At 41.8% G+C, this 72,089-nt stretch overlaps 1 long non-coding RNA gene across 1 annotated transcript; it reads right to left on the bottom strand.

Moving 5' to 3' along the window:
* Nucleotides 1–24,675: 24,675 nt before the first annotated feature.
* LOC140210321 (uncharacterized) lies at nt 24,676–39,029 on the bottom strand. The gene is made up of 3 exons (XR_011889215.1): nt 35,219–39,029; nt 31,850–32,444; nt 24,676–24,738 (listed from the first exon to the last, which is right to left on the bottom strand). It is a non-coding gene; the product is annotated as an uncharacterized lncRNA (long non-coding RNA).
* Between the last annotated feature and the right edge of the window lie 33,060 nt (nt 39,030–72,089).

Genomic DNA, 72,089 nt, shown 5'->3' on the forward strand with positions numbered 1-72,089 from the left:
TAGTAACCTCTACTTGGGGCTTCCTTTGAAAAAAGCTTCCTTAATAGCTCTCTCTTTGTCCTCCACAGGGCAAAGCCCCTCAGCTGTGATCGTGTGTCCCAGATAAGTCACATTCGATGCCAGGAACACACATTTTCTGCGTTTCAACCGCAGCCCTGCATCTGAGAGCCTCTTCAGCACCCGTTCTGAATTAGCCAGATGCTCCACCTCCGTAGCACCCGTGATCAAAATATCATCAAGGTACACTGCTACGTGCGGAATCCCCTGCAGCAAAGTGTCCATTGTCCTTTGGAAAATGACCCTCTTATGGGGCAGATGTTTCTTGTAATGGTAGGTGCACCTTCTAAATGGATCGAAGCTCACATCACCTGATGCTGCTATTTCCTACCACTTCCCAAAGGCATGTTGTTAGATTGCCTGACATAAATTGTCCTTCAACAGAGATAAATGAGATTATCAAAAGTTCAAAGTTCAAAGTAAATTTATTATCAAAGATCACATATGTCACTATATACAGCCCTGAGATTTGTTTTTTTTTTGTGATCATTCACAGTAGCACGTTGGCGTGGCGGAGATCATCTTTACCAAAGGAGGTGTAAAGCCCTCCTTCCTTCAGCTAGCCTGCAGGTCACATTTGGGTAAAGTGTAGCACCTGTTTAGCCCCCAGATCAGTGTCACATGAAGCCACGGGAGCAGGTAGTGGATGGTTGTGTGAGCAGCTGGTGCATATCACATGTCCTGGTTATGCGATCAGGCATACAATCTCTGAAGAGTATTGATAATGGTTGGGGTCACCTGTCTTGTAAAGACATTGCCCAGAAGAAGACAAGAACAATTGTGGTCATGGAAAGAGCATGGTTGCCGATATCATACAACATGATGCATAACGAAAGAAAGAGTCACAGTAAACACAATAGGATCAATGACCACACCCAACAGGACAGACAACAAAAAAAACACAAAAGAAAAAAAAATTGATAAAAAAATAAATAAACAATAAATATCAAGAATATGAGATGAATAGCAATACACACAAATGATGCCAGTCCTGATGAAGAGTCTCGACCCAAAACATCGACTTTTTACTCCTTTCCACAGATGCTGCCCGACCTGCTGAGTTCCTCCGGCATTTTGTGTGTGTTTCTTTGGATTTCCAGCATCTGCAGATTCTCTCATGTTTATGAGATGAAGAGTATTTGAAGGTGAGTCCATGGGTTGTGGGAACAGTTCAGTGCTGGGGCAAGTGGAACTGAGTGAAGTTATCTCAACTGGTTCAAAAGCCTGATGGTTGAGGGGTAGTAACTGTTCCTGAATCTGGTGATGTGGATCCTAAGAGTCCTGTACCTTCTTCCTGATGGTAGCAGCAAGAAGAAAGCATGGTCTGGATGGTGGTGATCCTTGATGATGAATGCTGCTTTCCTGCGACAGCGCTCCTTGTAGATGTGCTCATTGGTGTGCACGTGTGTGTGTGTGTGTGTGTGTGTGTGTATGGGGCCTCCGTCGGTTGTGGTCGACCATGAGTACTGCACCTCTGGTGGTCACTGGGGAGTGGCCTCTCCAAGGCACGAGCCAGGGCAGAGTCGATATGGAGATCTGTCTGTTGCCCATGCAGTGGGACCCCCTCTCCATGCTGATGACAGGTCCAAAGGAACGACGAAAGTCGATACAGTTTGGTGCCAACAGCATCACAGGAGTTGCCGTGCCAGTGCTGGGAACAGCAGTCAGCCGCCTTCGGGACTCCGACTCCAGATTTTTCCTCAGGGTTTACTCCCAAAGCCTTTCCTGTGAGTGAGTATAGCCACAAGGCAGCGGAGGTTTGAAATCTGAGATGAGCCTTTCCTAGATGGGCTACCATCCGTGGTTAACAAGCCCCATCTGTCCGGAGCAACTGGTTTTAAGGCACCAGTGGCCCGCCTTTGCCCCTCCTCCTGTCAGTGAGGACAGCTCCGCCACGTTGTGGTAAACCATGTATATAGGTTGTAACTCGGTTACCTGTCGGGACACACACCTCTGCTGACTGCCCCTGTGGCTCCTCCCACAGAGTCCTGTATAAAGGTGTTCGCCTTGCCCCTCCCCCTCAGTCCGGGGGCAGACACTCACTGTGGAGGTCGTATTGTACAGCGAATAAAAGCCTTTCAGTATTTTACCAAACCTCAGTCTTTTGGAGTAATTGAAGGTGCTTCAATTTTATTCGCTGTATATTTTAAAACATGGAACAGGCCCTGAGACCAGACAAATTAGACCTCGATCCGCAAATGCCTGACGCTGGAAACGCTTTTGAACTCTGGCTGGCCTGCTTCGAAGTGTATCTAGAGGAGATTAAAGCGACCGACCCCGTAGCGAAGCGCAGAGTTCTACTCTCCAGGGTCAGTCCACGGGTTTATACGCTGATCAGAGACCAGCCGAACTACGACGGCGCGATGAACGTACTCAAAAGACAATACCTGCGGCCGATAAACAGCGTCTATGCTCGGCATCACTTAGCGACACGGCAACAACGGTCCGGGGAATCGAGTGCTGAGTTTGTCCGGGCCCTACAGACACTCGTGCGGGCCTGCAATTACCAGGAGCTGACGGCGGCGCAGCATGCAGAACTCCTAGTGAGAGACGCCTTCGTCACGGGGACCAGGTCAGTGTACGTGCGCCAGCGGCTGCTGGAAAAAGCCGATCTTACCCTAAGTTCGGCGATCGAGCTGGCTGATATGTTGGAGGCCGCTCTGCATAACTCCGAGGCTCTCCAGGCACGCGATCCCCCTATGGTCTCGTGGGCGCCGCAGACCCTGCAACCCGCCGGCGAATCGACCTCGGCTGCAACCAGTCGTGAGTCCACGAAGTGCTACTTCTGCGGACTGGAGAAGCACCCCCGGAAACGCTGTATGGCCCGACAAGCTACCTGTTCCAGCTGCGGAAAGAAAGGCCACTTCGCCAAGGTCTGTAAGTCAAAACCGTGAGTGGGATCGAGCAGCGCCGCATGCGAGACGTGGGGGTCGCCATCTTCCCTGCACACTGCCACCACGTGCGAGACATGGGGGCGGCCATCTTGGTTGCGCCACCTCCCACCGCCTACGACCAACAGGTGCTCACGGGCCACCCCACCGTGCCGGACCAAGACAGCGACCCCACCCTGGCTTCTGTGACCCTCGACCAAAGCGCTCCCCACCAGCTCACAAGGTCAATGATGGACATCCTGGTGGAGGGGCACAGGACAAGCTGCCTGTTTGACACAGGCAGCACGGAGAGTTTTATCTACCCGGCCACGGTGCAGCATTGTGGACTCATGATATGGCCGGTAAGTCAGAGGGTCACCATGGCCTCCAGATCGCATACAACAGACATCCAGGGGGGTTGTGTAGCGACACTAGTGGTGCAGGGCACAGAATATCGGGACTTTACGTTACTGGTCTTGCCTCGACTGTGTGCCCCTGTGCTGTTGGGGTTGGACTTCCAGAGCCACCTGAAAAGCGTGACAATGAAGTATGATGGGCCCCTCCCGCCAATTACTGTCATAAGTCCCCTATTTTGTAGAGATATGTCACGTACCCCGCTACTGACCACACACACACACCAACCCGTGCATCCCACCCAACATCATGCCAACTGCCACACTACCGACACCACTTGCGGCCTCTCCACCCTCAGGATCCCTCCCCCACTGCTGTTCGCCAACCTGACCCTGGACTGTAAACCCGTGGCAACTAAAAGCAGGAGGTACAGCGCGGGGGACAGAGCTTTCATTAAGTCGGAGGTGCAGCGGCTGTTCAGGGAGGGGGTCATTGAGGCAAGCACAAGTCCTTGGAGGGCGCAGGTGGTCGTTGTTCGGAACGGGGAGAAGAATAAGATGGTCGGGGACTATTGCCAGACCATCAATAGGTTCACGCAGCTCGACGCGTACCTTCTACCCCGCATCGCGGATATGGTCAATCAGCACAGTACAAGGTGTACTCGACCATAGACCTAAAATCCGCTTACCATCAGCTCCCCATCCGCCGGGAGGACCGCCCTTACACTGCCTTCGAGGCGGACGGCAGGCTTTATCAATTCCTGCGCGTCCCCTTTGGTGTCACGAATGGGGTATCTGTCTTCCAGAGGGCAATGGACCGGATGGTGGACCAGTGCCAACTGAAGGCCGCGTTCCCATATCTGGATAACATCACCATCTGCAGTCACGACCAGCAGGATCATAACAACAACCGCCAAAAATTTCTCCAAGCGGCCAAATCTTTCAACCTCACCTATAACAAGGACAAGTGTGTATTTGGGACCACCCGACTTGCTATCTTTGGGTGTGTCGTGGAGAATGGAGTCATTGGCCCTGACCCCGACCGGATGCGCCCCCTGTTGGAACTCCCTCTTCCCAATACCCTCAGAGCCCTCAAAAGGTGCCTGGGCTTCTTTTCATATTACGCCCAATGGGTCTCTAACTATGTAGACAAGGCCCGCCTCCTGGTCAAATCCACCACATTCCCCCTCTCTGCCGAGGCCCACACAGCCTTCAACCGCATAAAGGGGACGTTGCCAAAGCAGCAATGGATGCGGTGGATGAGGCCATTCCCTTCAAAGTAGAGAGTGACACCTCCGACTCTGCGCTGGCTGCTACCCTCAACCAGGCAGGAAGACCAGTGCCGTTCTTCTCCCGTACCCTTCAAGGCCCTGAAATTCAGCACTCTGCAGTAGAGAAAGAGGCCCAGGCCATAGTGGAAGCTATAAGGCACTGGAGGCACTATCTTGCCAGCAAAAGGTTCACCCTACTAACTGACCAGCGCTCAATTGCGTTCATGTTTAATAATCAGCAGCGGAGCAAAATCAAAAATGATAAAATTCTGAGGTGGAGAATTGAACTCTCCACCTACAACTATGACATCATGTACAGGCCTGGGAAGCTCAACGAGCCCTCCGATGCCCTATCCCGGGGAACATGTGCCAGCGTGCAGATCGACCGGCTATACGCCCTACATGTAGACCTTTGCCACCCGGGAGTCACCCGGCTTTTCCACTTCGTGAAAGCCCGGAACCTGCCTTACTCCCTTGAGGAGATCAGGATGATGACCAGGGACTGCCAAGTCTGCGCAGAGTGCAAACCGTACTTCTACCGACCCGAAAAGGCACCACTCATCAAGGCCACCCGCCCCTTTGAGCGACTGAGTGTTGACTTTAAGGGCCCCCTTCCCTCCACCGACCGCAATGTGTACTTTCTTAACGTAATTGACGAGTACTCGCGGTTCCCCTTCGCCATCCCCTGCCCCGACACCACTACCACGTCAGTTATAAAAGCCCTGCGCAAGCTCTTCACTCTGTTCGGATACCCATGCTATATCCACAGTGACAGAGGGTCCTCGTTTATGAGTGACGAGCTGCGCCAATATCTACTGGCTAGGGGAATTGCAACCAGTAGGACCACGAGCTATAATCCCCGGGGGAATGGACAGGTACACTCTTAGCCCTCAGGTCAAAGGGACTGCCGGTCTCCCGCTGGCAGGAGGTCCTTCCCGAGGCACTCCACTCCATCCGCTCCCTGTTATGCACAGCCACCAATGCCACCCCTCATGAGCGGCTCTTTCCTTTTCCCCGAAAATCAACCACTGGAACCACCCTACCAACTTGGCTGACGTCCCCGGGGCCAGTGCTGCTTCGGAAACACGCGAGGAGCAATAAATATTCCCCGATGATCGAGAGGGTTCACTTACTTCATGCGAACCCCCAGTATGCCTACGTGGTTTTACCTGATGGGCGGGAGGACACGGTCTCCATCCACGACCTGGCGCCCGCAGGAGCTCCGGGCCCCTACTCTGAACACTCCGTGGTGACTATTGACCCCGTACCCACCAATGTATGTACCTACAAGACACTGTGCACCCCAAACCCTATACAGACACCACACGACACTCCCATACCGGGCGCGACGCACATGCACGAGGGATTACCGACGCCTAACGTGCTGGCACCTGAAGTCAGGCTGGAGCCAGCACAACCGCCATCACCAGTGCTACGTAGATCACAGCGACGGACTCGACCGCCTGATAGACTTAACCTGTAAATATACTTCTTGTAAATATTGTCAGTCACTTCACCCCGCGGGACTCTTTTTAAAAAAAGGAGGGGTGAATGTGGTAAACCATGTATATATGTTGTAACTCGGTTACCTGTCTGGACACACACCTCTGCTGACTGCCCCTGTGGCTCCTCCCACAGAGTCCTGTATAAAGGTGTTTGCCTTGCCCCTCCCTGTCAGTCCGGGGGCAGACACTCACTGTGGAGGTCGTATTGTACAGCGAATAAAAGCCTTTCAGTATTTTACCAAACCTCAGTCCTTTGGAGTAATTGAAGGTGCTTCACATGTGAAGCCAAAGAGTTGGACTTAGTTGTCAGAGGCTGTTTGAGACGTACGCTATGAAGAGCATTTGTTTCGCAGTGGGAACTCGAACCCACTACCACCCTTCGGCTATGACTACCTTTGGAGCTTATTGGTAAGGAGGAAATTATCCACTATGGACTGACCCATATACAGACTTTTTGTAGGATTTTTCATTCAACGGCATTGGCTCCCATACCAGGCCATAATGCAACCAGTCAATATACTGCCCGCCACACATCTATAGAAATTTGACAAAGTTTTAGATGTCAGGCTGAATCTTTGCAAACTTCTACAAAAGTAGAGGCACTGCCTCTGCTTGAAGCATTGAAAGGAGCATTGATGGTCATGTTGAAGAGAAGATGCAGTGGTATAAGGAAACAAGGAGAAGGGAAAAGGAACTGATGGAGTTATTCCATTGAAAGCTCACAGAGACTCAGAGGGTTCTTTTTTTTAGCAGTACACACAAAATGCTGGAGAAACTCAACAGGCCAGGCAACATCTATGGATAAGAGTACAGTCGACATTTCAGGCCGAGAGAGATAAGGTGCAGAATAGACCCTTCTGGCCGAATCTGCTGCACTGTCCAGTGATCCAGCTATTTAGCACTAGTCAAATCACAGGACAAATTACAATGACAGCGGGAGGAAACCCATGCAGTTCACAAGGAGAACATACAGAATCCTTATAGATGTTACTGGGATTGAACTCCAAACTCCGGAATTCCCCGAGGTGCAATAGCATCACATTAATGCCTATGCTGCTGTAGCACCCTCAATGCCATAGTAAGTAAGAACATAAGACATAGGAGCAGAACTAGGCCATTCAGCCCATTGAATCTGTTCCACCATTCAAAGCAAGTATCTCTTTGTAACCATTGGCTGTGAGGAATATTAGGAATTTCTTAGGGTGTGAAAGATGGTGCACGAACACAAGATCTCAGTTCCTTCACTTGGAATCCACCCAGTCACCAGTTTAGAGAAGCATGGACCAAGGCATGAGCTTGCTTTCCTAGCTTTGAGCTCAACTATAAATTGGCACAGCTTCTAGGAAAACTGGAATGACACATCAAATCCTTAAGTTAAAAATAAATGTGTGATGCGAAAGAAGTAAAATGCAGCATTACTCATAAACACAAGAGATTTTGCAGATGCTGGATATGTAGAGTGTCACACAAAATCCTGGGAGAGCTCAGAGGTCAGGCAGCATCTATGGAGAGGAATAAATCGTCAACATTTTAGGCTGAGACCCTTCATCAGAAATTGAAAGGAGGAGGCATGAGCCAGAATTAGAAGGTGGAGGGAGGGGAAGGAATACAAGCTAGAAGGTGATAAATGAAGTCAAGTGAGGGGGAAGGTAGATGGGCGGGGAATGGGAGGACGAAGTGAGAAGCTGGGAGGTGGGAAGTGGGAAAGATAAAGGGCTGAAGAAGGAGGAATCTGATGGGAGAGGAGAGTGGACCATGGAAGAAAGAGAAGGAGGAAGTGCACAAAAGAGAGGAGAGAGGTAGGTGATGAGAAGAGAAGGGGTAAGAGGGGAGCCAGAATGGGAGAATGCAAAAGGGGGAGTGGGAGAAATTATCAAAAGTTGGAAAATATTCACTTACTTAAGGATTTTGTTGAAACTAATTTCCTCAAAGCCTTCCTATCTTTCTCCCTTGCCAGGATCTTGAGTCTTTTCCAATGATAATTCAATCCATTGCTGATTATTAGGCTGATTCACAGCAGAAAATCTCAGGACAAATAAACAACAACACAACAGAGTTTTGGGGGAGCTTCTATATGACTTGACATCTTCCCAGTTGCCTCCTGTCTCTGGTTCTGGTCCAAAATTCAGCTCCCATAAAGTATTATAAGAGAACTTGCATGGATTAGTGGAAACCAAGCCCCATAAAAAGAATTTTACAACACCAGTACAACTCTGGCAGAGCATGTGGATATGCTGGCTAACCCCATGTTTATGACCAAATTAGTATAAATTTATCCTGCGGTGTTTTCCACATTGATTTACTAGTTGGAGACTGTACTTCTGCCTCCTGCCAAATGCATCTTTGCCTATTTGTTAAGACCCTTACTTTTCAGTTAGAAGGTTGCAAATTGAAGCCCCATTTCAGAACTCATAATCTAAGTTAACACTTTAATGCTTGCTGCAGGGCAAAGGCATCGTCCTTCCAAAAAAAAACCAGTGTTCCTCTTTTTTTGTTTCCTTCTGCGATTCAGACAAGGACCATGATCCGATATCAGTGTTTGAGGAAGAACAGAGAGTTCTCTCCCAACGTTCCCCTCTTACCAAACGTTGCCAGAGCACAACAGTTTAAGCTGCTGAGCATCTGGTTTTGAAGAGTGCTAAAGGAATTAAAGGAAACAGGGATCAGGTGGCGAAGTGAACCTGAGGCATGGGACCCTATTGAATGGAAGAGCTGGCTCCAGAGGCCATCTGGCCTACCTCTGCCTTTATTCCTTGTGTTTTTAATTAGATTTCCACTGTATTTTCTTACAATTAAGGCTGTTGCATCAGATCAGAGAAATCCATTATTCATACAAACCACTTTCAGATGTTTCTGAGAAATAATGTTGTGACTTAAATGCAAGATCTTTTTTCTTTCAATATAACCATTTCAGAATAGTTCAACCCAATTCACTTTAAGTGATTCCCCAAATTAAGCTGTCCACATTCATTTATACCTTTAGCAAACTCCTTGAAGTATTCACAATAAACACTCGTCCGTCTGCAAATGTCATCAATAATAGAATAACTATTCTTTTATCGCACTGGATGCTTTTGCACTTTTCTGTTGTCTGGGTCAAAGGAGATTAAAAGTTGTGAAATGGCCTGCTTTATTTACAATCCAAGAACCATGGACCCAATGCCAAGATTTTCCGGCATGAGTCACCATCATTATGTGCCATGTCATGTGATGTAGGCAATCCTGGCCTCATGACCATGACTGTTGTCAGAGAATTTTTACGAAAATAGTTTGCCTTTGATTTCTCCCGGCCAATGTCTTCACAAGACCGGTGACCCCAGCCATTATCAGTACTCCTCAATAGATTGTCTGCCTGGCACAGTGATCGCATAACCAGGTCTTGTGATATGCACCAGATGCTCACATGACCACCCACCACCTGGTCCCAAGGCTTTACTTGACCCTGATTGTGGGGTAAGCAGGTGCCACACGTTGCCCAAGGGTGACCTGCAAGCTAGCGGAGGGGAGGAGTGCCTTACAGCTCCTTTGGTAGAGACATATTTCCACCCTGCCTCCCAAGGCATAACAGGAGAGAGGTAATATATGAACAGTGCTTTTCCTTGATCAGAATTGTGGGAAGACTAAACAAGATTGATGTTCAGTGTGACGTCCAAATCTACTGCATGTGCCTATGCATGTATTGTGCTGATAACTCCCTGCACAAATGACAAAAACCTGACTTGTATAGAATAGCTGGAGCATTTGCCCGTGGAATAACAGTCATAATAGCACAACAGGATTACCTTCTTCAGGAGGACTACAGTAATTAAGGAGGCAGCTCACCCCACCACCTTCTCAGGGGCAGTTTGGGAAGTACAATACATCCTGGCCTTGTCAGAGGTGTCTGGATGCAGAAAACTGATTGAAAAGGATACACGTCTCTACACTCTGCGCTTAGTACTTGAGGCACGTCGCCATTGTGATGTTAGTTGTTATGCAGTTCTTATTTATTTCATTTTACTTAGAGATACTGCACAGTAACAAACCCTTCAGGCCCAACGAGACTGTACCACCAAATTCCACCCATGTGACCGATTAGCCTACTAACCCGTACGTCTTTGGAATGTGGGAGGAAACCAGAGCACCCAGAGGAAACCTACGCAGTTAGGGGGAAAACATACAAACTCTTTACAGTCAGTGGGAAGAATTAAACACGAGTTGCTGGCGCTGTAATGGCGTCATGCTAACCGCCGCACTACCGTGCTGCCTGAGTGATTCATTAATTTTTGCTATCGACAAATGACTGCAGTTACTCATCTTGGCTGTACCTGCCAAATGTGTGACAAGGCGGGGGAGTGGGACTAAATAGGAGAATAGATCAGCTCATGATAAAATGGCGGAGCAGACTCGATGGGCCGAATGGCCTACTTCTGCTCCTTTGTCTTATGGTCTTATGGTCTTATTATGAACTCCTACCAAGATGGGCAAGGATAGTAGGGTCAAAGGAGCAAGTCCCTCTCTATGTTGCAGACAATGCTGACAGAAATGTATTGCAATTCCTTCACTGCTGTAGTCAAGGTTGGAAATTGCTACGCAACAGTGCTGCAAGTCTTTATCAGTATAGTAGTTAGGAAGACAGCTCATCACAGCCTTTCCTAGGACAATCAGATCCGAAGCTGGCTTGGTAGTAAGAGAGAGTAATGGGTGTGCATGGTAATATGTGTGCGTGGGTGGGTTTGGGAATGAAAGGCAGAAGAGAGGCCTGATTTCTCTGCTGTTGTTCTCTTGCTTTTGTTCTGCTGAACATTCTGTGCATGTTATGTTGTTACCGGAATTGTGGCAAAACTTGCGGGCTGTCCCCAGCACATCTTAACCCTGGCCTAATCAGGGGACAATTAACATTGACCAACTAAATGGCACACCTTTGGTCTGTGGGAGGAAACCAGAAAACCCGTAGGAAACCCACGCAGTTACGGGAAGAATGTAAAAGCACCCTATAGGCTGCAGCAGGACCTGAACCCGGGTCGCCTGTACTGTAAGGCATTGTGCTAACCATTACGCTACCATGCCGCCCCAAGAGTAGAAGGTACCAGCTCAAATGCCAGCTAGTTTCTGTGGAGTAGAACTGTGAGAGTTCTTCAATTAAAGAACTGTAGTAGTTCAAGTCAGAAAGCATCACCTTCTGAAGAGCAGGATGAATGGGCAGTAAATTCAGGCCTTGCCAGCTTTGACTTTACCTCATAAGTGAAAATTAAAGAAAGCAAAACGACAACTGTCAGATTGTACTTACACAAAATGCTGGAGGAACTCATCAGGTCGTGCAGCACCTATGGAGAGGAATAAAACGGTTAACATTTTGGACTGAGACCCTTTCTCTCCCCTTCCTTTCAAGTCCCAATGAAGGCTCTCAGCTCAAGATGTTGATTGTTTATCCCGTTCCACAGATGCTGCCTAACCTTCTGAGTTCCTCCAGCACTTTGCGTGTGTTACTCTGAATTTCCAGCATCTGCACAATCTCTTGCGTTTATGATTTGCTGTGAGATTGTTCACTGAAACAGCAAGAGATGTTGAAAAACAAAATAAGGATAAAGGATAGTTATTTGGGTTTTTGTGTTCAGCCATTTTGGTTTAGACTGGAATGGGGCTTGTCGTGCAAGGACTGTATTTTGGGATAATTAAATTTTGATTACCCTGTTGACGGTATTCAAGATGGCCTGCTAGCTTTTAGTCGATAGCAAAGGAGATGTTTCAGCAGCACCTTCACTAGTTAAATAGTGCATGTCATACACATCATTCTGTTGTTAAAATATGAAGTCAAGATTTCACTGGGAATCCTTGTGTACAATGATAATTGCTGAGTAAGTTGAATACTGTGAGTTTATATGGTTTTCCCCATTTATCTAAATTGTATTTGCAACCAGCTGTGATTCTTCTGCCCCCTAGTGGTATTGTCACAACTAGAACTGGAGTTATTGCGCCTATTTATTATAGATTTCCCATTAAGAAGTATTTTAAATCATTCTAATGTCTGTATAATTACATTAACTGCTGCCTCAAACTTTTGCGGCCTGATTGGCTGATTAATTGTTCAATAAATTGTGTATGAGTAGCATTGCTATTTACAGAAGGTTTTTGACTTGATGGAAGGAAATAAACCTAGAAGAAATTTATCTAGGAGTACTATTAAATCCAAATTTTGATCATCAAAAGCCATTGCTGGATGAAGCATATTCTCATATTTTGAGGGCTATTGTCAATCTGTGTTCATTCTAATGCACTCTACTTCCATTGTACTACCTATGAGGAGGAAAGGAAAACAGAAAATACTGGAATGCTCAATAGACAGAAAAAGAATGTTAACATTTCTGGGAATGACGAGGTTAACATATGAGGAGCATTTGGCAATTTTAGGCCTGTACTCACTGGAACTTAGAAGAATGTGTGGGGATCTCATTAAACTACGGAATGTTGGAAGGACAAGATAAAGTGGATGTGGAGAGGATGTTCCCTCTGGTGGGGTATCCAGAACTGGAGGACACAGCCTTAAAAATTGAGGGACGACCTTTTAGAAAAGGAGTAAGGAGGAATTTTTTTATCCAAAGGGTGGTGAATCTGTGGAATGCTCTGCCACCCACTGCAGTGGAGGCCAAGTCTGTGAGAACATTTAAAGCGGAAGTTGATAGATTTTTAATTGGTCGGGACATCAAGGGATAAAGAGAGAGGGCAGGTGTATGGGGTGAAATGAGATCCGGGATCAGCCATGATGAAATGGCGGAGTGGACTCGATGGGCCTAATGGTCTAATTTTGCTCCTATGTCTTATGGTCTTATGGTCTAGCGAGGAAATGTTCAAAAACAGCCCTGCTTTTAGTGTAGGGATGAGAGAGGGGCAAACAAAGGTAATGTATCCAATGGGGGAATAACAAGAGAACCTGAATAGCATAAACAATCATCATCTGGGTGGCATAGTAGTGTAGCATTTAGCCTAACACTATCACAGTGCCAGCAACATGGGTTCAATTCCCACCACCGTCTGTATGTTCTCCCTGTGGCCGCTTGCATCTCCTCTGAATGCTCTAGTTTCCTTCCACTTTTCAAAGATACACAGTTTAGAAGGTTGATCAGTCACAGACTTGTGGGCCAGAAGGGTCTGCTGGCATGCTGCATATCTAAACGAAATAAATCGTCTCATCTGGCTCCACCATCACTTGCATCAGTCTCCACTGTGTTCTAAGCATCCCCTTTGTCCTCTTACCCCTTCTCTTTTTAAATTCAAAGTAGTAAATTAATTCAAAGGAAGACACAGGAGTCAGAAATGTAGCCTAACTTTGTGCTTACTTTAAGCGAGGCACACATGTGTAGCCCCCCCTGGCCACCCTCAGGGTCGATCGGCTCGCTGTCGTCTAGGGAAACGGCCTCGGCCCCGCCAAACTGGATAATTCGTTTGTGTGGATGCTGTGTGCGATACCCCACCCCGCCCAAATAACAGACAATACACCAGATGCAATTAAATGATTTACAGTTTATAGATATTACTGGAACTATATAATTAAAAGAGAATAAAATATAAAAGGAAAATAAAAGGCGCCACACTTATCAAAGTTCAATCTCTTCTTGCACAAAACCCGTTGGAGCTCAAGGACCTTCTTCTTCACCCTGTGACCCCCTCGGACCACCTCGACCGGCCGCCTGGGACCAACAACGGTGGTCGACCAGACGCTCCACACGAGTCCGTCTCCGTCTCCTCGCCGAACATCCCGCTTGTGGTCCGACCCCGTTAGCGGACTCACAGCACCTCGTCCATCCTCTGTCTCACTCTCCCGCCTTCTCCCCCAAAACCCCGCGCATACAGTATCTTCAAATACACCAAAACCATAACAACTATCCCAATTGGTTAATAGCACTCTCTTATCACACACTAAAGCAAAAACAAACTGTTAGCGCAAACTTTCTCAGCGTTTAACACAACAAAGCCGCATTCCCCAGATTAACATAACAAAGACGCCATTTTAATTAGCCTCCGCAGTAACATAAAAGTCAAAACCCCCTTACACATGTATCACACGGTAGCGTAATGACGTATGCAATTCACTTGTTTTTACAGATAACTCGAAATAATTACTTAAACAAACAAGAATGCTTAATCAAACAATATTACTTAACTACTATTGATATGTTAAATACACACCATGAACAATTTAAAACATGCTAGTTTTCTTTATGTTGATGGTAAACTACAGAGGCTGAGCAGAAAGATAGAAAACCTACAGCACACTACAGGCGCTTTGGCCCACAAAGCTGTGCCGAACACATCCGGGATGAATGTGTCCATATCCAATAGTTCCAGGATTTTCTAATTTTACTCCATAAAGTTGGTAAATTGGCTTATTATTGTCACATATACTGAGGTAAAGTGACAGTCTTAGTTTTGCATAAGATATGTAGAGATTATTTCACCACATCAGTTCATTGAGGTAGTACAAGGGAAAAGCAAAATCACAATGCAGAATAAAGTGTTGCAATTATAGAGAAAGTGCAGTGCAGGCAGACAATAAGGTGCAAGGCCATGACAAGATAGACTGTGAGGGCAAGAGTCCAGCTTATAGTCTTTGAGCTGGGTCACGTGTGTTTTCAGGCTTTTGTATCTTTCTATGCGTGATGGGAGGTGGGGAAGAAAGAATATCTGGGTTGGAAGAGTCTTTGATTTCATATTTTCAGTATCTGCAGTCTTTGAGAAGTTTTGAAGAGTAGCTATTGTTCTTAAACGGAACATTTGTGTGCAATGAAATGTCATAAGTAGCTTCACGATAATGTTCAGGTATTTTTTATAATAGTACTAAGTACCAATCTGAACATCACAGGGAACATATTTCAAAATTGCAGCATATCTTTCTTTATCAACCTGAGAGAGGAGAAATGGCCTCGGCTTGATGTTTAAACTGAAAAACACGATCTGTTAGAAATGAACAGACTTTCAGTTCTTTACTAGAGTGTCAGCTTATGATTTGGATTCAAACCTTTGTTCTAACACTTGAATCTACAGCTTTCTATCTGAGAAGGAAGAGGGCTGATAACAAGCCAGTACTGGCTTCAATGTATGAAGCTAAATGCTCAGCACTGCTCTTGACCATATAGTTCAGCTATAAGTAATATTGCATTGCTATAGGTTGTTTTGACATCTTTAAATCTCCTGAGCCTGGTGCCTGTAAAGATCCAATGTTTTACACAAGTATAACATCTGTAATATTAGAAATGTAAAGCACATGAATCAATTTGAAATCAACAAACGTGTTCTGTCAGCAGATTCTCTTTGCTCTTTCCTAATATCCTCATAAATGTTGAAGAAGAATAATGTTGCCTATAGCATAGACAACACAATTTAGCAGTGTGATGGAATACTCTCCAATTGCTTGGAAGAGTTCAGCTCAACAACACTCAAGAAACTTGACACTAACCAGGACAAAGTAGCCTGCTTGATTACTATCCTATCCACCACGCTAAACATTTATTCCTTCCACCACTTTCCCACCATGGCTGCAATGTGTTCTATTTACAAAAGACACTGTAGTTACTCATGATAGAGTCACAGAGTACTACGGTACAGAAACAAGCTGACAGGAAGGCAACAGTAACTCAAATAACCACAGGTTAACAACAGTGGTGTGCAGGACAGCATCTCTGAATGCACAACACGTTGAACTTTAAAGTTGATGAGCTACAACAGCAGAAGACCACTCTATTAGGCTAATAAACTAAACTTTAATAATAAAACAAATAATAATATAAATTATAAAATAATAAATTATAACATAAACTTTATGTCCCTAATTAAGTGGCTTCTGAGTGTATACCATTACTCTTCCTTCATTATCACCGAATCAAAATCCTAGAATTCCCTCCTGAACCACAACTTCACTAGAAGGGCTGCCGTGGTTCAAGGAAGCAGCTTACCACTACTTTCAGAAGGACAGGCAGTCTGGCAAGAGCAATAAATGCTGGTGTTCCCTGTGACGACCTGATCCCAAAAGTGATTGAACAATATCAGTCAGGATTACGGAAAGAGGGTTCACGTGCTGAGCGATACTCAATGATGCACAGCACCTTATATTTTTGAAAACTTCCATGTGACGTCTCGAGGATTTCTTGAAACAAAGTGACACACATTGATCTCATAGCAGGGGATAAGCTGAGGAGTAGACTGAAGACAAATTAGCCAGTAGATTTTAACGGTATTTTGGAGATGCTACCAAAACATCTCTTTACTTTGTTCCATTTATATCAGGGGTTCCCAACCATTTTTATACCATGGATCATTACCATGAAACAAGGCGTCTGTGGACCCCAGGTTGGGAACCCCTGATTTATGAACTTTGATAATCATTTTAGTCATAGTCATAGTCATACTTTATTGATCCCAGGGGGAAATTGGTTTTCATTTCAGTTGCACTATAAATAATAAATAGTAATAAAACCATAAATAGTTAAATAGTAATATGTAAATTATGCCAGGAAGTAAGTCCAGGACCAGCCTATTGGCTCAGAGTGTCTGATCCTCCAAGGGAGGAGTTGTAAAGTTTGATGGTCACAGGCAGGAATGACATCCTATGACACTCTGTGCTGCATCTTGGAGGAATGAGTCTCTGGCTGAATGTACTCCTGTGCCCACCCGGTACATTATGTAGTGGATGGGAGACATTGACCAAGATGGCATGCAACTTAGACAGCATCCTCTTTTCAGACACCACCGTGAGAGAGTCCAGTTCCATCCCCACAACATCACTGGCCTTACGAATGAGTTTGTTGATTCTGTTGGTGTCTGCTACCCTCAGCCTGCTGCCCCGGCACACAACAGCAAACATGATAGCACTGGCCACCACAGACTCGTAGAACGTCCTCAGCATCGTCCGGCAGATGTTAAAGGACCTCAGTCTCCTCAGGAAATAGAGATGGCTCTGACCCTTCTTGTAGACAGCCACAGTGTTCTTTGACCAGTCCAGTTTATTGTCAATTCGTATCCCCAGGTATTTGTAATCCTCCACCATGTCCACACTGACCCCCTGGATGGAAACAGGGGTCACCAGTACCTTTAAAAATATATTACCAAATGGAAGTGAAAAAGTTATCAAAGTAGATCACTAAGTATGTCTTTTCTCATCAGGTAGAATAGTCGCATTTTTTCCTTTGTTTTATATGTGTGTGTCCAAACAATTTGCTTTGCAGTCTACAGAGTGTCTCTTTATGTCACCAGTGATCCTTCCTGTTTACCTTCTCCCAACTCTGTCAGAAAGATTACACTAATTGTTATAATAGCACCAGTTACGAATGACAGATGATAGTAGCAAGAGTTAATTGAGGATTTCATAAATGTTACCACTGAGAGTTCTTGGAATGTACTTCTTACGTCAAACTAAGTGAATTAGACTGTAATTTAGAAACGGCCCCCAATTATAACCAATGAGTGTGCTGGGAGAGCATAGCAGGTCACGGTTTTTTTGTAGGACATTAAGAGCAGTTCATCAAGACCTGCAATCCCACGAGGGAATGTCCTTTGTGGGAGGGCCGATCAGAAGATCAAGTTTATGGCACTGTAGCTCCATCTTCCTCTAATCCACTTTTAAAGCACAGCTGCTGACATTAATCAACATTTCCATTCATCCTTAAGTTCCTGAGAAGGGTCTATAAGATTAACCATTGTCCTTCTCTGTGCCTTGTGGCACATCAGGTGGCGACCTTGCTACACGCACAAAATGCTGGAGGAACTCAGCAGGCCAGGCAGCATCTATGGAAAAGAGTGCAGTCAATGTTTCCGGCCAAAACGTCAACTGTACTTTTTCCATAGATGCTGCCTGGCCTGCTGAGTTCCTCCAGCATTTTGTGTGTGTTGCTTGGATTTCCAGCACCTGCAGATTTTCCCTTGTAAATGCTGTTTCTTTAGCATTTTGTTATGAGACCGAGTTGCTAGCTCAGCACTCAACCCAGCACAGATGGAAAGCACGCAAGGAGCCAGCTGGATCTGAACCAGGGACCACTCGGCTTGTGGTCCGGTGCTGGTGTCACCACACCACCGGCTGGCTATACAAGTTTAATGTAGCCTTAGAAACAACGTAAGATTATGCAAACTATTTCAAACCCCAATAAAAAATCTTATATGGCATGGCAGAGATGCTAGAAATGCTTAGCAGATCAGGAAACAATATCCTGCAGTTTATTGTCTCTTCCTTTGCCCTAATGCACCACCTCAAGTGCATTATTTCTCACTTTACTAAATTAAATTCCATTGTTCACTTCTCCATCCAACTCATCAGGCCATCTATTTTTCGCACTCTAAAGCTTTCCTTCTCACTGGCTACTGCACAGCCATGTCCTCTACATTTAACTCTAAATTATCAATATCCACTTTATCAGTGTCCACTTTATCAGGTACAAGAGTGGAGCCTGCTGTAGACTTCCGCTGCAGTAGCCCATCCACTTCAAGGTTTAACGTGTTGTGGCTTCAGAGATGCTCTTCTGCACAGCACTGTTGTAAGGTGCGATTATTTGAGTACTTTCACCTTCCAGTCAGCTTGAACCAGTCTGGCCGTTCTCCTCTGACCTCACTCATTAACAGGGCATTTTTTCCCACAGAACTGCCACTCACTGGATGTTTTTTGTTTATTGTTCCATTCTCCGAAAACTCAAGAGGCTGTGGTGTGTGAAAATCCCAGGAGATGAGCAGTTTCTGAGATACTCAAACCACCCCATCCAGCACCAACAACCATTCCATGGTCAAAGTCATTTAAATCACATTTCTTCCCCATTATGATGTTGGTCTGCACAGCAAATGAACCTCTTGACCATGTCTGCATGCTTGTACTGCAGCAAGATTTGGTGCTTACGTATTTGTGTAAATTAGTTTATATACAGGTGTACCTAATAAAATGGCACTGAGTCCACATTATAGGACTGAATACAGAGCCATTCAGTAATGGCCTCCAGTAGTAAAGACACACATCACTCATTTTATTTGCTACATACTAGAATTTGGGGTTTTATTTATTGCTGTCCTTTGGAATACATGAACCTGTACAATTTGCCATTTAGTTTCTGTTGTACTTGTATCCCCTATAAGACATATTATTTGAGTTATTGAATGCATTATTAAGATCACTTGCAAGTCTGGACTCCTTTGCACTTCAGGAGGGAGTTGTTGAACTGCTGCAGCCCATGCGATGAAGGTACTTCTCATACTGCAGGATGGGAAGAGCCGGGTTATTAAAACAATCAAAGGCAGACCTGAAATTGCTAGAATGGTGCCATTGCCTTGGCATAATGAAAGATAGCAGCAGATATGCAAAGTCTTTATGATCTTATCTTGGAGACAAGAACAGTTTAGGCTGGTAAGGCCAGACTTCTGTGGCACTATCTGTATCTGTTAATTATCCAACGATTTTGGCTCAGGTCCTATCTAAATATTACATCTCCTAGTTCTGACTGCCATCTCATGTTCCTCCTCTTGCAAGCCCTCTGTTAATCTCTGCCACATGCCCCACACCAGACTCAATCTTCTCAATAGGTTACTAATTTCTCTCCTTATTCCTTAATATTGCTGACGTACATTTCCACATTTAAAAATCTCTTCACTATAGTTTTCTTAGAAACTTATGACCGTATCAAACATTAGCACAGTGGTTAGCAAGACGTCATTACAGCTCAGCCCGTCGGAATTGGAATTCAGTTCTGGCATCCTCTGTAAGAGATTTGAGTGTCCTTCCCTTCAGTGCATGGGTTTCCTCCCACAGTCCAAAGATGTACCAGTTAGCAGGCTAATCGGTCGTTGTAAATTGTCCTGTGATTAGGTGGGTTGCTGGTTGGTGCAGCTTGTTTGGCCGAAAAGGCCTGTTCCACATTGTACTTTTAAATTAAAAATAAATAAATAAATGGATAAAATTCCTACCACTAATTTCCTCTTACCTGGAAATAAAAAAATATAGCTAGCCTGCTCCAGATAATTATTCTTAAAATGTTTTGGTTTCATTGTATTATTCTTAATACAATGATAATCTTAATATTCAATACTTGTAGCAAATAATCCCAAAGTTTGAAACTTTCTTGAATAACCAATGATATTTAAGTTATAAATCATTATTTTTGACTTCCTTTGGAACTTTTCCAAACTTCCTATACCACCCACCCGAGAGACTATAAGTGAACACAGTATTCTAAATGTTATCTAATCAGATCTTGTGTAAGAACAAGACTGTGTGCTTTGTTTTATATTGAAGAGTTCTATTTATGCAATCTAATACCCTGTTTGCTTTGGCTAGGAGCTACATGAGCTTTTCAAAAGCTGTGAATAATGATGCCAAAACCCCTCTCTGAACAGATGTTAACATGGTAACATATGGCATTGAAGTACATTTGATGTTAGCTTGGCCCCGATCTTTTATGTTAAAGGATATTTTCCAGCATTTGACCCATTGTCCCCAATACATTCAGATCCACTTGCAGCGCTCAATTCTGCTGCATAAACTGGACCGTACCATCTCCCGGGAACTTACAGGTCCATTTCTCTCACACTTGTAGCTGGATAATTTACCAAAACAGTTAAAAATGGCCTTATCTACAAAACTATTTGTAAGCAGGCCCTGCTTAGATCCATTATGATAAACCATCACAGTCTGCTAGAAAGAATGTCGCCACATCATAACCCACTGCATCAGAGCCCTGGCAATATCAGAAGATCATAGGAATGTTTTGTAAGATATTTTGGAGATGCAAGTGGATACTTCTCGAACTTGCAATTTCCTCAAAAAGTACAGCAGGTTCATTAAGGTACAATCCCCTTTTTCGAGAATCCACATTGGGCTCTCTCTGAAAATAAAACAGAACATGCTGGCAACAGTCAGCAATGCAGGCTGCATCTGTGGAACGAGAAATTGAGGATAAAGAGCCTTTGTTAGAACTGGGATGGAGTTCAAGTTTCTTGTCACTTTATTTCTCCATCCCATTCATGCTCTGAGTGATCGCTCTGTAAATTCCTACATGGTGCTAGTGAGGTGCAATAAGACCTTAATTTACCTTTCAGCTGGGCACATTACTGCCTTCTGGATTCAACTTAGAATTCTGCAACTTCAGGTAAAGCACTTTCTAAGTCTGTTCCGGAAACAGCCAGTTCTGCTGTGAGTTAACCATCAGTATTAGAACATAAACCAAGAGTATTACAGCACAGTAGTGTTCTGTGTTGTTGTGCCGACCTTTTAAACTGCTCTAAGATCAACCTAACGCCCCACTCCTACACTGCTCTCCACTTTCCATGTGCCTGGCTAAACACTTCTGAAATGTCCCCAATGTATCTGCCTCTATTCCCACACATGGCAGGGTATTCCATGCACCCACCACAGTCTATGTGAAGAACTTACCTCTGACAACCCCGCCTATCCTTTCCTCCAATTGCCTTGATATTATGCTCCCTTGTATTAGACACTTCCACAAGTCTCTGACTTTTTCTCAGAGTGAGATGGCTTGATCTATATCTTAAAATTGATTTAAATTTTATCTCTCCACCGGCACAATCTGCTGTTGGACACTTCCTGAATTTCAGCATTTCACACCACTTTGTTGGTGTTTTCATTACCCATTCATATCAAACAGATGATAATGGGAGACTCGCCCTGCTAGGGGGATTCCCTCTGCCCTACCCATCCCTCACCCATTCTCCTTGCAAAAAATCTTACTTTTTTTTTACTTTTCCAATTTTGAGGGAAGATCTTTGACTTGAAATATTAACTTGGTATCTCTTACTACAGATGCTGCCTGACTTGCTGAGTGTTTCCAGTATTTTATGCTTTTGTTTCACATTTTCGCATCTACAGTTTCATTTCATTGAAGATATTCTTTGACCTAAAAAAATTCTTATGAGCTCATTAGGCTCCTTATCCCAATGGACTACAAACCTGTACAACTGTAATTCCTTGGGTATGACTGATCTTACAATGAGCTACTATAGCTCTGTCTAATATACAGAAGTAATCCAGTGAGCTGTGAAAGATAAAGGCTTACAAATCACACATTTACATGCACAAATGCAGCCATCTACATCTTGCTTTTATGGCTCCAGATAAACAGGACTGATAATAACCTGAAGGAGTTTCAAAAGCAAATTACTGTGCTATTGGTAATCTGGAAGAGTGGCAATGGAATATCTGGGGTGCTCTCTCCAAACTGCTTGATTTCTTGACCATTATCAGAATTAAGAGCTAGCATAAGTTTATTAAGACTGCTGTCTCACCAAGGAATTGTAGCTTTGGTTCTCAAGAACAGTTTTCAACTGATCACAGAGCATATGTCATGGAGCAGTAAATACGAAAACAGGTTATCAACCCAACAAGTCCATGCCAACTATGGTGCCTACCCAGCTGGTCCAATTTCCTGCATTCAGCAGATATGCCTGCGAGCTTTGCCATTCCATATACCTACCAAAGTGTTTCTTAAATGATACTATTGTACCTGACTCAACCAGTTCCTCTGTTAGTTCATTCCATATACTCATCTGCCTCTGCATGAAAAAATGCCTTTTGGGCTCTTTTAAATCTTTCCCCTCTTACTCTGAAGTTATGCTGCTCATTTTGCATTCCCCTACCCTGGGAAATAATCAATATCAATGAGTGATCTTTGGTAATTTCAACTCTTTTGCTTAATTACAACAGTCCTTCAAATCTATGCCAGGAGCAAGAGGAGGAGGAATCATTGAAGTACTTTAATGAGAGATAAACCATTCCAATGGGAGATTAAACATTCGGCATGCCATGGTTCCTGAGGAGCCATTGGATTGGGCACAATTAGGCACTTAGCAAGGGCCAATATAAAGAAGTTAGGTTTAAGCAGAGCAACCATTGTGGGAGCAGCCAGTATTAGAGTGGGAAGTTTAGGCTTTGGCTCATAGAGGCTTCGGTGAGGAGAGGCAGAGGCTGTAGGTAGAATTCTTCATTTAATTTTTCTTCCTTATTGCACAGTTAGATCAGTTGGGGATATGAGGCAGGAAGGTGGAGTGCTCCTCTTGCGGGATATGGGAGGCAAGGAGATCTCCAGTGTCCCTGATGACTACACCTGCAAGACAAAGATCAGCTGCAACTTCTGTCAAACCATGTAAAGATCTGAATGAACTCTGGATCATTCGGGAGGCTGAGGGGTTGATTGACAGGACTTACTGAGAGTAGTTACGCCCGATTTGCAGAACACAAAGAGATGGAAGCCAGAGTGCCACAGCAGATAGTGGAGTGGTTGTGGGGAAATATATTGTTAAGCCTACCTACAAAGTCAGGAATTGAAAGGTTGAGCATGGTAGGACTAATGTTCTGAACGGTGTATATTTTAATGCAAGGATCATTGTAGGAAAGGTAGATGAGGTTAGAGCATGGATCAGCACATGGAATTATGACATTTTAGACATTGGTGAGAGGTGGTTGCAGGAACTGCTGGACTGGCAGCTCAATTGTCAGGGTTCCATTTTTTTAGATGTGATAGAGGGGAGGGATTAACGGACTGTTGGGGTGATTAATGGGGTGGTGGAGTGATAGCATTAATGGGGTAGCATTAATGGCCATGGAAAACATCACAGCAGTGCTCAGACAGGACAGACTGGAGAGCTTCTCTACTGAGGCTGTATGGGTGGAACTGAGGAATAAGAAAGGGACAACCACATTAATGGGATGATACTATAGACCAGCCAACCATCTGCGGGATTTAGAGGGACAGATTTGTAGAGTGATTACAGACTATTTCAAGAAACATAAGGTTGTGATACGAGGTGATTTTAACTTTTCACGTATTGACTGGGACTCCCATAGGGCTTGGTGGGATAGAGTTTGTCAGATGTGTTCAGGAAAGTTTCCTTAATCAATACATAGGAGTCACAAGTAGAGATTCAAAGGATTCAAAGTATACTAATGACTAAAGTATATATGCACTATACAACCCTGAGATTCACCTTCTCCACAGACGGCCACAAAACAAAGAAAACCATGGAACCCTTTCAAAGAAAAACATCAACCCCCCCTCATGCAAATGACAACAATAACATCAACACTCACACAAAAAAAACAAGTTGTGCAAGTGTCAACAAGCAAGAACCCTGAATATAAAACACAAATCAAGAGAGTCCATATTTAGTTCAGCTTAGTGTTAATTATCTTCAGGCTGATTCAATTTAAAGTTGCCCAAAATAACAACAGAAAGAGGAGTGACCAGGAATTACAGTCCAATCGACAAACTGCAGACCCAGAACTTTGGTACCATCCTCTGACAGCATCGAGGGAGAGAGAGCGAGGGAGAGAGGGAGAGAGAGAGAGAGAGAGAGAGAGAGAGAGAGAGAGAGAGAGAGAGAGAGAGAGGGAGAGAGAGAGAGAGACCATTCAAATGCAGGGACTTTCCCTAGGGAGCAGCAAGCGAGAGGGAGAGAGGGGAGAGAGAGAGAGAGAGAGACCATCACATACAGTCACCTTACTCTGGCAGCATCGAGCAAGTGGTTGGTAAATGGCATTGAACACTCGCTCGCCTTCCGCACTTCCCTCGGTGTTTCAATCTTCCTCGATGCTTTAATCAGTGAAATCAGTGAGGAATGAAGTCGATCATAGGCCCACACCCCATCTCTAAGCTCCGTGGCCTCAAGGCCGCTTGCTTCCCAGAGCCTTCTTGGAGACAGCAAAATTCCCAGTTGCTCAATTGGCCTGAAAACACACCATCAGACTGTAGATCACAGGCTCCAACAGTACCAGAATCACATTTAAAAGAAAAAGAAGACAGAAAAGAAGTGAAAGAAACAGTTTCAGTGGCACCATGTTCTTCCAACAGTTTGGGAGAGAATGTGAATTAGATATCCTATTAGGGAATGAGACAGGGTAGGTGACAGAAGTTCATGTAGAGGTACACCTAGCACCTAGTGATAATAATGCCATTAGTTTCAAAATAATTATGGAGAAGGATAGGTCTGGTCCTCAGGTCAAGATTCTATCTTACTTCCGGTAATACGGAATTGATAAGTGGTGACTCTGCATGCAGCTCCAATGGGAATCATTAAATATTCCCATTTGGGTTACTTCACCTAAAATCCACAGTCACAGCCATGAGGACTTCAGTAAGCAGCATTGTTTTAAGATGTTTAAAAAAAAACTATCAATACTCAAAACTGACGAACCTCAGATGACACACTCAGGTCACGAGTGCAGTTCCTGGGAGGATAGTGCATCAGTTCTACAGGTACAATTGAACTGCTGAGGACTTAAACCTCCTCTCCCAACTATCCTACTGGTGAATGTACAGTCTCTGGAAAATGAAACTGAAGACCTCAGAACAAGATTGTTGTATCAGAAGGACATTGGGGACTGCTGTGTACTTTGCTTCACAGAAACATGGCTATCCCCTGCCATTTTGGACACAGCGTTGCCATCTGATGGCTTTGCCATTCTCGGCAAAGACAGGACAGCTTAGTCTGTAAAAGGGAGAAGAGAGGGAGTCTACTTTATGATTAACTCATCATGGTAAACAATCATTGAGTTCTGTCGCAGTCCTGATCACCTAACCTGGAACATCTGGTAATCAAATGTCATCCTTTACATCTCCTGAGGGAGCTTTCTGCCATTATTCTGATAGTGGCGAATATTCCACCTCAAGCCAATGTCAGACAGGTACTGGAGGAGCAGAACACCTAAATTAGCAGGCATGAAACAACACACCTTGATGTCTTCCCTATCATTGTGGGGGATTTCAACCAGGCCAGCTTGAAGAAGTCTCTGAATGATTACCAGCAACATATCACCAGTGGAACTAGAGGAACCAACACACTTGTCCACCATCAAGAATGCGTACTGTATCATTCCACACTCATGCTTTGGAAAGTCTGATCACCTGACCATACTTCTATTCCCAGTGTATAGGCAGTAATCCAGAACTGTACAGGAGGTCCAGGTACTAACTATGGAAAACCACTTTAAGAGTGGGAAGAACAATTCTGATTGAGGTTAGAGATGGAATCAGATGCACGTCAGATCTGGTGGCGGGGGAGGTGTGGTTTGCAGGCCGTTGCTTCCTACAAAACCGAGCATCATGACTGTCTATGATGCTTCACTCCCAAATGAGATCAAAGCCTTTTATTCATGCTTTGAAAGAGTGACTAAAACTGCACCTGTGTGAATCCCAGCAGCATCTGGTGACCCTGAGATCTCTGACTCGGAGGTCAACATCAGAGCAATCTTCAAGAGGGTGAACCCTTGCAGGGCATCGGGCCTTGATAGTGTACCTTGTAGGGCTCTGAAAACCTGTGCCATCCAACTGGTGGGAATGTTCAAGGCCAACTTCAATCTCTCATTGCTAGATGAGAAGGTTCTCACCTACTTCAAAAGGGAGATAACCATACTAGTGCCCAAGAAAAGCAGGATGAGCTGCTTCACAGACTATCACCCAGTAGCATTCACGCCTACTGTGATGAAGTTCTTTGAGAGGTTTGTCATGGCTAGGATCAGGTCCTGCCTAAGCAAGGATGGCGCCCACTGCAAATTGCCTATCGTCACAATAGGTCTACAGCAGATGCAATCTCACTGGCTCTCCATTCAGCCTTGGTTCACCTGGACAATAGCGCTACCTACAACAGGCTGCTGTTTATTGACTACAGCTCAGTGTTCAACACAATCATACCTTCAGTTCTAATCAAGAAACCCCAAAATCTGGGCCTCTGTACCTCTCTCTGCAACTAGATTCTTAACTTTCTCACCAGTAGGCACATGCTGTGTGGACTGGAAATAACAACTCTTCCTTGCTGACAGTCAACATTTGCACACCTCAGGGACGTGTACTTAGCCTACTCCCTAAACTCAGTACTGTGTGACTAAGTTCAACTCAAATGCTATCTATAAATTTGCTGATGACAACTGTTGTCGACAGAATTTCAGGTGGTAGTGAGGAGCATGATAGATCAGCTAGTTGAGTGGTGTCGCAACAGAACCTTGCACTCAACATCAGTAAACCAAGGAATTGATTGTGGGTGTCAGGAAGGGGAAGTTGAGGGAACACACACCAATCCTCGTTGAGGGATCAGCAGTGGAAAGGGTGAGCAGTTTCAAGTTCCTGGGTGTCAACATCTCTGAGGATCTACCCTGGATCCAACATATTGATGCAATTACAAAGAAGGCACGACGGCAGCTATATTTCATTAGGGGTTTGCGGAGTCATGGACTAAAGACTCTGAAAGTTTTACAGATATGTTGTGAAGGGCATTCTAACTGGTTCGATCATTGTCTAGTTAGATGGTTGCCTTTCTGATTGGAGGTCTGTGATAAGTGGTGTGTTGCAGGAATCGATGCTGAGTCCATTGCTGTTTATCATCCACGTCAACTAATGGGATGATAATATGGTAAACTGGATCAGCAAGTTTGCAGAGGACACTGAGATTAGGAGTATAGTGTTTCGGTGAGGAAGTCTGTCAAAGCTCGTAGCAGGATCTGTAACAGGTGCAAAAATGGACTGAAAAATGGAAGATGGAATTTAATGCAGACTAGTGTGAGTGTTGCACTTTGGGAAGACAAATCCAAGTAGGATTTACAAGCTAAGGAGTGTGGTAGAACAGAGGGATCTGGGTATACAGATCTATAATTCCTTGAAAGTAGCGTCACAGGTAGATAGGGTTGTAAAGAAAGCTTTTGGCACAATGACCCTCATAGACTGTGTACAGGAATACAGGAAAAGTACAGGAGTACAGGAATTTGGATGTAATGCTGAAGTTGTATAGAACTTTGGTGAGGCGTAATTTGGAGTGTTGTGTGCAGCTTTGATCACTGACCTACAGGAAAGATGTCAATAACCCATGTGATGGGTTGCACCAGCATATCACGGCTCTCAACTGTGCTGCAAAATAATAATCTCTAAGAGAAGGTAGGCCCCATCTCCCCTTTTCCTTGGCTAATTGCAACGTTTTGAGATGAACCCTAGGCCTTTTACCTTGCCATATATATCTTGATAGCATCTTGTTCCATTCATTGAATTGATTTTGGTTAATCTCTATTGGTAGGGTCTGAAAGAGATATAGTAGTCTGGGCAGTATATTCATTTTAATAGATTCAATCCTTGAACTGAGACCAAGAAAAGGAATTAGGTTCCATCTTCCTATATCTTCCTTATTTTTTTATATATATAGGCTGATAATTGCATTCTGGTAATTTTGCCAAATCTTTTGGCATAATGATGCCCAAATATTTGATGGACTCTGCCCAAGGATATCTACTTCCAATTTCTCTTGGTGGGCTATAGTTATATGAAAGTAGTTGGGTTTTATCTATGTTGATTTTGTATCCTGATAATTGGCCATATTGTTCAAAGGATTGCATCAATTTAGGTAAAGAATATGTTGGTTGCTCTAGATAGATCAAAATATTATCCGCGTAACAGGCCAATTTATGCTCTGTCCCGTTAATAATAATTCCCCTGATATCTTCATTTTGTCTGGTGTATTGAGCTAATGGTTCCAAAGAGTAGCGGTGACCATGCACAACCCTGTCTTGTACCCCTTTCTAGGGTAAAACTAGTAGATAAATATCCATTGATTTTAATCCTGGCAGTAGGATTGTCATATAGTGCCTGTGTAGTTTTAATAATTGTGTCACGTAGACCAAATCTATGTAAAGCTCTGTAAAGAAAATTCCAATTAACTGAATCAAATGCCTTTTCACCGTCCACGCTTATCACTATTGCTTCAATTTCATTTTTTTAATGTGATCCATAATGTGAAGTGTCCTTCGTATATTGTCCTGTGTTTGGCGTTCTTGTATTAAACCCGTCTGATCATTATCTGTCAGTGTGGGTAGAAACTCTTCTAATTGTTTGGCCATGATGGAGGTAAATATTCTATAATCCACATTAAGAACAGATATTGGTTTAAATGACCCACATTCCATTTTATCCTTGCCTTCTTTCGGTATAGCTGAGATTATCGCCTCCTTCCAGTTGGATGGCATTTGCACCTTTCTTAGGGCTCAGTTCAGCGTGGGGAATAAAACAGGAATTAACTCACTTCCAAACTCTTTATACCACTCTGCCGCACATCCATCTAATCCTGGTGACTTGCTTAATTTAAGCCTACCAATTGCAGTTTTTAGTTCAGCTTCAATTATGTCAGCAGTCATCGTTCTATTTTGTTCTTTGCTTAAAGTGGGTAACTCTAAAGAATTCAGGAAGGTGTCAATTTGGGTTATGCTTCCCCCTGGAACTTCGGAATATAGAGTTTTGTAAAACATTTCAAAAGCTTCTTGAATTTCACTTAATTTATTTTTTATCACTTTTGTTCTTGGATCCCTTATTCAATGAATTGTATTTTCTGCGATTTTTTTCAGTTTCCACACCAGTATTTTCATAGATTTAGATCCACTTTCATAGTGTCTCTGTTTCAGAAACATTAAATTTTTTCTAATTTCTTGTGTAGCTAAACTATTAATATCATTCCTAATTTTTTAAATTTCCTCTAGTGTATTATAACTCTAAATCTTCACAAAATTACGCACTGTTCTCCCAGCTTCCAAAAACATTCCTGATAAGATCCATGCGTACCAATGCTAGACAGCAATTGAAAAACAAACTCAATAAGTTGGAAGAACAAACTGCCCTTTCATTAAACTTGTATACTTTTCACAGATGTTGGTACTTTAGAGTAATGACTTCTATTCCCATTTGTGTTTGTCTTCTTGAAAGACGAACCCGTGTTTTTAACACTGAATTAACAAAAAATTATTGATAATGAGCACAAGGTACACTATTCACCACAACCCATGTGTTCTCAAAGGTGAAATATTCAGTGAAATTAAAATCATGCATTTCTTCATTATCTTTTTCAGCCCTTTTAGAATATTCAAAAGTGCTTTCCTGACAATGTGTTTTATATATTGCATTTACAGTTGCAATATATAAGTTGTACATTGCAGATTTCCAAAAATAAAAATATAATTATGACCAGGTATACTTTCTTTAGTTAATTTTGATTGAAAAGTAAATACTGTCTAAGATACTGGAAATAAAAACTCTACTTTTTGCCAAAATGCTGCATTGCGATCTTTTGCACCCACTTAACAGACTAGATAGCGCTTTAGCAACACACGCAAAATACTGGAGGAACTCAGCTGGTCAGGCAGCATCTGTGAAAATGAATAAACAGTCAACGTTTCAGACTGAGACCCTTTCTCAGGACTGCGAAGGAAGGCACAAGTCTGACTTCTTACTTCTCCTCATCTGGCTATTAATTCTCCCTGGGTTCTCTGCACCTTCCCTTTCTCTTCAGGTCCAATCTCCTCCCCTGTTAGGTTGTTTCTTCTCCAGCTCTTGACCTTTCCCACCCACCTGGCTTCACCTGTTACTTTCCTCCCCCCATCTTTACGTTCTGGTATATTCCCCTTCCTTCCCAGTCTTGAAGAAGGGTCTCAGGCCAAAATGTCGACTGTTTATTCATTTCCATAGATCCTGTCTGACCTGCTGGGTTCCTCCAGCATTTGGTGTGAATTGCTGTAGATTTCCAACATCTGCAGACTTTCTACTGTTTAAGATCGGGCTTCATTTATCTTCAGGCAAATGTCAAGGGAGCAGTGATGATCTAGGTCTTTAATGTATTGATTCAAACACCACTATTGGTGAACATTATGGGCATGCTATGTTGGCATTGGAATGTGTGGCGACACCTGTGGGCTGCCCTCAGCAAATCTTAAGCTGGGTTAGTTGCTAGGCAACATACTGAGGCTTTACAAAAGAGTGCACAAATCAACAAAGGCAAACAGAAACACTTAGTATGTGAATAATTATGAATAAATTAAGCCAAGGGTACAGCAAAGATTATTTTGGAGTAGAATTTAAAATAATTAGCAATTTTTAAAATCTCAAGGAAAAGAAGAAACACTTCTAATTTCATTTTAGAATATTCAACAGCTTATCACCAATAAATTAATTTTGAAGTTTATATCTTTCACATAAATACTCTGTATAAACCACTTTTCGTGATTTCTTTTCATTTTGCTATACAGGGGTATTTTAAGCATTTCCCAATTGGTGATTCGTAAATAGTCAATTGGTAACATGTGTAACATGTAATAATGGGTGTGTACCTGTGAAGAACTGTATCTTGTGACCTGCTCCTCTGTACTATCATTGCTCATGATGAATGGGCTGGATTCAGTTTGTTTGGAAGTAGGCACACTGGAGAACTGTGGTTTCTTCCTCTTTCAGTAAGTGGTGTAATAAGCAATTAATACAACAGGTGTCCTCTTGCATGTTGGAGAATGATGCCAATAAAACTTTCTCTCCAAGCTTCTTTTCTGAATTTTACGGCCTATTTTCTAATCCACTAGAGGGAGCAGTAAGTCAGTGATTATACATTTCTGCATTATTCAAGTGGATGAAAAACATAGCAAGACTGCTTTGACAGAACTTGTTCTCTAATCTGAGCCTCGAAGATTGTCAAAGAAAATTCATAATAATTCATTTTGGATACAACTTATTGTTACCAAAATGACAAATAATAGCTCAGTGTGCAGTGTATTAATGGCTCTTACACTTGAAGAGATGCACCAAAATTATAGCACCAATGGTCTATGGATTCTGTCCCATAAAGTTGATAGGATCATCACCCTCCCACTTTAGTACAAGAGAGAAAGGTAAAACCAAAGTAAAGACCAAACTAGTTGGAGCAAAACAAAAATCAGGAGTTATTAATTTGTGACTCTAAGCCAAAACATATCAACAACCCTCACATTACATTATCTAACTATTAAATTAAATTGACCTTCACTGCCAAGTAAAAGCAGATCCACTTACATAGGAAAGAGCAAAATTGGAGTAAAGTAATCTGCTGCACACAAGACAGCAAATGGTACTGCTGTTTAATCATATCTCTCTCCAGTCATATCTCCCACTAATTCAAGATGATCCTACTCTAGAAATCTGGCCCCTGCTGCAGATTCAGTTGCAATAAATTAATCCTAACTGTTACTGAAGTCAAACTAATGGTTTTCCCAGTCTTGCCTTCTCCAGCACAACTCTTTCTCAATACCATAGCTTCATTTTCTTGGTTGAACTCCATGTTCTACAGTAAGAATTGGAGTAAATTATTCGCTTTATATCTGCCATACACAGTGAGTCCATTCCAATTCTTGAAATCGGCGTACATGAAACACAAAGATGATGTGCTGATGCAGCATGTAATAGGGAAGATTAAAGGATCATTGGTCTGTATTGCAGTCAATAACAAAGTTTGATGTAGATCTGCAGGACATCAGGGAAACTGCACCTGGACCATGGCATCTAGTTTTGGTCTCCATATTTATGAAATTATCTAGCAAGTAGTGCCAAAATTCACTAGGTCAATAGAAAAGCAGAAGATGCTGGAAGCACTTAGCAGCTCTGGTGGCATCTGTGGAGAAAGAAACACAGAGTTAGCATTCAGGTGCAAGGGATCCCTTACCATCGAAATCATTTGCCTCACTGACCACTAGTGCCAAAATTATTTCAGGTCTCCATTGCCTGCGGTTTTTACATTCATTGGCCTGTCCAATGACAGCTGGGTTGACATGTGAAGAATGTTTGAGTAGCTTAATCCAATAGTCATGTGAACTTAGATGAGTAACAGCTGACTTCACTGACACATATAATGGGAGTTGATAAGATCGTTACTGAAAGGATGTTCCCCGCAGAAAGATTAGTTATAGCTAGGTCACTCATTTCAGAAAGAGATGAGGAGTTTCAACTCCAGGATGCTGTGAATCTTTGGAACTTTCTACTCTAAAGAGTTGAGAGGACAGTGTCATGGATCAGATTCAAGGCAAGGTTAACATATAAACTGCAAGTGAGTCACGGACTACAGGTAGTGAACAGGAAAGTACCTTATCCAATCTCTTCAGTCATGACCTTATTTGTGAACTGGAAATCTGTTTATTATTGTCACTTGAACCAAGGCAGAGTTAAACACTTTGTCTAGCATACCATCTACACTGATCATTTCATCACAGGAGTGCAATGAGGTAGTGCAAGGGAAAAGCAATAACAGAATGCAAAATAAAGTGTTATAGTTGCAAAGGAAGTGCGTTGCAAGCAGACAATAAGGTGCAAAGCTATAATGAGGTAAATTGTGAGGTCAGGAGTCTATCTTACAGTACAAGCGTACCATTCAATAGTCTTTCAGTATAGAAAGGCATAGCAGACTTGTGTGGCCATTTGGCTGCCTTCTTCTATATCTTGTGTCCTTATGTCCTTCAGTTTTCTTGACCACTTACTGAGAAAAAACAATCACTAGTGTAGTGATCACAACCCACTTTCTCTTCAGTTCAAACTCTATTTTGTGTCACATGATATTTTACCATAAACCTGACAAATCTAACACACACTGATTTTTTTTTCATCTCTAACTCATACTGTCTTGTGGGGAAGACTAGATTTTCTAATTGTTTTCATTTTCTGATTGTTTTAATTCACTCTAATGTTTAGTATCATTTGTACCCCTCCATGAGAGTGTAACTAATGGAAAGTAAAACAATACCGTAATTACTCAGCAGGTCAGAGAGCTTCCCAGAAATGGAGTGAATAAATCCTGTCGACTTGAAAACTGAACTCTGTTGACTTTTTCATAGATGCCACTCGTCCTACTGATACATAGAGCATTGAAAAATAGCAAGGATTTGCAATAATTTCCAGTACTATTGTATTTTGTTTATGTTTTACAATTTACCTAATTTACCTCCAAGAGGACAACAAGCTTGTCATGGTTTGGAGGCTTGTGTGCTTCAATAACGCTATGTTGGCTGGAGTCAGGGTTTTATGCTTTGGCTGTTGGTAAGGTCATCCATGCCAAAGAGATCATAGGGTAAAGGCCAGTCCAAGAGTGGTCTGCCAGTCCTCCAGGTTTGGGGGTTCAGCTTCAACCCTGACGGGTCAAGCAAAACTGTTATGAAAACAACAATGAAGACTCCTCCTACATCTGTGTGCATTCCTGAGTCTCCATCCAAGACTTGTGTGGCTGACAGTAGTGAAAACCGACAGGATGTGATTGGCACGATGAGAGAAGCCCTGAACAGTGCCAAGACCAAGAGCAAAGTTGGCCAAGGACAGACAGAGATAGAAGACATTGATGCCTTAAATGCCACTGGTGCAATGGGCAGTAAGTAAGTAATCCTTTTGCAGGTTGATAAAATTAACATTTCTAAGTGTTAATTATTAATAAAAACAGGAAATGTTGGTCAAGTTCAGCAGGACGGGCCACAGTTAACATGTCAAGTCCTGGACTCTTACTCAGAACTAAGAAAGGAAATACTTTTAATTATTTAAAAGGATGTAATGTTGAGACTTAATAAAACACTGGTGAGGCCTCACTTGGAGTATTGTGAGCAGCTTTGGGCCCCTGATGTGCTGAAGCTGGAGAAGGTTCAAAGGAGGTTCACGAAAACGATTCCTGAATTAAACAGCTTGTCATATGAAGAGCGCTTGATAGCTCTGAGCCTGTATTCACTAGAATTTAGAAGAATGAGAAGTGACCTCATTGAAACCTATCGAATGTTGGAAGGTCTCAATAGAGCGGATGTGGACAGGTTGCTTCCAGTGGTGGGGAGTCTGAGGCACAGCCTCAGAATAGAGGAGTGTCAATTTAGAATGGAAATGAGAAGGTATTTCTTTAACCAGAGAGTGATGAGTCTGTGGAATTCATCACCACAGGCAGCTGTGGAGGCCAAGTCTTTATCTATATTTAAGGCAGAGGTTGATAGATTCTTGATTGGTCAGGGCATGCAAGGATAGAGAGAGGAGATTGGGGCTGAGAGAAAAAATGGATCAGCCATGATGAAATAGCAGAGAAGTCTCAAAAGGCCAATTCTACTTCTTATGGTCTTAATTATTAATAGATTATTTTTAACCTTTGATTCTATCAGCCAATTGAAACAGTGGAACAAGCCATGCATGTGCAGCTGGGCAAGGCATGGTAACTTCTCCAAGTACCTATGGACAGCAAAGGAGAGGTAAAACAAGCAGAGGAACATGCAAGAGCTGTGAAATGTAGATCAGAGATATTGGAAATGCAGAAGTGCCCAGCAGGTTAGGCAGCATCTATGGATAGAGAATAACTGCGTAAGTTAATATTGCAGAAGGATAATCATGCAACTAAGCTGGCCAACTCTGTCACAAATTTAGAAGGCAGTTTACCTGAAATTGTTGAATTCAGTACTGAGTCTTGAAGGCTCTCTCGTATCCAGATGGAAGATGATGTGATGTTCCTCAAGTTATGTTGTACATCACAGGAGCAGTGAAGGAAGCCACAAACAGACAGGTGGAAATGGAAGTGGGGTGGAGAATTACAGTTCAGGATTTTCCCTGTGAACTGAATGCAGGTGCACTTTGTAGGAGTCACCCAATCTGCATTTGATGTCTTCAATGTAGAAGAGACCATATTGTGAGCATTGTGGAAATTGGAAGAAGTACTAGTCAATTACATAGAAAGTCTGCTTGAGTATCAGGTGATAAGAAATGATTAGGTTAAAGGGCAAATCTTATAGTTGCATGGGAAATTACCAAGCACTCTCTTTCTCACAGGACAGAGGGAACCAGGGACCAAAGGGAGCATCCCTTGTGAGTGCTGCAAGGACAGAGGGAAGGGAAGATATGTCTGCTGAAGGAATCTAATTGAAAATGTTTAGAATGATGGGGTTTAATGTGAGACCAGGGAAACACCAATCATATCTTGATTTAGTTCCTCTTTAAACATTAGAAGTTTGTTGTACCTGTATATTTATTATCAAAGTATGTATACCATATACAGCCTTGAAATTCATCTTCTGTCAGGTAGCCACAAACATAGAAACACAACAGAATCCACAAAAAACCCCACACCACAAAGATTGACAAACATCCGATGTGTGACCAAAGAACAAATCATGCAAACCTTCAAAAAAGTAAACAAATAATACACAGACCATGAACCACAGAATCCCCGAAATTGAGGCCATGGGCTGAGGTGCCAATTCAGCAGTGCGACGAGTGGAGCGGGTCCAGGAGTCTGACGGCTACAGCACAACATTTACTCCTGGACCTGACAGCATAGACCCAAGATTCCTGCACCACTCACCCAATGGCAGCACCATGAAGAGAGGGAAACAGATCAAACCCAGGCAGACAGGACAGGCTCAGGATGGGAATCTTGGCTGACTTGGAAAAGTGAGCTGAATACTGATTAGTTCTCTCTCCATTATTATTGGTTCAGTGATGATCTTTTAAAGAGCAGACTGGATACTCCTCAGGTGTCATTTGTTCTCAAATTGTCATGTTTCAGAAGCTTTAATAATCCATAATTCCTCTGTGAACAAGAGTCCTAGGAAATGATAGTGAGGACCCAAGTGCTGGTGCATCAGAGACTTGAATCGAGACACGATTTCGAGACTGAGGCAAGAAAACCATATTTTTGACTAGATGCTAGATGAGAAGCTGTCAAGACTAGATGAGAATCCAAATGAGATAGAAATCCTAAATGCAATCGCAGACTGAACCAAAGTTGAGCACTGGACCCAAGTTCAGACGCTCTTTAAATATCTGGATCCTGGCACCAAAAAATGGCCGACAGTTAGCAGAGCGGGCCCGAATCTTTAAAGGGACCATGCCAGCCATCCATCGTCGGGAGAATCGGAGCGGCTGAACCCCGGAGGCTGCTGTGGCCAGGTGTGTAGCATAACAGATTCATCCTTTTCCAGTAGCTCACCTGGCAAGTTCCAAACTATAGCCCTTTGCACTTGAGCCAAATCAAACCAGCTATCTTCACAGGCTGGAGGTTACATGACAATGAGTTCTGCAGTTCCTTTAATAGGAATCAAGAGCCCTTAAAAGACAATGAAATTGGGTCTGTATTGCATGTGCATACTTAACACAGGTCCCCTTTGTAATAGCAATATCTTTAGACTGTCTCCACCTAACAGGCACTGACAGCATGCAGAATGACAGATCACAATGTCAACCAGTTGCATTAAACAGTCATTCAGATATAGGACAGATTTGGGTAGAATGGAAATACTACAGACAAGATATACGGGGATATAGCTCGGTCCAGAGGGCCTATGATATAGCAAAAGGTTAGCCAGGCTAGGTTTCTATTCCTTGGAATGAAGAAGGAAGATTGACCCCCACTAAAAAGTTTAAGATAAAGAGAGGTGGACAGTAACAGTCAGAAGAGTCCAAAACTAGGGTCAAGGGTTGAGGGTGAAAGGGGAAATATTTAAAAGGGGTCTGAAGGGCAATTTTTCATGCTGAAGTTAGTGAGTAAATGGAACAAGCTGTCAGAAGAAATGATTGATACAGATACTCTGGTATTTAAGAAACACTTGGATAGTTACAATGGAGGGCAGAGCTTAGAGGGATATTGGCTAAACACAGGAAACTGGGACTAGATGGATGGGGATCGTTGTCAGTGAAGACTTGCTGGGCCATAGGACCTGCATTCATGCTGTATTGCTCTATAACTCTAATCAGAGTTAATAATACAGACTTTTAGAAGTACAGTCCCCCATTTACTTATTGCATCTGTTTACTAGATATCATTGCAGTGAGTATTTTACAATTCTATTAAACAGACAAGGATACCTGATGCTGAGTTCCTCCGTACAATACCCATCATAGGAGGACAGGTCATATTGTTTCAGAATACTCTGGATGAGAGCTAGTGATGCTATTTAAAAGTTATTGGCATCATTATTCAATCACGTGTAGGACAGTAACAGAGTTTGGGGTGGTAAGAAAGCTAAATTAGTGCACACAGATGAAATGAGAATTTACCTTAACCACGCTGGGTTAAACCCTATTTATTATGTGCCTCTTATACTCTCAGGCTCAGTATCACTTCCAAGTCAGTGCCGCCTGGTGAGGTAATTATAAAATCATCCATTTTTATCCTTGCACCTGGGGCCGGTGGGAGGAGGAATTCTGTTTCCAGATTTGAGGACATTATGTCCTTCACTTCCATCGTACAAAGCAGTGACCAAAAAGATACAGTAGGAAAATATAATCATGGAGTTTAATGATTGCCATTGTTTAAAATAAACAAGGCTAATTTACTTTTGATTGATCGGTTTAATAGTTGGTCAGATGTTCCATCTGCTTCCATTCTGACAATTCTATGTGCTGTTTCTGTTCCTTGTATTGTTCATTGTTCCATTTTCGCCTTAGAGTTGGTATCATTTATGATCTTTCATCTGGCAAGGATTTCAATAGAAGTAGAAGAGGAACTGCTTCAAACTAATAAGTTGGTTAAAAATAGAACAAAGCTGGCTAATACGGACTGATACAAATGTTTCTTTGATACAAATAGCTAAGCAGGTTCAACCTGATACTAAGTTTGCAATTTCTTAGATTTTTCCTATAGGATCAGGAGGATAAATTACTGTGCCATAGAATTATGACCTGATCCCTTTGGAGTTGAGAAAATTGGGAGGAACTTCACACTGAGAGGTGTGCAAAATTGTGACAGGTTCAGATAAGGTAATACCTATTAGAGATGGGATTAAAGCACACAGGTTTAAATTGATTGAAAATTCACCATCCCCCACCCCAAAAAAGGAGGGAAAATGATCTTTAATGCCGTGAATGATTGTGGTCCGGAGTGCAAAGGTTGAAAGTATAGTTGGCAGAGTTTCAGCCGTGGCTCGCAAAAGGAGATGGGATAAGTATCTAAAAGGGAAAACAAGAAGTGCCAGATTCTGAGAAACACAACAAAATGAAGTGCTTGATCAGGCAGCACAATATCAATCAGCTACTATTCTGCAGTTCTGTAGGTTTGTGAGATCTAGACGTCTCCCTGCCAGAAGTTGTCATGATAAAGTTAACGGTAAATCTTACCAGTAAGAAAGATAGATTCTATTAAGCAAAGGTGTTAAGGTGCTGAGAGCCAAGAGGACTAAGTGTCCAGATGCAGATTAGACATATTTAAATAGGTAGTGCAGAGCCCTAAGGGTCAGCACTACTCCAACATTTCAATCCTGGAAGAGATCCTAATCTCAACCATATATAGAAAGACAATGTTAAGGTCAATTCTTCAGTTGCAAACTGGAGAAATGCATGTTTTATACCAATATTAGGGAGATTGCTTTGGAAGTGTCAGACAAGGCAAGATTGGTAATATTGATGGGTTGTGAATAGGTGACATAAGAGATAGGAAAAACTACTATCATCCTTATATTTCCTTGCACTCTTTCTGTTCCTTGCTTCATTCATTAATCCATCTTGCCCTGGATTTAAAATCATGTATGATCTTTTAACCAGCAGAACATACACTCAGTAGCCATATTATTTGGTACGTTAATGTAAATATCTAGTCAGCCAATGTTTCCTCAAGGTTGTCACAGCAGGAGGAGATAGTGGAAATAAAGATTCCACTTCCTATTAAATGCTCCCAATGGCATGCATCTCAAATGCCCTCTGATTTTCTGCTTTTCTCCAATATTTTACATTTCTCCAATATTTTGCATTAGCACATCCACATTAACATACTCCATTGTTTCCTGCAGGTTGTGGTGGCAGAATTTTCAATTTTGTAGTAATGTGTGAACTTCAGTGTCAATGCAATAACTCCCACTACCTATTAAATGTTCCCAATGATGTACATCTCAAATAGCCTCTGACTACCAAGCTCCTGGCTTTTGTGTGTGGCTTAGCTGCTATGCCTGGTGGAACTGCTTCTAATGAAGGGTGGGTTACTGGTGCCTTAAAACCAGCCGTTTTGGGCAGAAAGGGCTTATCAACCATGGTAGGTAGCTCATCTAGGAAAACTCTGATCTCAAACCTCTGCTGCCTTACAGCTATACCCACTCATGAGGAAGGCCTCAGGAGTAAATCCTGAGTTAAAATCCGGATCTGGAGTCACTAAGGCTCAACGCTATGTTTTGCTCAACACTAACTGCTGTGGTACCACTGAGTGCCAAACTGTATCGGTTTTTGCCATTCCTTTATATTCATCAGCTGCATGGAGAGGGGAAGCCTGCTACAAGGGCAACAGCTTGCTCTCCATATCGTGCTGCCCTGGCCTGCGTATCACATAGACAGCTAGGACGCGCTATTAGTGGTCGACCCTGAACAATGGGAGGTTTCTCTCCAATCAGCCAATCATGGCAGCAATTCAATGCAGAAAACTATGCAGACATGTTCAAGCGGTTAAGGTGTTGTTCAGACTAAACAAGAGGAAGAAATGTGATCTAAATGACTTGGACCATGGAATGATACGGTGCCAGACGGGCTGCTTCGAGAATCTCGGAAACTGCTGATCTCCTGGGATTTTTATGCACGACAGTCTCTATAGTTTATAGTAATGGTGTGAAAAACACATAAGACACCCAGTGAGTAACATTTCCATTGGCAAAACAAGGCCCAGTTAACAAGAGAGGTCAGAGGAGAATGGCCAGACTGGTTCATGCTGACAGGAAGGTGACAGTAACTCAAATAACCACGCGTTACAGCAGTGGTGTGCAGAAGAGCTCCTCTGAACGCACAACAGGTTGAATCTTGAGCTGGATAGACTACAGCAGCAGAATATCACAAATATACACTCAGTGGCCGCTTTATTACGTCCAGGGGGTACCTAATAAAGTGGCTACGGAATGCATTTGGGAGAGAAATTTATCCTTATAATTCCAGGAGATAATTTTTTTTACAGACATCTGGCAAGCTTCATAGATAGTTTTCCAAGTATAAGCCCACAAAATATTAGATTTTATTTTTTGGAAAATAATGTTGTATTTACTATAAAAAGAAAATACTGGAAACACTCAGCAAGTTAGGCAGCATCTGTAGAAACAGAAAGGGAGTTAGCCCTGAGACAGACCAGGGAAAGAGAGCAAAAAACAATCATTTTAATTTTCAGTGGAGTGGCAGCAGGAAAGGATAGGACAAAAGAAATGTATGTGAGAGGTTGAAAGAAGATCACTTGAGGTTCATGAATCAATTTGAGGCAGATTGTAATTCTTCATCTGTGTTGAATTTTGCTAATAGCATTGATGTCCCCATGGTCAGGATGCACTGAAAAAGAGAGGAAATTTGAGTTAAAATCTAAGATGGATGACTGGCAGAAACCTCAAGTTGTGATGCAGATTAAAAGAGTGAATTTTTTTTTAAGTTGGAGAATTTAATATGAAGATCAAAAAAAGCTAGAACATGCCCAAATGGAAAACAAGTTGTTTCTTTCCTCAGGTTTGCTGTAGAAGTACAACTGTCAGATCAATACATAGTCATGAGGCCAGCATTCCCGAAATTCCCTACTCTGTTAACCCTCTCCACTCAGACACAAACCTGCATATTATGGTTTTGCTCACTGTTACTTTTAATGAATTGTTGTTAAGCTGTGGATTGAGAATCCTGTCAACCACTAGCAATATTCCTTGTGGGTTTTTTTTGACCAGGTGCCAGAAGTTGATTCTGTGCTCTTTGTATGTGAAAGAGCTGTTCATTTTGGAATTTTTTTTTATCAAATCATGAATTCATGCTCCTGCTGTCTAGCAAAGCATCAGTCTCTGAAGTTACATACAAAAATCAAGTAAAAAACTAATGAATGAAAGGTTTAATTTAGATTATGAAGACATGCAGTCCTCTTTTATTGTCATTTAGTAATGCATGCATTAAGAAATTATACAATATTTCCTCCAGTGTGATATCACAAAGCACAGGACAGACCAAGACTGAAAAAAAACTAACAAAACTGCATAATTACAACATATAGTTACAACAGTGCAACAATACCATAACTTGATGAAGAAGTCCATGAGCACAGTAAAAGTTCAAAGTCACTCAAATGTCCCACATCTCACGCAGACAGAGAGAGGGAAGAAAAACTCTCCCTGCCGTACCCAACCACGGTCTGACTCTGAGTCATCCGAAAACTTCGAGCTCTGATCAGCTCTCTGACACCGAGTACTGAGCACCATCACTATCCGAACGATTCAACCTGCTTCTCGGTCGCCAACAGCAGGCAAAGCCGGGGATTTTGAGGCCTACCCACCGAAAGTTTCCCGACCGCGCAGTAACGACAGCAGCGAATGAACGTTTCAGAAATTTTTCCAGATGTTCCTCTGTGCTTTCATGTCCATCAATTTATCCAACAACTTAATATATCCTGTTGAATTTCCGAAGTTGAAGTTCAAAGTAAATTTATTAGCAAACTATATATATGTTCAAAGTTCAAAAGTTCAAAGTACATTTATTATCAAAGTTTGTATTCTATATATAATCTTGAAAGTTGTCTCCTTACAGACAGCCACAAAACAAAGAAACCCAATAGAACCCATTAAGAAAGACCATCACACACCCAATGTGCAGGGAAAAAAACAAATCATGCAAACAATAAAAAGTAAGCAAATAACATTCAGAACTAAAGTTCACAAATGTAAGTTCGCAGCCACAAAGCCAGTCACAGCTGATCCAGAAGCCCATAAGTTGAAGGTCATAGCTTCAGTCCAGTGCAGAGATGAGTAAACCTCATTGAGCCTCTTCTTCACCTCTGGCCCCAAGACACTGACCTTTTCAATCTGGCCCAGCTCCTAAATTAGCCAAAGCTCATCTCGTTCCTTACTCTCAGACCCAGGCCCTGCTGCTTTGATATACTCTCGGGCCTGGGCCCTGCTGCCTTGATTCAACCCGTATCTGACTTTTCCAATCTGGTCTGGTGCTTAAATTAGTCTAACAATGGATTGTTCCTCTCTCGTGGGCACAGACCCTGCCACCTCGCTTTGGGTCTGCTGCTTTGAAACAGCTCCAAGTCCACTCCAGCGGGGCCATATATTGACTCATTCCTCACTCTTGGATCTGGGCCCCCGCTGCCTCAGTTCAGCCCTTACACACCACACCACAACCATCCTGCACATTCAACACTTCAGTTCACACCACAAAAATATCATCTTGTACAGGTGGTTCAAAAGCTCAACTCCAAAAGGGAAATTACAGACTACTGATTCAGTGATTGTTTTCCAGTAAAAGGGTGATTAATAAAGTAATTAGTAGATTTGTTTACTACCAGTAAGTCATTACTGTGTTTCACCAGTACCATCTTAATCTGTATATGTAACTATATACTACTTTAAGATTCATTTTCTTGCAGGGATTCACAGGGAAAAAGCAATACAACAGAATTTTACAGAAAAAAAACTATACATATACAAAGACTGATGAACAACCAATGTGGAAAAGAAGACATACTGTGCAAATAAAAAGCAATACTGAACATGTGAGTTGTAAACAAAACCTTGAAAGAGAGTCGATAGGATGTAGGATCAGTTCAGAGTAGTGATGATTGAAGTTATCCACACCAGTCCAGGAGCTTGATGATTGTAGAGTAATAGTTGTCCTTGAACCTGCTGATATGGCTTCTGTACCTCTTGCCCAATGATAGTAGAGAGAAGAGGGTTTGACCTGGATGGTGGGGGTCATTGATGATGAATGCTGTTTTCTTGTGACAGTGCTCCATGTTAATGCACTCAATGGTGGGAAGAGCTATGCTGGCAACAAACATGAGAAAGTTTGCAGATGCTGGGAATCCAAGGCAAAACACGCACAATGCTGGAGGAACTCAGTAGGTCAGGCAGCGTCCATGGAAATGAATAAACAATCGATGCTTTGGGCTGAGACCTTTCATCAGAAGTCCAGCATTTTGTGTGTCTTGCCAAAGTTTTGTCTGTGAAGGACCAGGCTCTATCCATCTATTTATAGCCTTTTTGGTTCCTGTACATTGGTGTTTCCATCCTAGGCTTTCATGTGACAGTCAAAATACTGCGCATTTATAGAAATCTGCCAGATTTGTTGGTGGCATGCTGAATCTTTGTAAACTTCTAAGAAAGCAGAGGTGCTGTTGTGACTTCCTTGTGTCACCAAGGACTTTAAAGCTACTAACCCTCCCTACCTCTGTTCCCTTGATGAGAATTGGCTCATGGACTTGTGGTTTCTTCCTCCTGTAGTTTATAATCAGCTCTTTGGTTTTGATGATTCCAGTAATCATAACACCATTAGTTTCAACTTGATCATGGACAAGGATAGATCTGGTCCTAAGGTTGAGGTTCTGAACTGGAAGAAGGCCAAATTTGAAGAAATGAGAAAGGATCTAAAAAGCGTGGATTGAGACAGGTTGTTCTCTGGCAAGGATGTGATCGGTAAGTGGGAAGCGTTCAAAGGAGAAATTTTGAGAGTGCAGAGCTTGTATGTTCCTGTCAGGATTAAAGGCAAAGTGAATAGGAATAAGGAACATTGGTTCTCAAGGGATATTGCAACTCTGATAAAGAAGAAGAGAGAGTTGTATGACATGTATAGGAAACAGGGAGTAAATAAGGTGCTTGAGGAGAATAAAAAGTGCAAGAAAATACTTTAGAAAGAAATCAGGAGGGCTAAAAGAAGACATGAGATTGCCTTGGCAGTCAAAATGAAGGATAATCCAAAGAGCTTTTACAGGTATATTAAGAGTAAAAGGATTGTAAGGGATAAAATTGGTCCTCTTGAAGATCAGAATGGTTGGCAATGTGCGGAACCAAAAGAAATGGGGGAGACCTTAAATGGTTTTTTTGTGTCTGTATTTACAAAGGAAACTGGCATGAAGTCTATGGAATTAAGGGAAACAAGTAGTAAGATCATGGAAACTGTATAGATTGAAAAGGAGGAGGTGCTTGCTATCTTGAGGCAAATTAAAGTGGATAAATCCTCAGGACCTGACAGGGTATTCCCTCGGACCTTGAAGGAGACTAGTGTTGAAATTGCAGGGACCCTGGCAGATATATTAAAATGTCCGTGTCTACAGGTGAGGTGCTGGAGGATTAGAGAGTGGCTCATGTTGTTCCGTTGTTTAAAAAAGGATCGAAAAGTAATCCGGGAAATTATAGGCCGATAAGTTTGACGTCAGTAGTGGATAAGTTATTGGAGGGAGTACTAAGAGACAGAATCTACAAGCATTTGGATAAACAGGGACTTATTAGGGAGAGTCAACATGGCTTTGTGCGTGGTAGGTCATGTCTGACCAATCTATTGGAGTTCTTCGAGGAGGTTACCAGGAAAGTGGATGAAGGGAAGGCAGTGGATGTTGTCTACATGGACTTCAGTAAGGCCTTTGACAAGGTCCCACATGGGAGGTTAGTTAGGAAAATTCAGTCGCTAGGTATACATGGAGAGGTGGTAAATTGGACTAGACATTGGCTCAATGGAAAAAGCCAGAGAGTGGTGGTAGAGAATTGCTTCTCTGAGTGGAGGCCTGTGACTAGTGGTGTGCCACAGGGATCAGTGCTGGGTCCATTGTTATTTGTCATCTATATCAATGATCTGGATGATAATGTGGTAAATTGGATCAGCAATTTGCTGATGATACAAAGATTTGAGGTGTAGTGGACAGTGAGGAAGATTTTCAGAGCCAGCTGGAAAAATGGGCTGAAAAATGGCAGATGGAGTTTAATACAGACAAGTGTGAGGTATTGCACTTCGGAAGGACAAACCAAGGTAGAACATATAGGGTAAATGGTAAAGCACTGAGGAGTGCAGTAGAACAGAGGGATCTGGGAATACAGATACAAAATTTCCTAAAAGTGGCGTCACAGGTAGATAGGGTTGTAAAGAGAGCTTTTGGTACGTTGGCCTTTATTAATCAAAGTATTGAGTATAAGAACTGGAACATTATGATGAGGTTGTATAAGGCATTGAAGAGGCCGAATCTGGAGTATTGTGTTCAGTTTTGGTCACCAAATTACAGGAAGGATATTAATAAGCTTGAAAGAGTGCAGAGAAGGTTTACAAGGATGTTGCTGGGACTTGAGAAAGTCAGTTACAGAGAAAGGTTGAATAGGTTAGGATTTTATTCCCTGGAGCGTAGAAGAATGAGGGGAGATTTAATAGAGGTATATAAAATTATGATGGGTATAGATAGAGTGAATGCAAGCAGGCTTTTTCCACTGAGGCAAGGGGAGAAAAAAACCAGAGGACATGGATTAAGGGTGAGGGGGGAAAAGTTTAAATGGAACATTGGGGGGGGCTTCTTCACACAGAGAGTGGTGGGAGTATGGAATGAGCTGCCAGATGAGGTGGTAAATGCAGGTTCTTTTTTAACATTTAAGAATAAATTGGACAGATACATGGATGGGAGGTGCATGGAGGGATATGGTCCGTGTGCAGGTCAGTGGGACTAGGCAGAAAATGGTTCGGCACAGCCAAGAAGGGCCAAAAGGCCTGTTTCTGTGCTGTAGTTTTTCTATGGTTTCTATGATGTTGAATGGGAGGTTGTTGTTTGTGGCACCATCAAACCAGGACAATAAATAAACAATTAATTTTCTGAATGTATGATATACATTTGTTATGCAGGAAATATTGGCAACATGGTCTTATTAATGAATAATGGGTAACGATCCTGTACCTTCAAGAGTCCAGTTCACACCACAAGTTGAAGGAGAAGTAATGTGTGCAGGATACTGAGAGACCTTCTTCTGTCCTTAGATTTCAGAGACACGAGCACAAATAATCTAGGCTGATCCTTCAGAGCAGTACTGAAGACATGCTGCAGTGTTGGAAACATTATCATATGTTTGAGATGTTCAAAGGGTCAAAGGTTCATTTATTATCAAAGTATGTATCCATACACAACTCTGAGGTTTGTCTTCTCCTGATAGCCACGAAACAAAGAAAGAAGATGAAAATCGTTCAGACCCACCCCACCCTGCACAAAATGGAACAAGAACATCAACCCAAAACCCCAGACACAGAACATAAAAACCACACATCTGAAAAGGTCCACAGTTCATAAGTGCAATAGTCCAATCCATAACTCAGAACCACGATGATCCTTCGAGGAGAGAGACAGCACACGAGCACGACGGCCTACCCACTTGCCACAACAAGCCACACAGCAATAGGCCACTCACAGATTCCTTCTCTGGCAGCAATCAAAAGGCAGGCAGTTGGCGATTAACTTGTGCTCGCCTTCTGCATTTGCCTTGAGGTCTCAATCTACCTTGGCTCTTTAATCGGCGATTGATGGACATCTTAGTCAGCGAAATGGAGTCAAACATCTGCTTGCATCCTGTCTTGAAGTTTATGTGCCTTGAAGCCATTCAAGTACGTGCCCACTTCCCAAAATCTTCTTGAAGACAGAGAAGCACTGGATCACTCAATTGATCTCCAGACTGTAAATCATTAGTGTGAGCGTGATTTTGCTTTCTGAAGTAGATGTTAAAGATCACAATGACGCCATTTCAAAAAAGCTACCCTTGTGTACTGATCACAACTTATCTGTCCATTAGTATTAGAGTTATAGCATCAACGCTACAGCACAGAAACTGCCTTTCAGTCCACCTAGTCCATACCGAATTATTATGCTGTCTACTCCTAACATCCTGCACCCGGACCACTGTCATCCATACCACTCTCATCCACGTACTTAGAAAATGATAGTGAATATTTTTTTCCTTCACAGAACTATCTACTGAATTTAATTTTGCTAGCTTTGGAGAAGAATGCATGAAAATCATTAGTACTATGGGTTAAATATGCACATATGCATACATGAATCTAACCATACGGCTTTTAGATAGTTATCAGGGATTCCATGTCCCTAGCCACCTCCCTTTGCACATGTCCCTATCCACATATTATAGTATTTTATGAGAGCTTGCTGTGTGTACAAATTGGTTGCAATGTTTTCTACATTGTGACAACAACTTGTTCAATGCATTTGGGGACAGCCTGAAAGATATGTCAATTCTTTCAGTTAGCTTTGCCTTTGAAATCACAATGATAAATTTTAAGACTCCATTGCAGAAAAACAAAGCAAGGTAGGAAGGTGTTCCACATAATGTTTCAGCTAAAGCACAGTCCCGAGGCTAATATTCTGAAGTGATTGTCAACAGAAAGGAGATCACAACAGAACTTGATCAATAGATTTCGGTTTCAAAAGTGGGAGTACCCATCATCAGGAACTCATCAGAATGGCGATGCCTTGAAATGCCTCTGTCCATTTGTGGAAAGTAAGTAAGAAAGAAGAAAAAGCAACACACATCAAAGTTGCTGGTGAACGCAGCAGGCCAGGCAGCATCTCTAGGAAGAGGTGCAGTTGACGTTTCAGGCCGAGACCCTCCGTCAGGACTAACTGAAGGAAGAGTGAGTAAGGGATTTGAAAGTTGGAGGGGGAGGGGGAGATCCAAAATGATAGGAGAAGACAGGAAGGGGAGGGATGGAGCCAAGAGCTGGACGGGTGATAGGCAAAAGGGATACGAGAGGATCATGGGACAGGAGGTCCGGGAAGAAAGACGGGGACCCAGAGGATGGGCAAGGGGCATATCCAGAGGGACAGAGGGAGAAAAAGATGAGTGAGAGAAAGAATGTGTGTATAAAAATAAATAACGGATGGAGTACGAGGGGGAGGCAGGGCATCAGCGGAAGTTAGAGAAGTTGATGTTCATGCCATCAGGAAGAAAACATCCCTTCTGAAACAAAATGACTTCTTAGTGTTTAGGCACAGAAAAATGCTAAGAGAAGGTTTAGAGTTCAGGCATGGTGGAGGGAGAGATGTGGGCAGATTTTAGGTAGAAGACAAAAAAAAAATGAAAAGAGAGGCAGGTGAATTACTGACGCAAGTCAACAGTAGAACGAAAAAGTTCCTACCAAGTGATTCATTTATCCTTAGAGATTTTATTGTGAAAAGTCTAAATTTGAGTGTTTCAGATGAAACCAACATTTACTGAGATAAAGTTTATGTAATTATCATTTCTTGTGAACTTTCCCTGTTCTGGGTGGTAAACCGAAAGTCAAAATAACAGAAACTAACCACCCAGACCACATACTCTGATGAGTAGAACTGCTGTTATGCAAACCAGGTACAGCTGGTCAGAAATGAGGTGGAATCGTAAAATGACAGACCCAAAAATATGTGAATTCATGACAAGCTTAAGCTAAGTATTATCAGATTTTTATCTGCATCCACATTGTTCTGAAGTATAAATCCTCTTTGAGATAATCGCATCTTTTCTGATTTTCACTTGTTATATGTAAACCAACTTTGAAGTTTTTTTTCCCTCCCATTGCCTTCACGTTCTTAATTGCCACTCAATAGTGTGAAATATTAATTAGATTCCCAGGCTATTCTTAATCAAACATGTGCCTCCTGTAATGTTGGTGCCTGTTACACTGCCGGTGTTTAGGGCAGCGATGAAAGTCTTCCATCTTTGGCAGTTTTCATGCCTTGCTTCATCATGTCAGTAGCTTCGTCTCGTGCCTCCTGTAAGCCACTGAGTAAAATCTCAGATAGAGCTGAGTGGTCAGCTAAGTTAGCTCTTTGCAAGTTGCCCTCAGCACATCCCAAACATCCCACCCTGCAAAAACTCGTTTCAGGGAGGTAGCACCATCAATCTGCGGGAGACTTCCGGGAGAGGTGGGATGTCTGCAATAGAGTAGCTCCTTAGCAGCTGGCCAGCTAGTTTAAATAACGTTAGCTATGCTAATGAACGAATGACACCTGTTAAACTCACCTCAACATGTCTTTTACATTCTTAACCCACCATGGGCAATAGAAAAGTCACTGTTGCAATCAGTGCAGCGAGCAACACTGTCATTATTTTGACCCCCATTAGGCAGGGGTACACTTTAGTGTGGTCTGGGGAGACGTACATTTTTTTTTGGAACACTCTGCAATGGCGCGCTCTCGCTCATGCGCTGTCTCTCTCTCTCTCTCTCTCTCTCTCGTGGTCACTCGCACACTCTCGCTTGCTTTCCCTCTCGCTCGCTCTCGCTCCCTCTCTCGCTTGCTTTCTCTCTGGCTCTCTCTCACGCGCGCGCTCCCTCTCGTGGTCGCTCTTGCGCTCTCTCTTGCTTTTCTCTCGCTTGCTCTCATAAAAATTGATTTCCGTGATATTGTATATAATTTGCGGGCATCAGGGAGCCACTATTAATATGCGGGAGACTCCCGGAAGTGCTGGGAGAGGTGGGATGTCTGTGATGGTAGTGGAGCTGAAAATGTACCACGTTGTTGCCTGCTAGAACAACCAAGGAGGAAGGCAACAGAGGTAGTGTGTGTGGTGGTGTGCAGTCCAACAAACAGTGCAAATGATTGACTTTTTTCCGTGTAATTGTTCTTCTTGTAATCATAAGACCGTATCAGACGTTGGTAATGCAGAATACTGCAAGTCCGTTTCACTGGTTCATTGGTGAGACCGAAAGCCGGGAAGCTGCGTGACTTCGGTTGTTGTACAGACTAGGCCTCATGCCATGGAATTGACTTATGCAGCCACACCAGGGTGGAAACCCCGGCGCAGCGAGTGTCCTAGCAGGGTGGGGGACTGGCCCTGCCCATCAGTGGTGCCCTCTGGTGTTCACTCGGTGGAAGGAATGGTGGATTATGTTCGTCTGTGGCTGCACTAGTGCAAGATGATGAACTGCTGCTTGTTCTTGCAGAAAACACTTTCAGGACAACATCCCATGCACTATCGATCTACAGGTCATGGCACTCAAGGACTTGGGCTATTATTTTGTTTTTGTAAACATATGTTTTACTGCTATCATAATTATATGTGATATATGTGCCTTGTGCTGTGTGTGACTGTGGTACTGTGTTTTGTACCTTGGCCCCAGAGAAATGCTCTTTTTTTTGTATGGTCAAAGACAATTAAACTTCAACTTGAACTTCAAAGACCCACACCATTCGGGCAATGCTCTTTTCTCACTGCTCTCATTGGGAATGAATTACAGTAGCCTTTGGTCCCACACTACCAGGTTCTACCATCAGGTTCCTGAACCAATGTGGATAACCTCCCTCGCCTCAACTCTGAACTGATTCTACAACCTATGGAATTATTTTCAAGGACGCTACAACTCATGTTCTCTGTATCTTTAGAAACTGGTTTGAGTGTCTTAGAAACTGCTGATCTCCTGGGGTTTTCATGCACAACAGTTTCTAGAGTTGATAGAGACTGGTGTGAAAAGCAAAAACATCCCGTGATCGGCAGTTCTGTGGGTGAAGATGCCTTGTTAATGAGAGAGGTCAAAGGAGAATGGCTAGACGGGTTCAAGCTGACAGGAAGGTGATAGTAACTCAAATCACCATGTGTTACAACAGGGATGTTCAGAAGAGCATCTATGAATACACAACACATTGAAGCTTGAAGTGGAGTGGGTGTGCTTGCGCAATGTCTTCTTTTTTGCACGTTGATTGTTTGTCAGTCTTTATGCACAGTTTGTCACTGACTCTGTTGTACTTCTCCATTCTACTATGAATGCTACAAAAAATGAATCTCAAAGTGGTATATAGTGACATATATGTACTTTAAAAATAAACGTTGGTCAAGAATAAATGGGGAAAAAAAGGTAAAAGGTGAAAAACCAGGTAAAATTTCTCCGATTTTCTTTGAAATTGTCCCACAAAATCTTTTGTATCTCATGCAAGAATTAGTGTCTCCAGCACTATCAGAGCCACCCTGGAATACTGGGCTAGATCTTGTGCTCTAGTTTATGAAGAACCCACCACCTTCTGAATTAGAAAGTGTGGTGTTGCGAAGTAAAGGTATACAACTCACAAGGAACAGGAAAGAGCCTGATTTTCAAATGCACACTTGCCTCAAAATATCTGAATCATGTTGCAAGGGGCCAGATCCTGGACAACACATCCTTGGGTGTGTTGGTTGTTCATGCGAATAGCACATTTCATTTTGTGTTTCAAAGTGCATGTGATAAATAAATCTGAATTTGAGGTTCATCAGAGAACAAATGTTTCTTTTGATTCACTCAATTTGCGGAGCAAGATTTCCAGCGCAAATTATGCTAGATATTCAAAGATTCAAGATTCAAAAAACTTTATTGTCATTCTAACCGTACATCAGCCCTGCAGGGCAGAATGAGACAGCGTTTCCCAGGAGCAGTGTAATCATAATATAACAAATGCAACATTAAATAATAAATATAACAATAAATAGTAAAACACAACAGCCACATGTCAGTTAAAATCAAGTTATAAGTGTCCAGTGCAAGTTAAAAGTGTCCAAAGCAGAGTCAGGTAGAGCCGCTATTTAGCAGTCTGACTGCCTGTGGGAGGAAGCTGTTTAGTAGCCTTGTGGTTTTAGTTTTGATGCTCCTGTAACGTTTGCCTGATGGCAGAAGAACAAACAGTTCATGGAGAGGGTGTGAGGGGCCTTTAATGAGATGCTTGTCTCACAAAATTAATAATAAAGGAACACAAGGCTCCATAATCACGAATTTCTAATATGTCCCTCAAAGTCCCACAATGGTTTAACTTCAAAGAGAGAAAATGATTGCAGTAATGTCTGTACTAGAAGTGTATTGTTTTTCAATCATTTCTGTTTGGCAATATTCTTCCAACTAAAAAAATAGCTAGCACAGTTATCATCCAATGTAACTTTTCAGCAGACTATAGTCATAATTCAAAAAAGGTGGCAGTGATTCATAAAGGTCTAGTGTAATTCTGGTGTTCAGGGCAGTTGTGCACACTTCACTGTTTCACTAAGGAAGTGAAGATTAAGAAAGGGTTGCTCATACCACTGGACCCAAACTTCCAAGGTCGAGAGAGTGGAACTGCTCCAGTGCAATTGTTTTTCCACTTTAAAAATACTCCCACACTGTTGGATACAATGGACAACCGATTTATATGCTTCAGAATAGTTCTCAGTATTGAGTTTCCCAACTGTTGCTGCATATTTCTTTCCCAATCTTTTTATTAATATCAAAACGTTAAACATAACATAGTATTAATACAATGCTATTGGGAATACATTGTTAATAATTAGTGTATATAAATATAAACTCAGTTAACACACAGATATTAACCTCCCAAAATCTTACAGAATACGAATACAAGAAAAAGATGCAAAAATAACATGAAAACAGAAAAGAAAAAAAACAAAATACCCAAATTTTTAAAAAAACGCTAATCTAAACAATGCCAATCAACTAAACTAAAGAAAAGAAAAAGACATGAGCTGTTGTGTTACGTCAGATAGGACCATTACTGTCATTAACTCCGCTCCTCTCTCCATATATTTAAGCATAATAGAATAGGTTTGGAGAAGGTCAAATTACATCATATGGAAGTATTGAATAAATGGCCTACATATTTATACACTGACAATTCTGTGTCTACCAGCTTTCAGCCTCCCAACTGAATCATAGTTCATTGTTCAATGAATAAATATTTCCCAACCTTGCATCCAAAGTGCCACACTTTTCAGTGACTCAAAGTAAATCTCTCTCCCTCATTTCAGCTCTCCCACAGTACCTCTTGGTTCCTTTTGTGGTTTCTTTAAAATTTCATCTATCTCAGTCAGCTCGCAATCCAAAAAATTAATATCCTCTCATAAACACAAGATATTCTGCAAAAGCTGGAAATCCAGAGTAACAACACACAGACACACACACACACACACACACACACACACACACACACACACACACACACACACACACACACACCTGCTGAAAAGTGGATCCCGATGAAGGGTCCCAGTCTGAAACGTCGACTGTTTATTCCTCTCCATAGATGCTGCCTGATCTCAGTCATTTTCTGTGTTAATCTTTATATCTTCTACCAGTCTGAACCTGGGTTATATGCCAAGAACAACATGAATACTCTGTCATACATCCCTGCTGTCTCTGTTTTCGCTAATTCCTTATGCTTCTTTAGTAATTATCAGAGATAATTAAAGATTAGCTTTATTTGCTACATGTAAATGCATTGAAGCATACAGTGAAATGCACCATTTTGCGTCAACAACACACACACTGCTCAAGGGTAGAGCTGAGGGCAGCCACAAGTGTCACCATGCTTACAGTACCAGCATAGCATGCCCATAATTCACTTAGCCTAACCTTAATCATACCTCTTTGGAATGTGAGAGGAAACTGGAGCACCAGGGAAAGCCCATGCGGTCATGGGAAAAATATACAACCTCCTTGCAGAAAGTGGTGGGAACCAAACTGCAATTGGTGATCGCTGGCATTGTAAAATGATGGGCTAACCACTATGCTACTATGCCACACTAACTTATATTTTCCACAACCTTTGTTGTGGTAGTTCATTAAAAGTTTCCTGGCAGTCTATATATATTTTTGAAGTAGCAATATAGGTCATTAAAAGTAAACAAACACTAGAAAAATGTTTCTCCTAGGCATTTTAAGGAACTGATCTTGAAGTGGAAATATTTTCCAATTATCCACATTATTAGTCCTTCATCATTTTAAAATTTAAATTAGTCTAATAATTTAAGCTTCTATGTTGATAAGTGTGAGGTGCTACATGTTGGTAGGACTAATCAAAATAGGACATACATGGTAAATGGTCGGGCCCTGAGGAATGCAGTAGAACAGAGGGATCTAGGAATAATGGTGCATAGTTCCCTGAAGGTGGAATCTCATGTGGATAGGGTGGTGAAGAAAGCTTTTGGTATGCTGGCCTTTATAAATCAGAGCATTGAGTATAGGAGTTGGGATGTAATGTTAAAATTGTACAAGGCATTGGTGAGGCCAAATTTGGAGTATTGTGTACACTTCTGGTCACCGAATTATAGGAAAGATGTCAACAAAATAAAGAGAGTACAGAGGAGATTTACTAGAATGTTACCTGGGTTTCAGCACCTAAGTTACAGAGAAAGGTTGAACAAGTTAGGTCTTTATTCTTTGACACGTACAAGGTTGAGGGGGAACTTGACGGAGGTATTTAAAATTATGAGGGGGATAGATAGAGTTGACGTGGATAGGCTTTTTCCATTGAGAGTAGGGGAGATTCAAACAAGAGGATGTGAGTTGAGAGTTAAGGGGCAAAAGTTTAGGAGTAACCACGAGGGGGAACTTCTTTACTCAGAGAGTGGTAGCTGTGTGGAACGAGCTTCCAGCAGAAGTGGCAGAGGCTGGTTCGATGTTGTCATTTAAAAAAAAAATTGGATAGCTATATGGACAGGAAAGGAATGGAGGGTTATGGGCTGAGTGCAGGTAGATGGGACTAGGTGAGATTAAGTCTTCAGCACGGACTAGAAGGGCCAAGAAGGCCTGTTTCTGTGCTGTAATTGCTATATGGGTATATGTTATATGGTTCTATAGAAGTGCTGTGGAGAGTATATTGACTGGTTACATCACAGCCTGGTATGGAAATACCAATACCTTTGAGCGGAAAACCCTACAAAAGGTAGTGGATACGGCCTGGTTCATCACTGGTAAAGCCCTCGCCTCCGCTGAGCTCATCTACATGGAGCGCTGTCACAGGAACGCAGCAACCATCATCAAGGACCGCCATCCTCCAGGTCATGCTCTTTTCTCCTTGCTGCCGCCAGGATGAAGGTACAGGGGCCTCAGGACTCTCACCACAGTTTCAGGAACAGTTATTACCCCTCAGCCTTCCAGCTCTTGAACCAAAGGGGATAACTTCATTCAACTCCACTTGCCCCGTCACTAAACAGTTCCCACTACTAATAGACTCACTTTCAATAAATATACTCTGACATTTATTGCCTATTTATTTATAATTATTATTACTTTTCTTCTCTTTGGTATTGGCACAATTTGTTGCCTTTTGTGCATTGGTTGTTTGCCTGATGGGTATGCTCTTTCACTGGTTCTTTGATTTACTGAAGAAAATCGAAGAAAATGAATCTCAGGGTTGTATATAGTGACATATATGTACTTTGGTAATAAATTTACTTTGAACTTTGAAATTAGATACTCATTTTCTATCCATTGGAAAATATCCTTATCTGTATTCTGATAGAAATGCACTCTCCATTTTAGTATGATCCTTATAAATCTAATTTACAACTTCTCCTGCCAAACTATGTATTTTTTATCAAATGGAAATCAGTTCCACAGGTAGTGCTTCAAGTGGAGAAGCAGGATTGAAAACAAAGAAGTTCAAGTAAAGTTGCATCAAACCTAGGTCAGGTTACATTTCAATAACTACCGACTATTTTACTCTACATGTGATATAGCTAGATCAAAAAGGAGTTCTGCAGTAAAAGAACACAAGGGAGAAAGAAAGAAGAAAGAGAAACATTCTTTCTCAGATTTTAGATCTATCAACCCTTGTTTTAGAAACGAATGTGTCAAAAGGAGAGGTAAGACTATGGGAGTAGCAGTAATGAATAGAGTAAACATACTGAAACTTCTACAGTAGCTCCAAGAAGAGTTATGGAGATCTTAGATTAGATTAGACTAGAGTATAGTCATATGAACCAGTGTGCAATCAATATCTGTGCTCACGTGAACTCTACAGAGTAGACAGTATACATTGTATTGGAATTGGTTTATTATTGTCTCATGCACCAAGACACAATGAAAAACTTGTCTTGCAAGCTGTTCGTAGAGAGTGCATTGAGGCAGTACAAGGTAAAACAGTAACAATAGAGAACAACATGTAGCAGCTATAGAAAAGTGCAGTGCAGGTAAACAATAAAGTGCATGATCATAACGAGGTGGATTGTAAGGAGAAGAATCCATCTTATTGTACTAAAGAACTATTTAACAGTCTTATAACACAAGGCAGAAGCTGTCCTTGATTCTGGTGGTACGTGCTTTCAGGCTTTCACTATCTTCTGCCTTATAGGACAGGGGCAGAAGAGAAGATGTCAGGAGTGGGAGGGGTCCAGCAGAGAATCTTTGGAATTCTTTACCCAAGTGGGGTGTAGGTGCTCAGTTGTTACATATTCGCATATACTCAGTCATTGATTTATTGAGTTAGAATGAGGTAAGATATAACAATACAAGTGTGAAAGCCATCGAGAAAGTACAGTGCAGGCAAGATCATACTGAGGTAGATTGTAAGGCCACGAATACATCTTATTGTACAAGAGATTCATTCAAAATTCTGATAATAGTGGAATAAAAGCTGTTCTTGAGCCTGGTGATACGTGCTTTCAAGCATTTGTATATTCTGCCCAATAGAAGAAGGTCAAATAGAGAATGCCCAGTGTGGGTATTTTGACTATTATGGCTGCTATACAGGGGAAGTGAGAAGTATAATCAGAGTCCATGGCAGGGAGGCTGGTTTCCTTGATGTGCTGACCCGTGTCCACAACTCTCTGCAGTTTCTTGCCTTCACGTGCAAAGCCAGCACCTTCCCAAGCTGTTATGCATCCTGATATGGTGCATCAATAAAACTTGATAAGGGTCGATGGTGATATTTCAAATTCCTTTACCTTCTGAGGAAGTGGAGGCATTGGTAAATTTCTTTGGCCATAACATCTATGTGGTTGAACCACGATAGGCAACTGATGATGATCACTCCTGGGAAATCAAAGCTCTGAACCTTTTCAACCACAACGCGCTGTTAAATAATAAATACAGTGTGAGACTTGTCGTGCAGTCTAAAGCTGTACAAAAAAGGAAATGTTAAACTGCTAAAATTAGGAGCCTAAGAATGTTGAAGCACCATGGTGAAGCGGGTGTGGAAGAGGCAATTGATTCAGAAATATGATAGCAGTGGGGAGGAACTTGTTCTTAAGTCTAGATGTCCAGACTTTCAGGCTCCTGTATCTTAACCCAGAAGGTAGAAGAGAGAAAGGGGAAAGACCATGGTGGCCAGAATGCTTGAGAACATTTCTTGAAAAGAGTTGTCAATCATGAATGAAATAGGCTTCACTTGTGGTTGACAAACTCATCCTGAAATGGTAGCTGGATGTGCACATGTTGTGGGTGGGTGTTGGTGGGAATACAAGGACAAAAGGGCAAATTTGCAGAATTAGATGGGCAAGATGAAGAGAGACTCATTGGAGTACTAACAAGGGCAAATAAGCAGTTCAGCGAAATGGGATGTTACTCTATTCCATTACCCAGCATAAAGAGCTTTGCTACCCAGCAAAGGCAAGGAGAATGATCAATCAGGAGCTCTCTGAAGGGTCTTGGCCCGAAACGTCGACTGTACTTTTTCCCATAGTTGCTGCCTGGCTTGCTGAGTTCCTCCAGCATTTTGTGTGTGTTGCTTGGAATTCCAGCACTGGGCAGATTTTCTCTTGTTTAGGAGATCTCTGAAGACCATTTATAAAATGCAAGTTATTTTCATTCAGCCACTGATAATCGATATTGCTGAAAAATCATAGATAACTTGTTTATCTGGCAAAATATTCACTTGTTCTGTACTAAAAACTGAAATCTCTTTGCTGACAAATTTGCACAAATTTTCCACAGCACTTAATTTCTTGCTGCATCCACGTGGTAAACAATTTGAAAGTGAACAACAAAACTGCCAAGCATTTCTCCAAAATAATTTAAAAACTGTGAGAGGCCCACTTTGAATCATGGATATAGGAATCTGATAACTATGATTACATTTGTAAGTTTAAGGTTTTTATTTCAAATTTTGAGTTTAGTCACAACGAGTGCAATTATCAATCAGGATTTGTAAGATGAGTAACCTCCAAACTAAACAGTGGGTGACAAATCAAGTGTGACTCCTGTTCAAGGTGTCTCGTCCTCCCCAGAGTAAGCGTGTAGTAGTTAAAGTTGAACATTGTGGTTTGATCTTTATATTTCTGCTCCATGACAGAAAGGTTAAAATATCATAATCACCTGACCGACAAAGCATTTTTTCGAACAAGTACCATTTAGATAATGAGGGGAAAGGAAGACAGTCTGCCTTTCAGTCTTCCACAGGTTTGCTGCGTTGGCTAGAATTGTAAAGAAAGTATTTGGAAAAGCTGAAATGTGATGAATTTGTGGAGTTGGTGAAACAGAATGTTCAACAGCTTTTGTAAAAACAAATCCCAGAAGGTCCAAAGAGCCAAGACCCTTCATCAGGAATGGAAAGGAAGGGGGAAGAAGCCAGACATCTGCAGTTTGGCTCCTTCCCCCTTCACTTCCAGTGCTGATGAAGGGTCTTGACCCGAAACTTGTGCTCTTTATTCCTCCTGATCAGTGCTGCCTGACCTGCTGAATTCCTCCAGCATTTTGTGTTTGTTACTCTGGACTTCCAGCATCTGCAGAGTCTCCTGTGGTTACCAGAATGTTCAGTGCGCTTTCTGGAATACCCCAGTGGCACCCAGTGACCACTGAAATATAAAAACTGCAGAATGGCACATCTGCATTTTAAAAGCAGAACTTTCTTCAGATCTGATATTTTTCAGATTTCTACAATTTGCAATATTTTGCTTTTGGATTAATATGTATTTGCTTTTTGCACTAAAATGAGCAAAATAAAAAGAATTTCACCTTAATTTTGATTCTCAAAAATAATGACTAGTCAGCTACATCTTCATTAATACTATTGAAACGTATTTTGTGTCCGTAAACACTTGGAGTATGTTCAAGTGAAAAATAAAGTTGTTTATTAATTGTGCTCTGTGTCACAAATGAATTAAGCCTTTGACTTAATATATTTTGTTAATTTTATGTAAGGCTAAAAATTACTGCTGAATTGAATTCTGCTGGCATCTGGCTTAATTCACATGTCACATGTCATCTAAAGAGGAATTTAGTTTACGATCACTTTTGGATTCCTTCATTTTGTTTTGTCTATAGTCATTAGTACTTTGATTTACTTTATAGTTTCTATATTGTGCATTCTATCAAAATATATTTTAATCATTTTACACAGTATTATTAGTAGTTTCTCCCTGAATAAAACACAGGGAAAACGTGTTCAACAATCCAGGCATGGATATTTACAAGAATGGAGAATTATAGCTGTGAAGACATAGTGACCACAATAAACAGGGACATAACATAATAAGAACAGGAAGGACCATCTGAATCTTCCTGTCATTCAAGATAATCATAGGTTTCTTGTTTTGAACTAAAATAAGACTTTTTCATAACAAAATTTATTTACAAGAATGAATTATGCAAGACCTTTTCAATCTTATATTCATTGGAATGCATTGTGTTACATTATGTTGTTTAAAACCAATAGCACTGCTGTCCCTAGACTAGTACACTGTTACAATAACTGAAGGACTTCCTCTCCCAACACAGCCCCTTCCTGTCCAGTAGTGGATGAACCCAGGGATGCGATCTTTCCCCACTGAGCCCTTGTGCAGGTTGCACCAAGCTTCAGTGCATTCCACAGCACGTAGTCCTGCAGCCTGGAATATGCCAGTTGGTAGCATTCCTTTATGGACATCTTAATATGCTTGGAGACCAAAGAGTTCCAGGAAGACTAAAGGGCATCTTCCTCGGAGATGATTGTCTTCCAGCAGCACCTGATTTTCGTCTTTGTGTGAGTCGCTGGGTACAGCCTGCAGGTCAGAGTTCTCCATTATGCAGCTGCTCGGGTTAAACCATGACACAGGTTTCAACTCCTCCTATGTGCTTGCTCCCCACTGCACTCAAACTCCAATCTTCCAAAACTTTATCTACCCATGTGGTTGCATTAAGGGTGATTTATCAGATGTTTTGGACAAGGCCAGCCAGCTCCTTTCCAATTCTTGATTTGGAAGTATATTATGTTTAGTTCTCTCAATCTTGGAATTGTATGAGAACCTTCATCAAACCAATACCCAGAACTATTGTACACTGTAGCACAGAAACAGGCCCTTCAGTCCATCTAGTCCATGATGAACTGTTTTTCTGCCTGGTCCCATCATCCTGCACTTGGACCATAGCCCAACTATGCACCTATCCAAATTTCTCATAAATGTTGAAATCAAACCCTCATCCACCACCTCCACTGGCAGCCCATTCCACACTCTCACCACCCTGAGTGAACTTCCCCCTCATGTTCCTTTTAACCATTTTACCTTTTATCCTTAAACCATGACCTCTAGTTCTAGCCTCACCCACCCTCAGCAGAAAAAGCCTGCTTTCATTTACCCTGTCTATTCCCTTCATAATTTTGCATAGCTCTCTCAAATCTCCCCTCATTCTCCTATGCTCCAGTGAATGAAGTCCTGACTTATTCTACCTTTCTATATAATGCAGGTCCTCAAGTTCAGGCAACATCCTTGTAAATTTTCTCTGCACTCATTCAAACTTATTGGTATCTTTCCTGTTGGTAGTTAACCAGAATTGCACACGACACAATGGATATCAGTTAATTGGGACACATCAGAATTAGTACATTTTGGCCCAATTAAACAGCTGCCCAACTAGCCACTTTCATGGAAATAGTTAAAAAGGCATAAAAACGATAAAGTATTGTTTAACTGAGTAGCAATTTATGTATTTAAATGAAATACAGAATAAATTAGAACACTACCAAAACTACTACAATACTATAAAACTGTGTATTAATTTCTAGCAGTTATCGAAGGAGGAATTCATTCAGTGTATGCTGACGTGTTCTTTTGATTGACTGTAAATCAACAAAATCACCACAGAACCTACTGCAGACACTAGACTGCCTTGAAACAGTGCTTTCAATGATTGCATTTTACAAATCTTCACCTTAATTATAACATTCAAGTTGATTGTCGATACCTTCAAATTCTTCACAGTTCCTAACTTGTTGAAGTAGTGAAATCATTTCATTTTCACTGCCAGCCATCTCTGGCATCTCCAAGCCTAAATATTTGAAACCGCAGTGAGCAAAACTGTTTATTACTCGCCAACTATCAGTAACAAAAATCATTACTTTTTGAACACAAACACACAATTAACACTATTTTAAAACTATTTAAGTATGTCTAAGCACAGTCTAGTGTCTAATAACCACACAACGTGCATGTGACTGACATTAGTTAGAAAATATTTGGCAACAGTCTCCTGCCCCAATTAAATAGCATAGTTTTCCAAATAAATAAAGGGAATCCTGCCCATTTTCTTGATTAGTTTTTGTTCTTTAAGAGTTGTCCCAAATAAGTGGCTGTCCCAATTAACCGATAGCCCAATTAACTGGAATCCACTGTAATCCAAATTGGACCTTGCAAATGTCTTATACACCCTCAAAATATTACCCCAACTCCTGTACTCAAAAACAGCACTGCAGTCCAGAAGGTAGATTATCAACACCTCACTGCAGGTAGTTAGGAACAAGGAATACAAATCACATGGTATCTTGGCTAAAGTTTGCCAGAAGGCATGTGGGAAACTCGGAAGTCAGCTGGAAGAAGGTTCTATGGTCTGATTAAAGCAGATCTGAGTTTTTTGGCCATCAAACTAAATGCTATGTTTGGCATAAGCTAAACACTGCATATAATCAAAAACACACCATCCCTACTCTGAAGCATGGTGGTGGCTGCATCATGCTGTGGGGATGCTTCACTGCAGCAGGCCCTGGAAGGCTTGTGAAGATAGAGGTTAACATGAATGCAGCAAAATACAGGGAGATCCTGATGCAGTATGCAAGAAAACTGCGACTTATGAGAAGATTTGTTTTCCAGCGAGACAATGACCCCAAGTATAAGGCCAAAGCTACACAAAAATGGCTTAAAAACAACAAAGTTAATGTCCTGGAGTGGCCAAGTCAGAGCCCCAGACCTCAATCCAATTGAGAATTTATGGCTGGGCTTGAAAAGGGCTGTTCACTCACGATCCCCATGCAATCTGACAGAGCTTGAGCAGTTTTATAAAGAAGGATGGGGAAAATTGCAGTGTCCAGATGTGCAAAGCTGATAGAGACCTATCCACACAGACTCAAGGCTGTAATTGCTGCCGAAGGTGTATTGACTAAATACTGGCTTGAAGGGGGCAAATACTAATGCAATCAAATATTTGTGTTTTATATTTGTAATTAATTTAGATCACTTTGTAGAGATCTGTTTTCACTTTGACACAAAAGAGTCTATTCTGTTGATCTGTGACAAAAAAACAGACAAATTAAGTTCACAGTGATGTAATGTTGTAAAACAATAAAACATATAAACTTCCGGGTGGGGGGGTGAATACTACGTTCTTTTGTTGAACAAGAGAAACAAATCTTTATTGGGCCAGGAGACAAAAATCCCTATTAAATCATTTACAGTAGAAATTAAGATTTTGCTATTTCTTTAACAAGTCAGCAATTCACCCTGTTATTTGATTGCCGAAGCAGCAAAGGTAAAAAAGTCACCCTTTGGACATTGTTAAAGTAACGAAATGACTCATAAAACGGTCCATAACTATTTTAGGAAGTCACAAAATGTAAAATCCCTAACCGCATGAAATTGGTTCAACTTTGATTTACAAGAAAACAGCAACAAACAAGGAATAAATGAGCTTTCAGTATACCTCAGCATATTTCCCAATTTACAAACACGGATGAAAGTGAGAATATTATGTGCAAAGTGGGAATGTAAATGTATATGTTGGCATGCCACTCACTTACTGAAATAGTTGCTGAAGACTGATTCTTCTGGTACAGCCTCAGGAATGTCTCCCACAAGGGACAGCTTCCAGAGGTTCAGCAAAGTGAGATGCATCTGGAGGTGTGTTTCAGTACAGGTAGTCAGCCACACTCACTGAAAGACTTTGACAACAGACAGTAGCCCCTAACTCTAGGCTCACTGACACTCAATGCTATCAATTTTATTGGATGTTTGCAAATATAGAACATGTAACAGTACATCACAGCACAGACCTTTCAGCCCACAATGTTGTGCCGACCCTTTAACCTACTCCAAGATCAGTCTAATGCTTCCCACCCTTGTAACCCTCCGTTTTCCAATTTAAACAAAATACTGGAAAGACAGGGCTTTGTGCTTCGAGGTGAGAGTCGATTTCACTCTCTCTCCCGCGATGTTCACTCTCCTCTCCATGGCGCTGAGGCTGTAAAGACTGCCCCCAGCCGCTGTGCTCCGTGCCCCCTAATATGATGGACTGATTCCGAGGCTTGTGCCTACTGCAGGCTTCGGATCTAAGGACTCATTTTGGTTCGGAATGCTTTTGCTTGTTTCTATTGTTTGCACGCTTTGTGTTTCTTTTTCCCTCTTTCTCTGCGCATCGGGTTTCGACCTCTTTTTTTTTAAATTGGGTTCTTTCGGGTTTCTTGCTTTGCAGCTGGCTTAAGCAAACAAATCTCAAGGTTGTATAATTTATACATCCTTTGATAATAAATATAAATCTTTGAAATTTTCCTTTCATCCATGTGCCTATCTCAGAGTCTCTTAAATGTCCCTAATGTATCTGCCTCTATCACTACCACCCCCACCTCCAACAATGCATTCCATACACTTACCACTCTCTGTGTAAAAAACTTACCTTTGGCATCCCCCATTATACTTTCCTCCAAGCAAATTAAAGTTCTGCCCTCTTGTGTTAGCCATTTCTACTCTGGAAGAAGGTCGCTGGCTGTCCACACTATCTATGCCTCACATCATCTTGTACACTTTCTGTATTTTTAAAGATCGGAATATCTTTAGTATTCACAGGTATTACCCATCAAAAAATCAAAATATTACCAATAAAAATAAATCTGTCTATATTTAAACCATGAAATTGCATACACACAAAATAATTGAAGTAGCGCTTGAAATAACTTAAAAGGCTTCAGTAATCTTTGCTCTGGGAGAAAGTCATTGCCACTATTTATCTGGTAGTTTTGCTCTTTCTGTCAAGCACATGCTCAGCAAGACGGTTTCTCAATACAACAGCTGTGAGTCCGAGGAAGACCGGGACTCCACGCCTAGCACAAAAACTGAAGCAGCCACAGAGGGAGCAGTGGTTTTGGAAGATGCAATCACAAGCTTGAATCCTTTCTCGGGAAGAAAACAAAAGAAATATAACAACGTCCTGGCACTGGGACTATCTATGGAGCATTAGATCTATGTTTAATGGACTTATCTGAAAGACCCTGAAGGGACCTAAAGCGAGGAATGACCAGATATTTGGTTGATTTAAACGCCAGGCTGGATGGATTGAAAAGACAGGGCGTTGGTACCAGAGGCTGGAGTTGAACCAGTTCTGCTCGCTGCTCCCTGACGTTTGCTGTGCTCTCCACTGCACTGAGGCTGTCAGCCTGCTCGGGCTGCTCCAGGCTCCATGTCTGCGGGTTCCACGATTTTTGCTCTGCTCTCCACTTCAGTGAGGCTCTGGGCCTGCTGTGGCTGCTCCGGCCCTCGTGTCTTCGGGTTCCACGATATTTAGCTCTGCTGTGTGATGAGCTGAGGCTGTGGGCCTGCACCGTCTGCTTTGGGCTTCGTGCCTATGGACACACTTTCATTCTGAATATTGCTCGCTTGCTTTTATTGTTTGCATTATTTGTGTTTTCTCTTTCTCTGCATATGGGGCATTTATTATTTTTTTTAATGGGTTCTTTTGGGTTTCTTGTTTTGTGGCTGCCTATAAGGAGATGAATCTCAGGGCTGTATATTGTATACATATTTTGATAGTAAATGCATTTTGAACTTTTGAACTTTGATGCAGCGACTCCTGTGAAGTAGCAACATTTGTACTGATATGATTCAATTTAATTGCTTAAGTCATACTTTGGTCCAAGTGTGCTTGTGAAACATACAACAGCTCCTAAAGAAGGAGGTCATCAATCCAACAAGTCAATTCTATCTTTCTAAGAGCAATCTAATTAGATCCACTTTCTTAAATACAAGAGATTCTACAGATGCTGGAAATCCAGTGTAACACATACAGGTCAGGCAGCAGCCATGGAAATGAATAAACAGTCAAATGTTTCAGACCAAGACAATTCATCACGACTGCAAAGGAAGGAGGAAGAAGCCAGAATAGAAAGGTGGAGGGAAAGGAAGGAATACAAGCTAGAAGGTGATAGATGAAGCCAAAGGGGTGGGAGAGGGAGATGAAATAAGAAGCTAGGCAGTGGTAGGTGGTAAAGGTAAAGGGCTGAAGAAGAAGGAATCTGATTGGAGAGGAGAGTGGACCATGGGAGAAGGGGAAGGAGGAGGGGCATCAGGGGAGGTGATAGACTGCTGAGAAGGCAGAGTGGGGAACTGAAGAAGGTGGAAGGTGAGGTGGAACAATTACCAGAATTTGGAGAAATTGACGTTCATGCCATCAGGTTGGAGGCTACCCAGGCAGAATATGAGGTGTTGCTCCTCAAACGACATTGTAGCAGTAGTGGAGGCCATGGACTGACATGCCAGAATGGGAATGGAAATGGGGATAGGAATTAAAATGATTGGCCATAGGGAAATCCTGCTTTTTGCAGATGAAGCAAAGGTGCTCAACAAAGCCGTCCCATAAACTACATCGGGTCTTACCAATGCAGAGGTGGCCGCATCAGGAGCACCAGATAAAGTAAATGACCCTAACAGATTCACAAGTAAAGTGTTGCCTTACCTGGAAGGACTACTTAGGGCCCTGAATGAATCTGGAGGTGGGGGAGGAGGTGAATGGGCATGTGTAGCACTTCTTCCACTTGAAGGGATAAGTGCCAAGAGGGAGATTAGTAGGGAGGGTTAAATGGACAAGGGAACCACAGAGATCCCTGCAGAAAACTGTCAGTGGGCTAGGTAAAAATCCGTTTGTTGGTAGGGTCCTGTTGAAGATGGCAGAAGTCGTAGAGAAACTTCCTTCTTCTTTTCTTTCTCCTCCACTCCTTCCACTCTCCTCTTTTTACACATAATCTACAATTTCTTCTTCAAATATTTATCCAATTCCATTTTTATAGAGAACCATTATTGTAATTTATTCCCAATCCCAGCAGCAGATATTGCCTGTATTTTTGCCATTCATCTTAAACTAATAGACTCTTGATAGGAGAGCCTGCTGACACTGAAAATTATATTCTCTGGTTCAACACTTCATGGTTTAAAACACTTCTATCATATCTCCTCTGAATCTTCAATGTAGTCGAAAGAACAACTTTCCATGAGTACTCCAATCTATCTACCTACCTGCAATCTTTCATTCTTGGAAGCCTTCAGAAAATATTTCCTGTACTTTCTCCAAGTTTTCAGATCCTTCCAAATGGGTACTACCCAGAAATGGAGCTGATGCTCCAACCGTTGACAAACTAATGCTTTATGTAGATTTTACATATTATTACTTAAGGAGTCCTCTGTCCATATATCTTAGTTTTAATATTTTGAAAACAGGTTCAGAAATTTGTATTTTTAAAATGCTAGTTCATTCACTGTGGTTTGGTTTTCCACTGGAATTCTTGATGTGCCTCCCATTAGCTGAGCTAACAATGCTGTATCATAAAATGAACTTTTCCATTAACATCACACGTAACGTCTTGGGCAAGAATACCGTGATAATCCATTAAAGTATATAAACAGATGTACATCTTAAACAACTTTAATGTTTTTCATTTGTTCTAGTTTCATGTTACTTTTTGCAATTATCATTTTAGTAATTTTGGCAAGATTTTGAAGGACTTTCTGTTCCACTATTGCTCAATTCTTTGAGTCTGTCATTTAATTTTTACATAGTTAGACTTCATTTTTGTATAACTGAAGTCCTGAAGCTATTAATCTTCTTTCCAACCATTGTTCTCATCAAAATCAAATTTTACCGTTGTATGGTCTGATGTAAGAGTCTCTTTGTACATTAATGTTGTAACTTAGGTGTAATTGACTAACTAACTAACTCCAATTCCAAAGCCTGAACTCTTTAAAACAGTTAATCTTCTGTTTTGCTTCATTTACACACAGTTTCAAAGTCTGCTCTTAGTATTAGTGAGAAACAGTTCACTTCTGTGAATGAATTAGCACATGATTCACAGTCCGGATTTGAGGCACAGCATGTGTTGAACTATGCCCAGGCAGGAAACTCTAGTGGAGGCCTGCAGTGATCCTGGCAAACAAACCGATCATCCGACCTTGTATAGAGGTGAAAAACTAATCAAACCATCTACTAGCTGGTTCCCCCTGAAGATGCAACAGTGGAAAGTTTCTGCTCCTGTTAGCTCATGATATTTTTCTCATTGAAATGAATAGCTGGACAACAAATTGCCAACAAGCAAATGATCAGAGCTGCATTTCCACACTTAATATTGCAAAGGTACGTCCAGTTCTGTCATGTAATAATGCTGAAAAACTAACTCACACCTTTGTATCAAATAGACTTACTGACATTCCAATGCAATCTATTGACAAACCAACTCATTCAGAATGCTTCTGCTAAACTTCTAACTAAAGACAGGATGAGTGAGCACATTACACCCATCCTACTTTGCATTGGCTTCCTGTATCTTTTACAATTGAATTTAAAGTTCTGTTCTTGTTTCAAAGCTCTGAATGGTCTACATCACAGAATCGCTTTTGCTTTATAACTCTGCTTGAGCTCTCAGGCTTCCTTCTGCTGGTCTCTTACATTTAACAATCTCCCTCAAAAGAAAATTAGCAGGTCAGCTTTTCTTTTGAACTACACTCTTAAGCTGTGGAACTCAACATCTGAAGATATAAGGGATGCAGACTCAATTTAAATACCTGCTCAAAACCTGTTTATTTAGCCTTGCCTTTAACTGACATCATTTTGATTTTTATTTCATATTTATTTTTATTTTGCCTTTTATTTTTGTGTTTGCACTCTATCCTATTGTAAAGTACTTTGAATAACATCATTTGGAAGATATGTGCTTCATAAATATGTTATTATCATTATTGTTATTAGTCAGAAACTGTGCCAAATTTTCATAGGTCCTTACTAGACTCAAGAAGGTCATTCAGACTCACAGAATCTATGATGAGAGAGATGTCCCACATCCCATCTTTTCCCTGATAAACTTTGCAAACTTTTCTTGATCCCTCTGACTGCCCCATCATGACCTTGGCACTTTATTTGGCTACCTACACTGCATTTTCTCTGTAACTGTACCTTTATTCTGCATTGCCTTTTATATCTTTTGCACTACCTCAATGTACTTACGTACAGAACAATCTGTCTGCATGGTGGCATTCAAGCAAGAAGTTTCCACTGTATCTCTGTACGTGACAATAATAAACCGGTTACGAATTGCTTCAAACATGCTCAACATGATTTTTGAAATTTCCCATAGCCACCACTATAATTTCATATTGATTTACAGTAAAAAAAATTAACAGCTTCTGTATGACAAAAAGAATTCCCCTCCTTTTCAATCCAGTTGCATTGCTAAATATCGTGAATGGATACAGTTCCTCCCTACTTGCCGTAGCCAAACATCTAATAATCTCGAATACCCTGCTGATTCTCCACATAACTCTCTCTGCCTCAAGGAGAACAGTCACAACTTCCTCAATATTTCTCACATAACTGAAATGCCTTGTTCCTGTTTCAATAGAACACGGCAGTGCACAGGATCTATGCACAGCACCAGAGTGAATCATATATTCACTCATAAAAATATTTTTCACAACTTCAATTTCTACAAGAAATGTGAACTAGTACTGGCAATCAAAATTTGTGGATGCCAGCATAATTTTTTTTTAAACAAATATTGTAAACGCCCTATGCTTGGTGCAGCCAACGTGTGTTCACGATTTCTACTTGAAGTGCACGTACATACATATTAATAGTTCTGTGCTGGCAATAAAAACACTCAGTGGTACTTGTAAATATCCTGCCAAGTAGACATGTAACCATACCTGGACAAATGTTTCCTTTTAATCCAGTCATGAGATGATGGCATCACTGACAAGTTCAGTATGTGTGGTCCGACTTTAAAGGTTCCTAAAACTGTTTGTTTAACTATATTATGTTATAGTTCAAAGTAAATTTATTATCAAATAAATCGATGTATTGAGCACAGGAGTTGGGATGTTATGCTGAAGTTGCATAAGACTTGGTGAGTATTGTGTGCAGCTTTGATCACCTACCTACAGGAAAGATGTAAATCAGGTTGAAAGAGCACAGAGAAAGGATGTTACTGGGTCTGGAGGACCTGAGTTATAAGGAAAGATTGCATAGGCTAGGACTTTATTCCTTAGAACAAAGAAGATTGAGAGATTTGATGGAGGTATACAGAATTGTGAGGGGTATAGATAGGGTCAACCAAGCAGGTTTTTTTCCACTGAGGTTGGGTGAGACTACAACCCGAGATCATAGGTCAAGGGTTAAAATGAAAAGTTTAAGGGGAAATTTCTTCACTCAGAGGATGGTGAGAGTGTGAAGCAAGCTGCGAGTACAAGTGTGCATGCAAACTCGCTTTCAATAATTAAGCGATGTTTGGATATATACGTGGATGGTAAGGGTATGGAGGGCTATTAGTTTGGTGCAGATCAATGGGAGTAGGCAATTTACACGGTTTCAGTATGGACTAGAAGGGCTAAAGGGCCTGTTTCTGCGCTGTACTTTTCTATGACTCGAGGTAGAATGTCACCAAATACTACCCTGAGATTCATTTTCTTGCAGGCATTTACAGTAGAACAAAGAAGTGCAATAGAGATCAAGAAGACTGACACAAAAAAGATTGACAAACTGTGCAAATACAAAAAGAAACAAGTAATAATAATTATAAATAAATAAATATATAAGTAAATAAATAATACTGAGAACATGAGTTGTAGAGTCCTTCAAAGTGAGTCCATAGGTTATGTTCAGTGATCAGTTCGGTGTTGAGGTGAGTGAAGATGTTCACGCTGGTTCAGGAACCTGATGGTTGAAGGGCAATGGCTGTTCTTGAATTTGATGTTATGGGACCTAAGTCTCCTGTGTCTCTTTCCTGATAGTAGCTGTGGGTATAGAGCATGGCCTGGATGGTGAGGGCCCTTGATGGTGGATGTTTCTTTCTGGCGACAATGTTTTATGTAGATCTACTCAATGGAGGGGAGGGCTTTTCCTTTGATATACTGGACTGCATCCATCAATCTTTGTAAGGCTCTTCCGTTCTTGGGCATTGATGTTTCCATACCAGGCCGTGATGCAACCAATCAAGATATTCCTCACTGTGCATCTATAGAAGTTGGTCAAAATTTTAGATGACATGCCTAATCTGCACAAACTTCTAAGGATGTAGAGGCTCTGCTGTGTTTCCTTTGAACAGGCATTAAATTGCTGGTTCCAGCACAGATCCTCTGATGTAAGACTGCCCAGGAATTTAAAGTTACTGACCTTCTCTACTTCCGAGCCCCTAATGAGGACTAATGGCCTAATGAACAGAATAGTTAAATTGCAAATTAAAACAGAAAGAAGTTAAAAGTCAATCATATTGATGTGTCAGGAATCACATATAGAACGGATAATGTCATGAGGATGGACATCCTTGCCTGTTTCCCGGGTGAATCAAATGGACTTTTAGAGCACTCCAAATACCTTGTGGTCACCATTGTTGATTAGAGCATTTCACACAATTCCAGGTTTTCATTTAATTACTTACATTTAAATTTTCCATCTGCATTGGGGAATTCAAACCCATGTCTCAGATTGAATAGTTTAGGTTCAAGAATACATATTCAGTGACTTAACCATCACATCATCAAATTCTTGGTTGAACTACTTCTCTCCACTAATGTTAATGATATAGAAGAGAGAAATTATTAAGTAACATTGAAAAAGATGGAAAATAGAAGTAAGGATATCAGCAGACAAAATATGTTGTCAGAATTTCAAATTGTAATGGAATACTGTATACCTTACAATCACCATGTAGAGGGATGATGGTTATGCATGGATGGTATTTCTGAGCTAACTTTGGTGAGACTAAAATGGACCCTCCATATATGTAGCACACACTACAGTGATGATTTCCCTGTATGTCTATGGAGGAAGTAGGTGTATAAGGTACTAACCAGGATACCGGACAAACAGTAATCACAAACACAAAAAAACTGCAGAAGTTGGAAATCCAAAGCCACACATACAAAATGCTGGAAGAACTCAGAAGGTCAAGCAGCATCTATGGAAGAGAGTAAATGATCAACGATTTGGGCCAACCCTTCTTCAGGACTGAGAGGGAAATTCAAAGTTCAAAATAAAATTTATTATCAGCGTACATACAGTACATGTCACCACGTACAACCGTGAGGTTTTATTTGTGGGTGTACTTAGCAAGTCTATAGAACAGTAATGGTAAACAATGGACAACACATTGTCCAAATGCAGATGTAAATAAATAGCAATAAATAACAAGATTAAAAAGAGTCCTTGAATGAGTGTGGTTATTTTTGTTTTGTTCAAGAGCCTGATGGTTGAGGATTAGTAACTGTTTTTAAACCTGGTAGTGCGAGTCCTGAGGCTTTTGTACCTTCTACCTGATGGGGCAAGATACCTGAAATACACGCATGGACGCACGGAGCACACGCAGTCGCACACGCACAGAGTCACACGCAATCAGGCACACGCCAAAAAAAAAAGAAAAACATGAACT

Source organism: Mobula birostris, chromosome 15 (assembly GCF_030028105.1).
Source record: "Mobula birostris isolate sMobBir1 chromosome 15, sMobBir1.hap1, whole genome shotgun sequence".
Taxonomy (NCBI): domain Eukaryota; kingdom Metazoa; phylum Chordata; class Chondrichthyes; order Myliobatiformes; family Myliobatidae; genus Mobula; species Mobula birostris.